Source organism: Aegilops tauschii, chromosome 2 (genome assembly GCF_002575655.3).
Source record: "Aegilops tauschii subsp. strangulata cultivar AL8/78 chromosome 2, Aet v6.0, whole genome shotgun sequence".
Taxonomy (NCBI): domain Eukaryota; kingdom Viridiplantae; phylum Streptophyta; class Magnoliopsida; order Poales; family Poaceae; genus Aegilops; species Aegilops tauschii.
In genome coordinates this window covers 604203392-604275480 of record NC_053036.3, presented here as the reverse complement: position 1 = coordinate 604275480, position 72089 = coordinate 604203392, and the positions used below count along the sequence as shown (strand labels likewise).

The window sequence follows — 72089 nt, the reverse complement described above, 5'->3', positions numbered from 1 at the left end:
TTGGACAAGACAACGTAATGGGTTATGTTTTCTTATATCCGAAATAAAGTATATTGTCATGGATCGCCCAACACGTTGAGCTTGCCTTTCCCCCTCATGCTAGCCAAATTCCTTGCACCAAGTAGAGATACTACTTGTGCTTCCAAACATCCCTTAAACCAGTATTGCCATGAGAGTCCACCATACCTACCTATGGATTGAGTAAGATCCTTCAAGTAAGTTGTCATCGGTGCATGCAATAAAAATTGCTCTCTAAATATGTATGATCTTTTAGTGTGGAGAAAATAAGCTTTATACGATCTTGTGATATGGAAGAAATAAAAGCGACGGACTGCATAATAAAGGTCCCTATCACAAGTGGCAATATAAAGTGACATTCCCTCGCATTAAGATTTTGTGCATCCAACTATAAAAGCGCATGGCAACCTCTGCTTCCCTCTGCGAAGGGCATATCTTTTAGTTTTATGCAAGAGTCATGGTGATCTTCACCTTTCCTTTTTACATTTTATCCTTTGGCAAGCACCTCGTGTTGGAAAGATTCTGATATATATATCCAATTGGATGTAAGGCATCATGAACTATTATTGTTGACATTACCCTTGAGGTAAAAGGTTGGGAGGCGAATCTATAAGCCCCTATCTTTCTCTATGTCTGATTAAAACTTTGAAGCCATAAATATCGCGTGAGTGTTAGCAATTGTGAAAGACTAAATGATAGTTGAGTATGTGGAGTTTGCTAAATCAAAGCTCTGACATAGACTCTTCCTGAAAATAAGATGAATTGTAATTGTTTGATGACTAATAACACGGTTTGTTAGTTTTCAAGAAAGTTTATGATCTATACTTTAACATGTGAATAGTTTGTTACTTGATCATGCAAAGTTCTATGAGTCGAGCTACTGTTATGACATATAATGATGCTAGAAAAGGTGATTGAAATTATCATTGATCAAACTTGTGCACCTGCTAGCATTCACACTTCATAAATTCTTTATTTTATCATTTACCTACTCGAGGACGAGCAGGAATTAAGCTTGGGGATGCTGATACGTCTCCAACGTATCTATAATTTATGAAGTATTCATGCTATTATATTATCCATCTTGGATGTTTAATGGGCTTTACTATGCACTTTTATATTACTTTTGGGACTAACCTATTGACCCAGAGCCCAGTGCCAGTTTCTGTTTTTCCCTTGTTTCAGTGTTTCGCGGAAAAGGAATATCAAACGGAGTCCAAACGGAATGAAACCTTCGGAAAAGTTATTTTTGGAAAGAAAGCAATACAGGAGACTTGGAGTGCACGTCAGGAGATCAACGAGGAGAGCACGAGGCAGGGGCGCGCCCTCCACCCTCGTGGGCCCCACGTGGCTCCCCTTACCGACTTCTTTCGCCTATATATCTCCATATACCCTAAAACCATCGAGGAACAGAATAGATCGGGAGTTCTGTCACCGCAAGCCTCTGTAGCCACCAAAAACCAATCGGGACCCTGTTCCGGCACCCTGCCGGAGGGGGGATCCCTCACCGGTGGCCATCTTCATCATCCCGGCGCTCTCCATGACGAGGAGGTAGTAGTTCACCCTCGGGGCTGAGGGTATGTACCAGTAGCTATGTGTTTGATCTCTCTCTCTCTCTCTCTCTCTCTTGTGTTCTTGAGGTGGTACGATCTTGATGTATCGCGAGCTTTGCTATTATAGTTGGATCTTACGATGTTTCTCCCCCTCTACTCTCTTGTAATGGATTGAGTTTTCCCTTTGAAGTTATCTTATCGGATTGAGTCTTTAAGGATTTGAGAACACTTGATGTATGTCTTGTCGTGCTTATCTGTGGTGACAATGGGATATCACGTGATCCACTTGATGTATGTTTTGGTGATCAACTTGCGGGTTCCGCCCATGAACCTATGCATAGGGGTTGGCACACATTTTCGTCCTGACTCTCCGGTAGAAACTTTGGGGCACTCTTTGAAGTTCTTTGTGTTGGTTGAATAGATGAATCTGAGATTGTGTGATGCATATCGTATAATCATACCCACGGATACATAAGGTGACATTGGAGTATCTAGGTGACATTAGGGTTTTGGTTGATTTGTGTCTTAAGGTGTTTTTCTAGTACGAACTCTATGATAGATTGATCAGAAAGAATAACTTTGAGGTGGTTTCGTACCCTACCATAATCTCTTCGTTTGTTCTCCGCTATTAGTGACTTTGGAGTGACTCTTTGTTGCATGTTGAGGGATATTTATATGATCCAATTATGTTATTATTTTTGAGAGAACTTGCACTAGTGAAAGTATGAACCCTTGGCCTTGTTTCAACGCATTGCAATACCGTTTGTGCTTACTTTTACCACTTGTTACCTTGATGTTTTTATATTTTTAGATTACAAAAACCTATATCTACCATCCATATTGCACTTGTATCACCATCTCTTCGCCGAACTAGTGCACCTATACAATTTATCATTGTATTGGGTGTGTTGGGGACACAAGAGACTCTTTGTTATTTGGTTGCAGGGTTGCTCGAGAGAGACCATCTTCATCCTACGCCTCCCACGGATTGATAAACCTTAGGTCATCCACTTGAGGGAAATTTGCTACTGTCCTACAAACCTCTGCACTTGGAGGCCCAACAAAGTCTACAAGAAGAAGGTTGTGTAGTAGACATCACAGGGCGGGACCATGGCCGCGGCGGACGGGGCTCTCCGGGCTCCGGGGAACTCGTGGCCAGAGGCCACCGGAGAAGGAACGGGGGCACTGGGGTGGATTTAGGGTGGATGAGGAGGCCTCTGGTTGTGCTAGAACGGAGGGAGACAGCTCTACTCGCTCGGATTTAGGCCGGAGGGGCGGCGGCCATGGCGGATGGAGGACGAGCAGAGGGGCTCCGGTGCTCGGGGAAGGGGCTCGGGGGAACTAGGGGAGAGGAGTGAGGCTGCTGGTGCGGTCGAGGGAGCTCGGGGGGGCTTATATAGCCGCGGGACGAGGTGTCGCGCTGGCGTCGCCGCGGACACGTGCCCACGCTCGCGAGCTCGGAGGTAGATGACGTAGGAGGAGCAGTGGAGGCTCTCACGGGGCAGAGGAGGCCAAGGGGGCGCAGGGAGGAAGAAGACGGCGAGTGCCGACCCAAACCGCCACTGTTCGCCCGTGGGCGCGCGGCGGCTTGCGACGGTGAGGAAGCTGCCGGAGAGGGAGAGGGGTCTAGGGGAATGGCGACGATGAGAGGAAGACAATGGAGATGCTCACACGCGCTAAGACGACGAGGGGGAAGCGGACGAAGCAGAAACGCCACCCTGGACGCGGCCACTGCGCACAGAGCGCGTGCACAGGCACGCCACCGTCGTAGTCACCACGTGAATCGGGGCATTCAATGCCCTACAACACCCAAAATGTTGTCTAGCTGATAGTCCTTCCAAAATGGAGCATTGATGAGGCCATGGCTTGATCTGGGGTGCAATGGTTAAATGGTAAATGGCGTCTGAAGTTTACTGCAGTAAACTTGGTCGTGCACTAGTGATTAATAGAAACTTTATTGGGGTCAATGGAGTTGTCTGAGATGATTAACTAAGGAAGGACTATAATCCTGTTATGTTTGAGGAGAATTGGATCATGATTTAATGTAGTTGCTTTGCAACTGACCAAAATGGTCCAGAAACTTGAGCATGATGATGCACTCACATGAAGCATTAACTTGAGCTCAAATTTGGCAAGGCTTGATGATTTGGACATATAGAGGTGCTGTAAAAGTTTCATACCAAATGGACAAGCCAAAATGGTACTTGCTTCACAAACATCCTCACTGACCAGAATCTTGGAATAATTTTGGACAAATATTGGCTAAGTGAAATGATGCCAAATTTGGTGGAGGGATGTTATTTGTATAGGAGCACAATCTGGTAATTTATCGGAATTTATGAAGCAATAAAAACTATACTTGCTTCACAACCTGGAAATATTGCCAGAAGCAAAGATTTGATCCTGTGCTCACATAGATGATTGGATGGGGCTGAAATTTGTAGGAGTGTGATAATATGAGCATATTAAGGAGTGTGCAAAATTTCAACTCATTTGGGTACTCCTAGCTAGCACTTCCTTCAAAAAGCCTTCTGTCTGACAGAAACTTTGGAAAATCACTGAGGAAGATTGGCTAGGCAAATAAAGTTGAATTTTGGCATGAGGCAATTATTTGGACATAAAAGAATGCCCAACAAGTTTGGGAGCAAACAAGATTGGATAGGAGGCACTTCCTTCACAAAATGCCACTCTGGACAGAAATGAAGAATAATTATTGGGGAATTATTCTTGGGCTAGGACAGGAAAGTTTGGGCATATTTGAGCAACATATGACCCAAAGGAATTATGAGAATTATTTGGGAATTATTGGATGGACAGAAATATAGGTTGCTTCACAACCTAGGGCAGACAGGGTTATTCCTTTAATGAAAAGGAATTTTCCCCAAGAAAAAGAATATTGGAGTTGGGCTAGAATGGAAATGGAATGACCTTGAGAAGGATTTTGAGGATGATGAGCCACTTGGGAGAAGAATTGAAGATGATTTCCCAAGTGACAAGGCCACATAACCACTCCAAAAGGAAAAACAGAGCAAAAACCAAATAAATCAAAAGAAAAAGAAAAGGGTCAAAAGCCAGGCTATTACAGCCGAGGAGAAGGCGCGCTTGGATGAAGTTACGAACCTACCCTCGATGTACAACGGGCCAATTGATGTGTGTCCCACATAGGCCGGTAATTTCGTGTCTCCCATTTATTTGCTCGGGCGAATTCCACCGAGCAAAGGGTGTTTAATGGTTTGTTCAAATTTTGGGAGAACGAGCATCCACGTCTACCTTACCAAGTCGATTCAAATCAAATTTTGAAATATTAGCTTGCCACTTCTTTTTTAGATGGAGAGATGATGCTCGGGAGTAATGTGTTTTTACATGCTCGTTGCTAGCGATTTACTATATGACAAATAGTTGACCCACTCAAAAACGGGAATCAAACCCAAAATGAAATATCTCGATTCAATGAAATAGCTCATTCACCAGGTCAAAATAGTGAACTAAATCCAAAATTGAACACCTCAATCGAGTAGCATGTTGTACAGTATTATAGTACTCCATGAACATGTTGAGAGTCAAATTAATGAACTTGTTTGATATACGCATATCTTCGTTCATGTGTGGATTGCAGACAACATGTTCTCCAATTTAAATATTTGAATGCAAGTTTATATCGAAACATGGTTTATATCAGTCTTTGATGCATAAAACGCGACCTCCCCCTCTCCCGGACTCCTGCTCTCTCTCTCTCTCGCCGACAATATTCAATTCTGTCGCACGCATCCAACACACAAACCTTGTTGGTCTCTCTCCCTATCTCTCCGTCTCTCTCTCTCTCTTTGTGTGTGTGGGGGGGGTCTTTCTAACTCGCATGCATATATACTCCATATATAGGTCTCTCTCGCACACTATGTATGATTCTCTAGTCCAAGCTAAATATCTTGGGTGCACTCATCGTACGCACACAAATTCCTTGGCTCGTTGCCCGTAACTCTCTCACGCACCACTCTGTCGTCTCGGAGCTCTTCCCTCTCTCTCTCAAACTCTCCATCTACCTGGGTCACACATACACATGCATATCTCACTCGCACTCGATAGACCCATCTAAAACTTTATCTCTCTCCCTCGTTCTCTCTCCATCTCACACGCGCACACACACAATCTCATGCCTAGCCAAGTATGATGGTCTCTCACTCAAATGTAGGCACACGCAGTCCCCCCTATATGTATATGACTAGCTAATCTTAGTCTCCGTCACAAACATGTGCATGGTCTATCTCGATTCCTCTCGGGGTATTTTTCTATCTCGCACGCACCTCCCTCAATCTCCCACCCATATAGTCCCCTCACGATCTCGAGGGGATCTCTCTATCACAAACACACCCTCTCTCCCTCCCCATGCGTCCATGTTCTCCATGTGTCCCTCTCGACCTTTGTTCCTTGTTGGCCAGACCTCTATTGGACATGTGCTATAGGGGTGTCTCTCTCCGTTGCAAACAATCACGCACTAGCTATCTTCGTGTATCTCCTCACCTCGCTTTTCTATCTCAGAGATGCATGCGTGATATGTTTGCATAAGAAACGAAAAAACACACACACTCTCTCTCTCTCTAATTTATCGTTTGTTGTCCCTTTCTCTTTCACACACATACTCTTTTTGCACACTCACTCATTCTCCTTCACACGCACTTGATCTCTCTCGACTGAGGCACTCTCTTCGGTCCATAGCATATAGATTTATTGAAAAGTCAAACATCACAAAGTTTGACCATGTACGTGGAGAGAAACATTTACATCTAGAACGGCAAACATATACCATTAGATTCATCATGAGATGTAGTTCCATATGATGTATCTTTGGTATTGTAGATATAAATAACATTTGCGTAAACCTGATCAATGTTTCCAAAGTTTGACTTCTAAAAAAATTTACATGCACTGCATTATCGAGCGGATGGAATATCTCTTTCCCCCTCTCAGCTATCTGATGCATCACTCAGCCTTATCGGGGCTCCTCTATCTCTCTCAAACTTTATATCTCCCTGGTTCACACATACACATGTCTCGCTCGCGCTACATATAGACCCATCCAACACTCTCCGCCCTTGTTCTCTCTCTATGTGACACGCACCCACCTAAGTACCATAATCCCTCACTCCATCATAGGCCCACGCACCCCCCTAAGTATGATTATCTCTCACTAGCCATCAGGAACACACGTATTGTCTCCTTCCATCCATACGTCTATCTCGATATCTCTCGGGGTATCTTCTATCGCGCACACACCTTGTCACTCGATCTCCCACCCATTTAGTCCCATCACGATCTCCAGGGGATCTCTCTATCCCAAACATACACTCTCTCCTCCCCATGTCTACATTTTCTCCGTACGTCTCTCTCGACCTCTCTCCCTTGCTTGTCAGACCCCTGTTGGCCACGTGCTAGGGGTATTTCTCTCTCGGTTGCAAACAACCACACACTATCTCCTCACCTTGCTTCTGTTGTCGAAGATGCATGTGTGATATGTTTGCATAAGACACACACGCCTTTTCTCTACTTTTATCGTGTGTTGTCCATGTCTCTTTCACACACGCACACACACTTTTTTCACTCACTCTTTCTATTTCTCTCTCTCTCTCTCCCTCTCTCTCTAGTTAGGGACTCTCTCACGTCCATAAGCACATGAATGTTTTGAAAAGTCAAACCTCATAAAAGTTTGACCAGGTATATGTGGAGAAAAACATTTACGTCTGGAATGATCATTAGATTCATCACAACATGTACTTACTTCATACTATCATTTATCTTTGGTATTGTATATATAAGTAATTTCTTTATAAACTTGGTCAAAGTTTCAAAAGTTTGACTTTAAAAAAATGTTGGCACTACATTATCGAACGGAGGGAGTAGCTCTTTCTCTCTCTCTGCTATCTCTCACGGGCCTCCTCTCTCACTCGAACTCTCTATACCGACGGATTATACACTCACCGTGTCAGTGTATAGCTCCGTATATTGTTTAGTTGACTGGTCAACCAGTCCACATGCTGCCTTGTCAGCTCGTGTTCTCTATCTTCGTGTGCTGGCCCATGTGGCAGTGGGTGAAAATAAGTAAACTAGAGGCCCATCTGACATGTGGTGAAGTAAACAAAGTTGAAACCACTCGGGGTAGCACCCCGCACACTAGTAAATTGAGGGCGCATTGAGGACACACTTCTTCCGCGTGAAGGACGCACTCGTGCACAATTCACCACTGCGCGGCGGCATGCACAGAAGGACGCACTCGCGCACACCCAGCAGGCCAGCACACAACACATACCAACACACGTGTACACCGGCGTCGCCGCTGGTTGAGATGGACGGTGAGGCAGCCAACAAGCGGAGGCAGCTCGAGCCAAAATTGCATCCGGCGAGCCTGGACTTCATCAGCAGCCTCCCCGACGACATGTTGCTCGTCATCATCGACCTCCTCCCCACCAAAAATCTGTTGTGCGGACCGCCCTGCTCTCCCGGCGATGGCGCCGCGTCCCCCACAACCTCACCGTCGACAGCTGCCTCTGCGACGGGGATTGCAAACGCATGGCCGCAGTCTCCAAGATCCTTTCATCGCACCCTGGGCCAGCCAGACGCCTTGACATCCGCATGTTCAGTACCAACTGCAAGGTCCAAGCCAAGTTCGACGAGTGGTTCTTATCCCCCGCCCTAGATCAGCTCGAGGAGCTCAGCTTTGAAGTTGGACGATGTCGCTCTCTGCCGCCGTCCGCGCTCCGCCTCACGCCAACGCTGCGCCGCGCCAGCTTCAGCTCCTGCTATCTTCCCCAGATTAATGTCGCGCCCGCCCTTCTTCTCCCTCAACTCAAGTAGCTCAACCTCTTCGACGTTGGCATCTCGAAGCAGGCTATGGAGCACCTGCTCCACAGCTGTACTGCGCTCGAGTACCTTCGTCTTGAGCAGATCCACGGGTTCATTAGCCTCCACATCGCCTGGACGAATCTCCGATGGATTTTTGTGTCTTGCTGGCCCCTCAACAAGACATCAATTGGGAAGATATCACTCCAGCTGTTCCACGCTATGGTGATTGAGAATGCACCTTTCCTTGAGAGATTGCTTGTATCTGATCTAGAAGGTCCGACAAAAATCAGGGTCATCGACGCGCCGAAATTGACAGCGTTGGTGTACTCGTCTGCCAAATTCTCCGAACTCTTTATTGGATCCGTAATCGTTCAGGTACAGCACTCATCTTCTTCTCCGTCTTCTTGAAATTCAAATTTTTTAATTTATTCTTGATGTATTTACGACCATCTTCCAAAAAATGATTCCCACAAGCTTGACCCAGTCTATGCGCACAGTGAAGATCTTGGCAATAAAATCTATCGGCCCCAATCTGGATCAAGTTGTTGGATTCCTTACATGCTTTCCGTGCACGGAGAAGCTACTCATCGAGGTGAAACTTCTTTCCTGTTAGTAAACGATAATCACAACGTAGCTCAATTTTTTCGTAATTTTTCCAAATTACGATGACAAGTGTAGTGTTCAAAATTGCATCTATGCACTGCACCGAAAGAAATGTTTTTAGTATTTTTCTCACATGATCACCTGCATCATTTTTTGTTGTACTACTATAGTAGCCTAGGCTAGTCATAGTGGAAAGTAACTTAGACTAGTAACTCTATGGTTACCATAAGAGCAAGTACTACCTCCGTCCTGGTTTACTCTTCCTATTTTTGTAGTATCAAAATTTAACCATAGATTTAACTGACAAAATGTTGCTGCATGTCACTAAAAATTATATCGTTGGACTCATATTTGAACATAATTTCAAATGGTATAATTTTTGGTGACATGCATTGGCATTTTCTTAGGTAAATCTATGGTCAAAATTTTACACTAAATACGAGGTAGTACAAAAGTGGGCTATAACGGCCCTCCACTATGTAGGCCAAAACACGTGCCAAATTCACTTGTGATGCATTTGGCATCGATGCCCCTCCATTTCTCACCTGGTGCCCCAATCTGGATCACCTACTTTGCTTCGGTGCCAAATTAACTCACGCAATGAAAAAACACTTGCGTGGGAGAGAGAGAGAGGACTGAGGCAATAAAAAAATACTTGTTTGGGAGAGTGAGAGGCTGGCGTAGTTGGTTTGATTGATTTGTTTATACATGTGGGTCTGTGTGCACAGCGGTGCCAACTCTCTCACATCGCGAGAGCGGTGCCAAAATCTTTTGATTTGACATCGATGCGTATTATGTGGCATACTTTTGAGAAATATGGCATCGGCCACATAGTGGAAGGCAACAAATGCCCAAGCTCTTCACGTGCTCCTAGGTAAATGAGAGGAAAGAGAAAGAGAGAGAGATAGAGTGAAAAAATATCACTAGCCAGCCAACCCTATCATATGAGCGAATGATATTGGTACCTCTTGATGACATGGCAATCTTATACAGCCATCTGCTCTAATATGTTCTCTTCTTTGCAGATAAAAAAGACCCAAAAGTGAAAAATGTGCTGCACTATAACAATCTCATCGAATGCCTTGATCTCCATCTTACAGAAATTGATTTGATCGACTACCGAGGCAGCACATCTGAGATTAAATTGGCCATGTTCTTTGTTCTCGAGGCAAGTGTGCTCAAGGTAATGAGGTTTGGCGTTCTCTGGCGCAACAATGAATGGCGTGCTGATCACCGCAAGCGTCTAAGCCTAAATGACAAAGTCTCCGCAGAAGCTGAATTTGTTTTTGAAACATCAAGTGGCCAGAGACTCGAAAATTTATTTGCCCATTAGTGACTTGACAGGGTGGTGGATTTTAGTTTGTACGATAATGATGCATCCACCTAAAGTAACGAAAGTTCTTACGTAAACTTCCTAGTAATTCTCTCTTCGTAGGTGCAACATTACTCCTAGCTAACATTTGTAATATCAGTTTGAAACTTGTAATATTGCTGTGTCCTATTCCTGCGTTTTCAAAATCCTGCGAATCAAAGAGGTCCTAAGTTGGTGATGATGTTGTGCCTGCCATCTTTCACCAATAGCCGTCGGATCTAGATCTGACGCATACAAACCTAACTTCTCCAGTTTTGCAAAAAGATGCCCGCACTTCTCCCCTATTTACAAACAACTCCTTGTCTCTCACAATCAGCCTTATCTCCTCCCCACCACATCTAGAAGGCCATGGAAAAATCTGGCGCGATGGCCGCTGACGGCGCCGTCCACCCCCAATCTTGGTGTTCCGTGCAATGCGCGGGCATCTACGCACGGGAAATTATGTCGAACACGGCTAGTTGTAAGCAGGCTAGCTCTACAGCCATGATGATAGTGACTGCTGACGGTGAGGCTGACTATGGTATGCCGAACACGGCGCCTATACTCAGGTGTCATCTCCTGCGCAGGGTCTTGTCACTTCACTGTGAGGAGCACCACGTAATAATTTGACCAACGGGTAGAACAGTGCTACTAGTACATTGGTAGTACTACTACTAGTACTAGCACCACTGTCTGGATTTAGTAGTACTACCACGTCCATCTGGATTTAGTATTTGACTAGCAATATCTAGTAATGCATGTCACAAAAAATGTACTACTCCCTCTGTAAATAAATACATGGTGTATTGTTTTATTCCTATCGGCGAGAGAACTTAATGTCTTTTTGCTAATTAATAGGATTACATGCAATGAACTAACCACTGCATGTCATGTTTGGTAGTTTCGAGTCATTGAAAGCATGTACGGCCCACATCTCTCATTGGTTGATATGTCACGAAATAAGAAATGAGGAGGGAGTTAATGTACCGTGCCTAAGTGTTTTGGGATTACACAACACTTTTTGTTACATGCATTAACATTTTATTAGTTAAATCAAAGGTCAAAACTTGGCGCAAAATGCAAAGGGGACCAATAAACCAATAAACATCAAAGTTCTCTCATTTGGCCCCAACTAGAGGTCCGGTGAGATGACTATACTGCACCGGCACGGAGGGGGACGCAGCTTCATTGACTTACCGCGCCTCCCTTTGGTTGTATGCCACGTGGGCCCAACAGGTGGCTGGCCCACCTGTCATACAACCAAAGGCAGGTGCAGTAGAGGGCCAAGGAGTAGATGGCCAACACGCACGTGAATTCAACGCAGTCTGCACTTCTCATATAAAGGCTCCCCGCCAATCCAATCTACGAAATCCTACGCACCTACGCACCCTAACCAAGGGCAAGAGTGATCACTCCAATCGCAAGATCAGTTGACTAGAAGCTATGAGCGCGAGCATCAGCCGGCTATGCCAGATGGTCCACGACGCCGGCCTGCGGCCCGGCACCGAGGAACGTCTCCAGGTCTTGCTTGAGGCCGCCAGGGCGAGGGGCCACTTGGACGATAGCTTCGTCTCCTTGTTCGACGAGGTCCTTGTCGGCTTCCTCGACAAGTTCACCGTCGTCAAGAAGCTCGCGGACAACCTTGACGTACGCCTCCAGCCCACGTGCCCAGGCTCTGCGATGCCGCCACCCTCAACGGCCTCTATGGTGACAACCTCTTCGACGCACTGGTGGCCCTGCGACTGCCCGCCGTCGCGCCGGAGAATGTCCACCTCGAGGTCGCGCTCGCCGCGCAGCGCAGCAAGACACCATCGACATAATCACCCACGTCTAAGCGCAAATTGTCCACAAGGACTACTACATGCAAGAGGAGGACGATAGGACGCTGGCCTTCTTGGACCGCAGGGCAACCTTGGACGGCATTGTTCAGAAGCACGTTGAGCTCGCCGCCAACGCCGCTGCTCCTCACACGTCGGTTGGTGACCCGGCGCACTAGGGCGTGAGCATGTCGTTGATGGATCCGTGTGTATCTTTATCTTTTCGTCAAATCCATGTAGTAGTATATGGTACTATACTAGTAATTATCTTACCTTTCACATCAACTTCATAATTTTCGTATGTACTCCATGCATGAACTGCGCCAGAACCAAACTTCTCATTACTCTAGGGAAAATCGTTATTTCTATCTATCGGTCGCGCCATGGAGCAGAACCAAATTTTAGAAGTTACAAGTTCAAAAGGAAAAGCCTGTCGTGTTCGCGTAGCACCCCCACACGGTTGGTCCAGCACGCCGCTCAAGGGGGAATGCGTGCTGTGTTGCATTTTCACTTACAAGTGGGACCGCAGTTGAGCAAACCGACTATCGGCAAACCCCCACCCCGCCCACCGTGCGATGGCTGAGAAAACAGGAGAGAGAAGAGATGGCTGTAGCACGGACTCCAAGAAAATTGGTGTCGGATGGGACTCGTGTGGGTGGCGTGTGTCGTACTGCTAGACGTGAATGCTAGTTATGGCCCATGCCACCCCACTATATCGAGCCTATATCGAGGTGCTGGTTACGTAGAACAAATTTCCTGGAGTCCGTGCTCAGCCCTCCTCTATCTCTCTTCTCAGCCAGCCAGCAGACGCGCGGAGCCCGTCGTCTGTTTGCTCACATGCGGTCCCACATGTCAGTGAAAACGCAAGAGGACCCACTGAACCTGCACATCTTTCACCTCGACGTGCTAGTGATGAAAAACAAATCCAATAAAGATCTTCAGTGGCCGCTTTTGGAGTTACTCAAGAGTAGTAAGATTCTATTTACAGTTTAACACAAGATGCACATCACGTGGCTTCAACTACCACTCCATTTTCTTGCATGACACGACCTGGATGGTGGATGTCCCACGTGTCGGCAAAAGGAGGAAGAACTCGACCAAATCTTCTCCACATTTAGACCGGAGGAGTAGGAAACACGGCAATCCCTGTACCTACATCATACTACGTACAAGCCCACCTCACGCAGTCACGCTATCACCATATTTCTCGGCCTCCGTGCGACACCTAGCTCTAGTTGATCTAACTAGAACTAACTATTGGTTGGCTCTATGTGATGTGGCTACTTCATACTACTACGGATGCTGGCTATACTACTACGGCACTAACACTCCAAGAAGTGAGTCGAAAACCATTTATAAATTGAGTTTATGACATGCATATGCAAATGTACCATTCATTACATACAACAAGTCATCAACACACAATGACAATGAGGATACATGTTGGATTATAGATTAGTTCCAACAAAACATTCTAGTAAATACTAAAGTTTTCATCACACAACAAATAACAAGCAATGAAATGAACTTCAGCTCAACCACTCCTCGGTGTTGGAAACGCTTGCTTTGAACCAGAAGAGTTTGTCTCGGAAGGGCCAGCTACTCTCAATCTCAAGACCAACACAGGACTGATCATCCAGGCTGAAGCGGCCTATTTCCTGACCCATATTGTGATAGCCACGCTAGGGAAGCATAGCAATGTCCGAGGTATAGATACAATTGCTTCTCATAAATGGTAGTAACGTTGTGTCAATAGCAGCTGGATCGCCTTTCACCATGATTGGATAGTTTTGTCCAAGGAAGAGCGAGTTTCCTCCAAGAGTATCAATACTAAACCAGTGAGAAGGTGTTGGCGCAAGCACAGTAGCATCCACCCCGAATACCCTGCAACGTATGTTGGAATAAGTCCGGAGAGTGCGACCATGGGAGACAACACCTACTTCCTTAGTCACATCAGCGGTGCCCTGTATACAGACAAGAAGAGGTGATCCATCAGAATAAGTTGCCAGGCACCACTGAGTATATGGGTCCTCATGCTCGTGATCATCATCATCGTCATCTCCCCCTTGGTTATAACAATTTTCAAGTATAGGTGGTGGAATGTTCAGAGGACCTTGGAAACACAAGAAGGTTAATTAGTAAAGGGAAACTAGCTAACCCGCATGCATGTGGATGAAACAATTATAATTACAGTGGAAGACAAACGTACCGAAAGCATAAGGATTCCATGCAAAAACAATGCCACGAGTGGTGGCAGCAAACACAAGACCCTCATATTGAATTGCATCACAGTACTCGTCCTTGTATAGAAACTGATTTTGAGCAATAGCCATCCAGTCGAACTATGAATGAAGGCAACAAGCTTGTCGAAGATAGCAACAACTACATATTCCATTAAATCCCAAGAGCGGTCGGGAACTTGACAAATTGCTATCTTCTGTAGACGACAGTCACCGTGATTGTAGTTGAAAGTACGGTCATAACCGGTGTGCTCAACCTCTAGGCAGTCTGAGATTTTTGGAAGTGGAACCCGGTGACGAGTGTACACATTCACAAGTTCCCACTCGCAGTTGGACCCAATATAAACAACCCAATCTCCATTTGCACCTGCCCAAGCCTTACCCTCAAGTGATGGCATCTTAACATCACACGTATCATTATCAAGCGGCACCAACTTGCACAAGGCGAGGCCTCCGTCGTCCGCACGGCAGTGAGCAGGGTCACGGTGAAGAAGATAGGGGAGATCAAACCGCTCCTGGACCCTTGGGTTCCTTGTAATGATGTTATTAGTTGACGAGAATGGTCTTGAACGAACCTGCCATGCTAGCCGAGGTGATGACGTCGCACCGATCAATGAGTTCCTCCACCACGTCATCATTCAGATCGGGGCAAGAATAACGGGGTCGTTTTCGGCCTGTTCCCTCCATGGAGAAGACGATCGAATAATGGCAGAAGGAAGGGTGAAGGCAAATGGAGGAGGGAGGAAGAGCGTGCGACAACAGTTCCAAATCGAGAGGGAAAGGCAAAGAGTCGGTGGACAGTTGCCACGGTACACGAAGAGGCGCCCCGGCCTACATAGATGTCCGTTCATAAATTGTACAAAAGGACTCGCCGTCGTCTCACTGACATGTGGGAACGGGACCACATGTCAACGAAGAGGCTAGTGGGGAGCGGACGGTTGCCACAAAGGTCACACACTGACGACAAGGCCGTCCTGTCAGACCTAGCACCCGTGCGGGATGGCTTCCGTCCCCCACACGAGTGAAGCCACTTCGCACCCCCACACGGTTGGTCTGCCACGCCGCTAGGCCAACTCCAGCGCGTGCAGCTCGGATGCGCGCTCGCTCAGCCCGCTTTCACTCGACGCCCCGAAGCTACCCAACCACGGCTACATGTTTTGCGCACCCGGCAGCCGGATTTGGAGCGGATCCGGTCGGGCTTGAGCTCGCCCGGCTGTGGGAGGCCGCGCCGCGCCATGGACTGGCCGGGCACAGGGCCGGAAGGCCCCGGCAAGGCCCCATGCAGGTACTGACTCCTCCTCTAGCCTCTCGGATCTACACCATCGGCGGTCCGCTAGCAGATACATGAATGGCGGTCGGCCGGGCTCGATGTTGGCTCAAAAGCTCGTCGGCGCACCGTTGCCACTCATTACGTGCGACGACTGCCCAAACAAGGTCTTGCGTCGCATGTCTACAATGCCAGAACATCCCGGATGGGTGTTCATCAAGTGCTCCACCGATGGGGTATGTGCTACTTTAGCTTCAGTTGTGCTCTCGGATTAGACTAGTTGTGCTAACTTAAAATTTTATTGTGTAGAATGGATGCAAGTTTTGGTATTGGGAAGAAGAGTACATCGATATATTGATAGAGCGCAATTTAGTAGATGTTCTAGCACTTTTAGCTAGCATAGAGGCTAGAGATGAGACTAGTGCACTTGTTGATAGAATAGAGGCTAGACATGTGACTAGATGCGAGGAAGCAACGTCTACTTCTTTACACTCGAAGAAGAAAGAAGCACGCAAGATCGAGCCTCCGCAGATCAACAATGAATGCATTGAGAAGGCACTAATCCAACTTACAGGAGCAGTTACGGAAGTTGGATATCTTCTAAAATGTATTCTCGTGGTTCTTGTTTTCTTTGGTCTTGCTTTTCTAGTCAAATTTTGGTGATGTATTTCCATGTACCAAAAATCAATGATGAAAAAAAGATATGTGTTTGCAAAGAAAAATGTACGCAGCCGAGATGCGTCCGCGCGTTGGGCGCACAGCCACCGCATCCGAGAAATGGCCCGGACACGACCCCATTGCCCTACCCAAACGGACAGAATCCAGGCAAAACGGAGGTCCGTTTGGGGTCGTGCGTTGGAGTTGGCCTTGCAAGTGGGACCGCAGTTGAGGAAACCGACTATCGGCAAACCCCCACCTCGCTCGTCGCGCGATGGCTGAGTAAGAGAAACGACGAGGTTGAAGAGATAGCTGTAGCACGGACTCCAAGAAATATGGTGTCAGATGGAAGTCGTGCTGGTGGCGTGTGCCGTACTCCTGGACGTGAATGCTTGTTCTGGCCCATGCCATCCTACTATATAGTAGTATCGAGGATTCGAGGTGCTGGTTACGTACAGCGAACACATTAACATATGGCCCACCTCACACTGTGGCCAAATTTCCTGGAGTCTGTGCTAGGTTAAAAAGTGTTTTTTGTGAGGGTGGGTGGCTGGTCTCAAGTTTAAAACTTGTTGTATTATATACGTAGACGTAGAGATAGTGCAACAGTTTTGAAAGTTTGAACCCAAACATCAGAATATATGCAATTTCTACTGGACTCATCCGAGGACCTAGGATGATGGGATTCTCAGCTACAGACCTACAGTAAAAACACCCGCCCGACGCGCGAAGCATGTGAAGCTAGTACAAATAGTAGTACTATTGTTGATTGGACTCATCCGATAACCTGTTGCAATGCACGTACAATTATGTATTCGGAATTTATTTTTTTGCCTCGTCGCAGCACCCACTCAGAGAAGCGACTCGAAAGCCATTCATAAATTTAGTAAGTTTATCACAGGCATATCATTTTATTACATACAACAGGTCATCAACCCACAACGACAACGAGGATACATTATAAATACTAAAGTTTTCAACACACAACAAATAACAAGCAATGAAATGAACTTCAGCTCAACCACTCGTCGGTGTTGGAAACACTTGCTTTGAACTAGAAGTGATTCTCTGGGAAGGGGCAGCTACTGTCAATCTCGAGACCAACGCAGGACTGATCATCCAGGCTGAAGCGGCTTATGTCAGGACGCATATTGTGATAGCCACGGTAGGGAACCATAGTAATGTCCGAGGTATAGATACAGTTGCTTCTCATAAATGGTAGTAACGTTGTGTCAACAGCAGCTGGATCGCCTTTCACCATGATTGGATAGTTTTGTCCAAGGAAGAGCGAGTTTCCTCCAAGAGTATCAATACTAAACCAGGGAGAAGGTGTTGGCGCTAGCACAGTAGTATCCATCCCGAATACCCTACAACGGATGTTGGAATAGGTCCAGAGAGTGCGACCATGGGAGACAACACCTGCTTCCTTAGTAACATCAGCGGTGCCCTGTATACAGACAAGAAGAGGTGATCCATCGGAATAAGTTGTCAGGCGCCACTGAGTATATGGGTCCTCATGCTCGTGATCATCATCATTGTCATCTCCCCCTTGGTTATAAAATTTTTCAAGTATAGGTGGTGGAATGTTCACAGTACCTTGGAAACACAAGAAGGTTAATTAGTAAAGGGAAACTAGCTAACCCGCATGCATGTGGATGAAACAATTATAATTACGGTGGAAGGAAAACGTGCCGAAAGCATAAGGATTCCATGCGAAAACAGTGCCACGAGTGGTGGCAACAAACACAAGACCCTCGTATTGAATTGCATCACAGTACTGATCATCCGTGTATAGAAATTGATTTTTGAGCAATATCCATCGAGGCGTGGAAGTAAGGACGCCAATAATCTTGTCGAAGATAGCAACAACGTCATAGTTCGTGTAATCCCAAGAGCGGACAGGAACTCGACAAATTGCTATCTTCCGTAGACGGCAGTCACCATGATTGTAGTTGAACGTACGTAGAATACCGGTGTGCTCAACCTCTGGGCAGTCTGAGATTTTTGGAAGTGGAACCCGGTGACGAGTGTACACATTCACAAGTTCCCACTCGCAGTTGTACCCAATATAAACAACCCAATCTCCATTTGCGCCTACCCAAGCCTTACCCTCAAGCGATGGCATCTTAACATCACACGTATCATTATCAAGCGGCATCAACTTGCACTAGGCGAGGCCTGCGTCATCCGCGCGCCAGCGACCAGGGTCATGGTGAAGAAGATAGGGGAGATCAAACCGCTCCTGGACCCTTGGTTTCCTTGTAATGATGTTATTAGTTGAGTCGAGAATGGTCTTGAATGAACCTGCCATGCTAGCCGAGGTGATGACGTCGCACCGATCAATGAGTTCCTCCACCACGTCATCATTCAGATCGGGGCAAGAATAACGGGGTCGTTTCCGGCCTGTTCCCTCCATGGAGAAGACGATCAAACAATGGCAGAAGGAAGGGTGAAGGCAAATGGAGGAGGCAGGAAGAGCGTGCGACAACAGTTCCAAATCGAGAGGGAAAGGCGAAGAGTCGATGGACGGTTGCCACGGTACACGAACAGGCGCCCCGGTCTACATAGACGTCCTTTCAAAAATTGTACAAAAGGACCCGCCATCGTCTCACTGACATGTGGGAATGGGACCACATGTCAACGAAACATGGTGTGTAATTTCTCGTGCAAAATGCGATCTGGCCGCGTTGGCCCAAGGTGCCGCATTAGTTATCGACCTTTATTTTTTTAATGGCGTGCCATTCAGTTTTGAAGCACAACTAACTGGTACTGTATGCAAAGAAAATATAAACTACTCTACCACTACTCCACCTCTAGTACTAGTAGTATAAGAAAGATATATAGGCTGAAGCTTCAGTGCTTTCTTGCTAAGGGCTGCCCACTTGCTTCTCACACTATCACCCTCTCTCCAGATCTAAAAAAGACGTCCTCTCTCTCCCTCCTCACTGGTGGTCACAGATCCGCGGGGGAAGAAAAGGACGTGTAGCATTGACGCACTCATCGTCGGCGAGCGAGGTCACGCACTGACGACAAGGCCGTCCTCTCAGACCTAGCGCCCGCGCGGGATGGCCTCCGTCCCCAAGCTCGTTGCCGTAGTGTGTGCGGAGGACGACGACCACGAGCGAAGCCACTTCCCGCCTACCCTCAGGTATGCTACCTCTTTTCGAACCATACCCTTGTTCTATTGCCCCATCTGCCACGTCGCTGCATGTAGATCTTTTTCCACTCCACCATCTTCTCAATTTGCTATCCTCTGCTCTGCTGGTCACGCAGACGAAAACCTTAATTTGCACTATTAAAGGAAACCCTACTTCATGCAGACTAATCCATGTCTGGGTTGAATAAGGAAAGGAAAGGAGACTGTACTGTCCAAGAGAGTAGGCATCGAACCCGCATCTAGGTTTAAAAGGGGAAAATCAGTGGCTAAGGAACGAGTCTCGTGTCTCTTGGTTGAAGAAGGGTAGAAAGGCATGACAACGCAATAGAGAATGACCAGGTCGATCGGTTTGTTGTCCTCACATAGGAAAAAGGTGGCTAAAGAGAACAAAAATGGGACGTAATCCACATATGCTGCCTGGATATTTGTTGCTCTGGGCAACCATACCTCCCTCACCACTCTATGCGTCCGTGGAGGTACATCGTACTGGTGCGCTCACTGTCCGAATGGGCCTCCCATGCTCTTATTGCCACTTTTTTGCTTTTAGTATAACGCTAGTGGTCAAGTCAAGCAATGCTACTGCTAAAGTGATGCCACATTTAACTAATGTCGCACTCAGTCTAATGCCACCAATAAATTTAAGCAATGCCATTTAATGTCACTGGATTATTTCAAGGTTAGCTATTGATTGTGGATGTATTAAAGATTTTTCAGCTAAGGCATTCTAATGCTGTTGCACAACCAGTATACCAACGATGAATCTTGTTACTACCTTCAGATTTTTGCACTGTTAATGCTTAGAGATTACATACCTCACTTTCATGAGATAAGTCGATTTTTTATACAGTATCAAGAGGAAAGGTCAAGAGTGGGCACCTCCTCCTCCGGTTTTTCTCTTGATTCGTTCGATCAAGTTTTTATGTTTGACCGATTATCAAGATTGGGATAGCAATTTTTAGGTCCCCTCGAGTTCGAAATGATATTTACCTTGAAGGTACATGGTTTGCAAAAAAATTATACTGTCATTAGTTAATAATGCTAGTTACCTTCAGACTTTTGTATTTGGTTTAATGCTCTTGCACAGCTAGTATACCAATGCTGAAACTTGTTACCTTTACATTTTGTATTGTTAATTCTTATAGAAATCTTCCAGTGCTAGAGCTTATGGAAATCTGTTCAGTAAAACCATTGTATTGTACCCTGTAATAAAATAACTACTCTGTTGCACTAGCCACTGTATTAGTGTATATTTGTACTATTCGAATGGTGTTGCATTAGCGTATGGACATATATGAAGTGTGGCAAGCTTTCCCAGATATGTGCTCAAGAAAACTACTACCTGTTTTTCTAAATACTAGACGTTTGGGTACTTTAAATTGAACTGCGAAAACGTCTTATATTAAGGAACAGAGGGTGTAGAGTTCACTCAAATTATCCCGGTAAAGCTAGTCACACCTTTGTTAAAATTAATGTTCATTATGTTATCGGAGGAGGTCTGTATGTTTGTCTCTGATGCCTGTCGACTACATACCTGACATCATGATGTAATGTTAAGTCATTTTCTTTTGTACAGTGTCACTGAATTGTCAAGGGGGTTATGGCATTTTATTTTAGTTGAACTGCACAAAATAGCTTAAAAGAAGAGGAAAGGTCAGGAATGGCTCAATTTTTCAGAAAAAACTATGTATGCCTTCCTGACCTCAGCCGTTGTTGCCTTATTTATTCCTTCAAACAGGTGGTTAGAAACAGTCTTGCTACTTTTTCCCATTAAGAAATTGGAATGCTTATATTTGTGAGTCTATGCTTCAACTAGTGCCACTTTTATAGTAATCACACTTTCAATATCTATGCAAACAGGGATGCTCAATTTTAGTGCAACTGCACAAAAAGTCCAAATGGTTCAATATTAGGAGCATGTTTTCTTCCAAACCTTTATATCCAATTCGTGGCACTATGAGCTGTTCATTACAAAGGTACATGGTTTGCTACTATCTTGCTACTCTTTTTGTACTGTCATTAGATAGTAATACTAGTGGTTTGCATGTGAATTTATTGGTAGGGTGGACCTACGTTGGAGGTGCAAGACAGGATTCAATGATTGGATGCTCAATTTCGGTTGTATCGATTTCACCTCTTCCATCACTGCGAACATGGATATCCTTGGTCTGATGAAGAATAGGCGCTATATTTCTGCTCTGAACCAGCAAATCAATTCAGTATGAAATTGTCCAGGGCAAAACATGACTGTATCAAATTGTCCAGTGCAAAACACAGATGCTAAGCGGAAGAGACGTGTTTAAACCGAAAATACAAGGTGGGGTATACGTTTAGTAGCTGCTTGATATTTGTGCAGACAAAGATGTCTGCCCATTGCTATTTGGCAAACAAACAAAGTGACCGCAATTTTGGTTGAACTGCACAAGAGAATTGTATAGTCACTGCATGCAGTGCCATTTGAAAATAGACACAGAAAGATTGGATAGTCACTTCATGGACTGCAGAAAAGTAGTACTGTACTATTTATTGGCCAACACTAGGTGCTTCATTGCTTTGGTCTGATTATACAATGGGCATCATTTTGCCTAAGTTAAAGTTTGTATTCCAAAAATAGTCTCGTCGTGTGATCGAGAGAAGACCAAATCATATTGCAGTGGATGTTCCTCCATCATGTGTGGTTCATTCTCATGGTTCTAGCTGTTGGTGAAACCACTTATGTTTGCAAGAGGAATTATAGACTTCACAGACAAATTTGTCTTTCACTCTGTACTGAATGTTGGCCAAGAGAAGCATCCATGTTAGTAGGAAGAATAGATGTTTTTTCTAGATCTTTGCTTTTGGAGCAACATATTTGTATATGATCTGTGAATCATTGAGATGCATTAACATGTTGATCTTATGTATGGGAATCGTACTAGCTGGTTTTGAATTTGGGCTACTAATGTGAACATATTACAATGCCAGGCCTGTGAGTCTCGTGTGAACATTTCTGAAGAAACTGCCAGCAAAAACGTTCGCAAATGCCTTATCTCCCAGCGAACGTTCATCAGTTAATGCAATCGTACGCGTACACCATCCGACCTACTCAATCCTACACGTACACTATCCGACCTACTCGATCCTACACGGATAAATAGCGGATCACACATGTACTACCTCCTTTCCGGTTTGCATGGCTCAATTCAAAAAATGACCAACTCGATCCTACAAGAATAAATAGCGGATCATGCATGTACTACCTCCTTTCCAGTTTGCAGGGCTTAATTCAAAAATCTAACCAACTAAGGTAGATGATGAGTGGTCGAATCATTTTTGACAAGGAGGGAGTACCTTATCTGGATGATTTGAGTGCACTCATTTGACCATCATGCCGGCGTGCGACCCAGCACGGACTGGACGCACCACTAACGGGACGGGACATGCATTGAATTCCGATGACCGCGATGACCATCGCGTTTCCCGTGACACGCTGGTTCGCCTACCTTCCGCCTATAATTAATGTTTCCCGGCCTTCTCCGGTGGCACCATCACCCAACTCGCCCTATCCTCATAAGCCCCCACCGGCCCGACGTCGCTCGCCACTTATCCTCGCTCTCGCCACGTCCGCCATGCCCCCGCCCGTCCGCGATAGGCAACTCCAGAGGCGGTCACCGCCGGAACTAGTGTTCGGTTTTTCACCGGAAGGAAGACGGAGGGAGGAGGCATTCTATCGGTCTTTAGATGGCAATGCGGAGGTCGAGGACTTGTTGGAGCGCGACCGCCTGGCGGAGGAGCAGCGTATCACCGATTTGCGCCGCCAGCGGGGCATGGAGCAGCAGCGCACCACCGCTTTGAGTGGCGAGCAGAGCGCCCGTGACTGGGCCGACTACGTGGAGGCCGGCGCCCGGCAAATAGCCCTAGAGGCTGTCGGGAACGCACGCGTGGGCGACACCGAATTTTACTACCAGCTCGTCAAGTGGGTTTCCCGCTTAGAAGCCGAAGCTTCGGTGGACCACGCCGGCATGGAACGCGCCAACGCGCGCGAGCAACGTGCCCTATCGCACCTCCGGCAAGTTCGAGGCGAGGAGGAGGACGTCGGTGCCGGCATTTAGGGTGTACCGCAGATGGCGGCCGACATCGTCTAGTTAGCTAAGAGTAAGTTAGTACTTGTACATTACTAGAGTATTAGTGGGAGTAGATAGTTAACTTGGTTATGATGGTTGTCAACGTGGAAGTTCAGTACTCTATATCTGGACCAGACCTATTACTTTGCTCTGAATGTTGAACTTTCCGTTTGAACGTATGGAATGGGCTGTTATTTTTTTAAATGGGTTGTATTTGTCTGCCACGGGTTTAGAGGCTGACTTCTACGCCTACCAGGTTGACGCGTACACAATCGGGAGATGATTGTACGTGCAGAGGATGACAACAGGGACCCACCAAGGTCATGGCAGTACGCAAGCAAGTGCCTCCTTATTTTAAGCCAATAAATAAATGGCTCCTCCTAATGGATTTCTGACATCTGGGTCCCATGCCATTGTCAACGTAGTCAATAAATGAGAGAATTGCACAACGAGCGGCTGACACCAGGGACCCAGCAGCTCGCCCAGTTATTTTTGTTTTGGGTTAATTTGATAAATGCCACTCCAAATCTGGTGATTCCAAGAAATGGCACTGCAATTTCCAAACTTTGAAAAATGCCATTTCATGCCATTTCCAGTGGCATTTTTTGAAGTCTGGAGTGGCGTTTTTCAAAGTTTGCAAATTGCAGTGGCGTTTTTCAAAGTTTGCAAAAATTGCAGTGGCATTTTTCAAAGTTTGAAAATTGCAGTGGCATTTTATGAATCACCATAATTGGAGTGGCATTTATCTAATATGTTTTTGAGAAGGAAGCAGAGTGTCAACTGGGCTATGCGGGGCACTCTGGCCTGTCTAGACAGCCTTTTCTTTTATGTTTACCACAGACCGGCCCAGTAGTTTTTTTGTTCTTTCTGAAAATGGCTAGCCCAGTTTTTTGTGATTTGTCAAGTAAGTCACTTTGTCAGGCCTGTTGGACTGCAAACTTTCAAGACGAGGAGAGCTTCATTCAGCTGGCCGAGAAAATGGCCTATCAGTAATGAGAAATTGGTTGTACATTTTTAAAACACATCAAACCGGCAATTAGTTTCAAATTTCTTTTTTTCATTTCGACATTTTAAATTGCATTGATTTTTATGCGTGGACAATTTATTGGATTTATATTGATATACATTTATTTTTAAAATCAGTTTGAATGTGACTCGAAATTTCGGGATTAAAAACAGTTCGGACCGCACCGAAATATGCAAAATTTCGTATAATTTTTTAACCGTGACCACAATATGGGCTGTAATGCTAACAAAAAGAATATGGGCTCCAAAAAAACCTTAAGAATTAGCAAATGGGCTGTAAATTATTAGAAATAATGGCAGATGGGTTGTATGTTGTTTCCCACATATTTGAGGTTTTCCTTAAAAAAGGTTGACGCTGAAGCAGTGACTGTTGAATGTCCATCCAACAACCGTCGTGCTTCTTCAATCTCTGCTCTTCCTGGTCCAGCCGCTCAAACAAGCCCCGGCGGGACTGCCTGCTCCCTCCTCCCACGGCCGGATGTGCTGCCGCGCAGGCCTCATCGCCCCACCGTACTCCCATCGCTGGCCTAGCCATCCCTCTACTCACCCACACCTGCTGTTATTCTCCGGCGACGGCAGCCGAACCAGTCAACCCTCGTACTCCCCACCGCGTGGGCAGCCACTTCCATGTCTTCCCCGGCTCCGTGTCGTTCCCTTCGTAGGCCTCGCCGTCGTCCACCGCCCTGGTGCTCTCGGCGCGACGTGGTCAATGTGGTCAACAAACGACATCCATTGGAAGTGGACTGTACGTGGAGAGGCTGACAGCTGGGTCCATGGCCGCACACAAGGAAATGCCTCCTTATTATGCGCAAAATAATGATTCCTCCACCTGACATCTGGGGACCACCGAAAGGGCCTCTGTATTTCGCGAAAAAAACGTTTCCCCCCCGCTGACAGCTCGGACCCACCAGCTATATCTTCGCACCCAAGGAAGTGCCTCCTTATTGCGCACAAAAAAATGAATACTCCCCCTGCTAGCTGGGACCCAGCATAGTGGGAGGCTGACTTGTGGGCCTACTAAGTTGATGGGGACGGAGGCCTTTATCAACTTAGTCAATATGAACGATTCTAGCTCCAGTGACCGTACGATGTCCATCCAACGGCCGTAGTGCTTCTTCAGCCTCTGGTCTTCTTGCTCCAGACACCCAAAGTAGTGCCGGTCGTGCCGCCTGCTCCTGCCTCCCATGGCCGGCTGTGCTGCCGTGGAGGCCTCACGGCGCCCTACTACTCCCACCGCTGGCCAGGCCCTGCGGCGACGGCAGCCTCACACCGCAGCCGAACCAGTGAACCCTCATACTCCTCTCCGCGTGGGCTTCCACTGTCGCGTCTTCCCCGGCTCCGCGTCGTCCCCTTCCTAGGCCTCACTGTCGTCCATCGCCCTGGTGCTCTCGGCGCGGCGTGGTCAACGTGGTCAAGGAACGACTTCCATCGGAAGAGTACTGTACGTGGAGAGGCTGACAGCTGGGTCCATGGCCGCAGCAAGGAAGTGCCTCCTTATTACGCGCAAAATAATGATTCCTCCACCTGACAGCATGGACCCACCAGACGGGCCATCGTATTTCGTGAAAAAACATTTTCCCCCTGACTGCTGGGACCCACCAGCTACATCTTCGCACGCAAGGAAGTGCCTGACAGTCGGGACCCACCCGGTCAAAGCGTACGTAGCGTTGTCATTCTGGTCGCAAACGTGTATGTACATACGATCGGTCAGTCTGCAGGCTGCAGCGATGAACCGTGGTCATGTAAGGAAGGGCACGTGTCGTAGTAGAGGCGCGCATGTGTCGTAGTAGAGGCGCGCACGTAGCATGTACACATACGTACAGCGGCCAGGGTGCAAAAAGAAAATACGGCCATGTACGTACATACGGGCGGGGTCTCGAACGCCTACTCACGCATACGTACGGCCAGGGCTCGTGTACATGGCTGGGTCAGAACGGAGAAACTGCGTCGGCGTCGTATTCATGGGGAGGCAACGGAATGCGTCGTGTTCATTGGGAGGCAACAGAACACGTGCTGTTCATCGGGAGCCAACCGGCTTGGACGGAACAACCGATGGAAACGAGGCCTGGCGTATCGCAGAACGGAGGAAACGGCCTTGTGTTCGACCGGCCACGGTCGAAACGGGATCCTGTTCATCTAGAGGGGTCTGGCATATCGCAAAACGGAGGAAACGAACCTCTTACGGTCGAAACAGGGTCCTGTTGATCGGGAGGGGTGTGGCGTACCGCAAAACGGAGGAAACGGACTTGTGTTCGAGCGCTACGGTCGAAAGGGGGGTCCTGTTCATCGGGAGGGGTGTGGCGTACCGCAAAACGGGACTCCACGGGATACTGTTCATCTCCACCGTCGACCTCCTCCAGCCTCCATGGGCTACTGTTCATCCACCGTCGACCTCCTCTAGCCTCCACGGGCTCCTGTTCATCCAGCCTCCACCGCGCGCTCCCCCACCGGCTATTGTTCAACCAGCCCTCTCCAGGGGGTCCTGTTCAACCATCCCTCCACGGGCTACTGCTCATCCAGCCCTCCACCGGCTACTGTTCAACCAGCCCTCCACGGGGTCGTCCTGTTCATCCACCCCTCCACGGGGCCCTGTTCATCCACCCCTCCACCGGCTCGATTGATCGGGGTCCTGTTCATCCAGCGGCAACGGCCTCTACTACCACGGGGTCCTGTTCATCCAACCCCCCACCGGGAACTGTTCATCCAAACCCCCCAACAACGCTCACTGTTCATCAAGGGAAGGGTTCGATCGGCTTCAGTTAGCAGCAGTAGCGAACGAAGGAATCGCTCGATCGGGTTTAGTTAACAGCCATCGATCGATAGCTCGGGTTTAGTAATGCATAGTCTGCAGTGCGATTGCTCGGGTTCAGTAGGCGAACGCCTCGCTCGGGTTCAGTTAGAGCCCAACGCCTCACACCCAAGCGCGTACGAGTACGAGATAAATGCGCATTGCTCAGCCCCCGACCACCCATCGTAACCGGGAACTCCCCGATATTTTCCTCGCCCTCGCTTCTACCACGGTTTTTTTCATCATGGACGGCCCAAAGAATGTCATGCAGCTGCGTCTCTGGCCCGCCCAGGACGAAAAGCCCATTTTCTGTCATGATTTTTTGTCATAGAAGTAGGACCCCACCACATCTATGATGATACCGGGTTTTGTCACAATTATCATCATAGAAGTGTCATAAGTATGACAGAAAAAAAAATTCATTCGGCCCTAAATGTCACGGATGTGTCTTTTTTTTGTAGTGTTGCTTATGCTTCTCATCATAACTTCAAGTTGTAACAAATGGATGTGAAGAGTGCTTGTCTTAATGGTCCTATTAATGAGTTGGTGTATGTCAAACAACCCCCGGGGTTTGAGGATCCCGAGTTCCCCAATCATGTGTACCAACTCGATAAGGCACTTTATGGCCTTAAACAAGCCCCACGTGCGTGGTATGAGCACCTTACCGAGTTGTTGCAAGATCGTGGGTTCGAAATTGGGAAAATCGACCCCACTCTTTTTACTAAGAAGGTCAAAGGGGAGTTGTTTGTATGTCAACTATATGTTGATGATATTATCTTTCGTTCTCCTAACAAAGCTTTTAATGAGGAATTTGGCGCTCTCATGACCTCGAAGTTCAAAATGTCCATGATGGGAGAGTTGAATTTCTTTCTCGGGTTCGAAATCAAACAAAGAAGAGAAGGAACCTTCATCAACCAAGCCAAATACACTCAAGACATGCTCAAGAGATTCAAGCTAAGTGATGTCAAGCCGGCTTCCACTCCAATGCCCGTCAAATTCCAACTTGACATAGATCCCAATGGTAAAGCGGCGGATCAAAAGGTATATCATTCCATGATTGGCTCCTTGCTTTACCTTTGTGCATCTAGACCGGATATCATGTTGAGTGTGGGAATTTGTGCATGGTTTCAAGCCGCACCTAAGGAAAAGCCACTATGTGGCGGTCCAGCGAATCTTCCGATATTTGGCTCATACCCCAAACTTTGGCTTATGGTACCCAAGAGGTGCTAACTTCAACCTTGTGGGCTTTTCGGACTCGGATTGGGCGGGAGACAAAGTGGATAGGAAGTCAACTTCCGGAGGGTGCCAATTTCTTGGATGCTCTTTGGTGAGTTGGTCTTCTAAGAAGCAAAGTTGTGTGTCTCTCTCATCCACCGAAGCGGAGTATGTAGCTGCCGGTAGTTGTTGTGCTCAACTTATATGGATGAGGCAAACTTTAAAGGATTACGGCGTCATTTGTGACAAAGTGCCTCTTTGGTGTGACAATGAAAGTGCCATCAAGATTTCCCTCAACCCGGTGCAACACTTCAAGACAAAGCATATTGAGATCCGGTATCACTTCATCCGGGATCACATTAGGCGAGGGGAGATCGAGCTCAACTATGTCAACACTCATGATAACCTTGCAGATATTTTCACAAAGCCCTTGGATGAAGCAAGATTTCGCGAGTTAAGGCATGAGCTAAATATCACTGATTTGAGCAATGTGGCTTGAACCTTTGCACACCCCACCATACTCATCTTGATGTCTTGTTTAGGTGTAGGCATGGACATAGGGGGAGTGTTGTTCTCTCAATGAACTCTCCCTCCCCCCTTTATGCATAAATTGATCATGTCTTTCACATTAGCCATTTTTGATGGTACTTGTGCTTCAAAGATGAGTTTTGGTCATGGGCCCAAGGTTAAAATCTTCGCGGTGCCATACTACTTGACTCAAACATAGGTGGCCTCGGCCACCGCCCTCTCTTTGAGAGTTGTGTGTTTTTGTTTCTTGTCCTCTCATGGGTGTTTTCTGCCTTTGTGTTTGCTCCCTCTCCTCATCGTTTTTTCTTGCGTGAGCTAAGCCATTTTTCTGTCTAGTCTTTGCGTGTTTCGCTGGGCGGTACTACCGCTGGGGGCGTGCGGTACTACCGCTGATTGACATCAAGCAGTACTACCGCCCCCCCGAGCGGTACTACCGCTGCGGGGCGGGACTGGGGGGTTATGTTGGGCAAGGGGAGTTTATTTCTCCCCCATACCCATTCACTCGCCCCTCTCGGTCCTCTTCGTGCTCCAGCGACGCACTCGCTGCGGGAGGGCTCCGGTGGGCCGCCTTCTCCGGCCGTCCCTCTCCATTTCCTCCGGTGGAATCGATCCCCACCCCGTCCTCTTGCCATGGATGCCGGTATTGCCCCCGTTCCTTTTCTCTTTGTGTCTAGGTTTCAGATCTAGTCTTTAGGGGCAATAGTTGTTGCATTTCTCAATTTTTGGCTAAATCAAGGCTTGAGTAGGTTGGAGAAGGCTTCTAGACTAGTTAGATTGATGTTTGGTAGGATAATTTTTGAATTTGGCATCCCGGCAGTATCGGATTTGGTCGCGGCAGTAAGGAACAGCCGCCCCCTCCGCCTAGAGTGGTACTACCGCTCTCCTGGATCGGTGCTACCGCTTGAGGACTATGGGCGGTACTACCACTGCCTTGTCGCGGTACTACCGCTGGATGCCAACTTCCTCTTTTTCCTTACCAAACCTTGATCTTTGTTGCTCTTTCTGCTGGCTTATGCTCATTCTCTTGTGTTGTTTCTCGTGTTCTTGTGTTTGGCTCCAGGTGATGGTCCTTTGGAACGACCTGCCCGTCGTGTCAACCCAGGGCGTACTGGATAAAAGCGCTACCTCACTTTTGAGTCAGGGGCTGCTTCCTCAAGTGTTCCTCCTCCTCCTCCGCCCAAGAAGACTATTGCGCACAAGCCCAAGCCTAGGGCCAAGTCTGTGACAGAAATGACTGCCAAGGAGTTTTGGGAAAGGCGCTGGCACAACCCATATGCGGAAGATCAAGAACCCACTTTGGTCAACCGCCCGTTCTGGAACCGTTTTCAGCGGGCTGTCTATTGTGATGTGATCAAAGCGAAGAAGAACCTATATGTTGATGTCCGCTCCATCGACATTGCCTATATGGAGAAGGATCCTGCCTACTTTGGTGAAGCTCTGCAGATGTGTACTCAGCTGAATATTCTCAGGATCATGGAGTTCAACAAGGACTTTGATGCGGATTTGGTGGCTCAGTTTTATGCCACGGTCCATCTTGGCACTGATGCAGAGAGGACCTTGACCTAGATGACAAATGGCAAACTTCTGTCTGTCAATTGGAAGGCATTCATGGAATTGTTTGGGATTGAAGATCAAGGGCTTGAGACCCCGGTTGGCTTTCGTCCTCACCGGAAGACAACTTCTACTCACAAGCAAGCTCTCTGGCCGTTCTGCACTGTGAAGGTTAACCCCGAGACGCAGAAGGAGACGTATGAGCTGCCTGCCTACCTGGACATCCTTCATCGCATCTTCAGGGAGACTCTTTTCCCACGCATTGGGAACTTGGATATGGTTCACTCGTTTCTTGTGGACATGTTACTTTTCTGTCAGCATGAGAAAGAAGAAAACACTGGAGATTCCCTGGATATCTCTCATGTCATGTGGTCTGAGCTTCTCTCCGTTATCTCTGAGCGCAAGTGCCCCATCCATGGTCCTTTTCTCATGTTGCTTATTGAGAAGGCTTGGGAGCACACTTATCCTGGTGTCGTGCTGGAGACTGGCGAGTTGATCCCTCATGAGATCAAGCATCTAAGGAAGAAGGAGAACTAGGGCACTTCGGTTTTGAAATCTGGGATTCTGTCAGGAGCTGACGAGGCTAAGGCTGAGGCTGATGTTGACGATGATGAGGACTATGTGCCCTCTGGATCGGAGCCCTCAAGGGCCAAGAAGCTCAAGCGCAAGATGAAGAAACTTTTCTGCATGGAGTTTCATGGACAGTATATGGCTCATGTGTCTGAGAAGAAGGCCAGGAGCTGCCACAAGGAGCTCATGCGTCAGCTTGGTGCGACTGTTGCTAGTGGTTATGAGGGCAAGATCACCGATGAGGAGGAGTGGGTTTAGCAGCACTGCCCTTGGACAGACTCAGACACCGAGCAGCCCCCTGCCGATGACGGAGGAGCGGACGATCACGCAGGGATGTGATGATGGAGACTGTCAGTTGTGCTATCACCTGTGGCCGTAGCTGCACTCGTTGCCCTTTTGGTGTCTCGATGCCAAAGGGGGAGAGAGTTTAGGGATTTGTCGAGTTGCGAGTGTGTCTGTTTTGCCTTGTCTTTCTCTCTCGCAAACTCTTTTCTCGTCCTTTGCTTTGGTTTGGTTTGTGCACGTGTGACCTGGTACCCTATCATATGGTGTGAGACATATGCTACCCTGTCTTATTATTATCTTTGTATGTCGATTACTTTAGTAGTTTGTGAGTTCATGCTTATCTCATATGTCTACCTTGCTCACTTGCCACTCTATTGCATCCTAGCTCATGTATATCTCATCCTTGATGCAAATGTTGTCAGACTATAAAATATAGGGGGAGTGTTGATCATAATGTGTGTACTTTGCTATCTAAAGGCACCTCTAATTAAGTGCACACATCTAGGGGGAGCCCGTCTATATTTTTTAGTCTCTTGGATTCGCTTATTATCATGTCTTTTCTTTGTGCAAATCCCGTGTTGTCATCAATCCACCAAAAAGGGGGAGATTGTTAGGGCATGTCTCTCTCTAAGTAGTTTTGATGATCGATGACAATGCTTTTGCGGACTAATCATGTGCGTTGAGTATTTCAGAGATTCATTCATTGGCACGAGACAATTCTTTCCCCTCAGAGCTTTAAGTGAAGACGATGTAGTCTCTTTCGTTTCGATTTTGGTGGACTTGAGTCGTAGGAGTCATCGTACTATCAAGAGGGGGTCCGCATAGGAAAGGCTAGGGTGGAATCAACACGTACACTTCATCTTTGCACCCCCAACTCCTTTCCTATCCTTGGAGTTTGTCGTTTCATCGAAAAGTGGAGGTTGTGAGGTGCTAGCGGTAGTACCGCCGCCAGAGCGGTAGTATCGCCCATGGACCTCAAGAGGCAGTACCGTTGTTCTACAACGGTAGTACCGCTTGGGTGCATCAGCGTCAGTACCATCCTTGGTTGGCACTGCTACCGCCTCGATTCGAGGCTGCTCTCCTCGTGTCGCGTTGAGCGGCAGTAGTAGCGGCAGTAGGAGCGGTAGTACCGCGGCTACCACCGCTACTAGTGACGTCCAAACCCCTTCTCTCCCTCTCGCCCCCCTCTGATGCCTCTACTCTCAGTCACCTCAGTAGTACCGCTGGTGGTCACGGTAGTACCACGCTACCAGCAGTAGTACCGCCCCACTGAGCAGTAGTACCGCTCTGTGCGGGCTGAATAGGGGGGTGGTAACGGTTGGATTGTTTCCCCCACTATAAAAGGAGGTCTTCTTCTCCAGGTTGACCTACCTCTTTTCCCTCAAGCTCCATTGTTGCTCCAAAGCTCATTTTCACCCGATCTCTCTCCCTAGCCAATCAAACTTGTTGATTCTTTAGAGATTGGTTGAGAAGGCCCAGATCTACACTTCCACCAATAGAAATTTGATTCCCCCCACTAATCCCTTGTGGATCTTGTTACTCTTGGGTGTTTGAGCACCCTAGACGGTTGAGGTCACCTCGGGGCCACATCCCATTGGTGAAGCTCCGTGGTATCGTTGGGAGCCTCCAATTAGTTGTGGACATAGCCCCAACCTTGTTTGTAAAGGTTCGGTCGCCGCCTTCAAGGGCACCAATAGTGGAATCACGACATCTCGCATTGTGTGAGGGCGTGAGGAGAGTACGGTGGCCCTAGTGGCTTCTTGGGGAGCATTGTGCCTCCACACCGCTCCAACGGAGACGTACTTCCTCTCAAAGGGAAGGAACTTCGGTAACACATCCTCATCTTCACCGGCTCCACTATTAGTTATTTATTACCTTTACTTGCGCAAGCTTATATTGTGTTGTATCCCTTGCTTGTTCGTTGTGCTTGTTGTTGGTGCATCATATAGGTTGCTCACCTAGTTGCACATCTAGACAACCTATTTTGATGCTAAGTTTAATTTGGTCAAGAAGAGGTAAAAATTGTTAGTTGCCTATTCACCCCCCCTATAGTCAACCATATCGATCATGTTAGGAGTGGAGAGGGGGCTCTATGGGTGGCTAGGTGAGACGCGACATGACTCTCGGTGCAGGTGGACAAACACGCCTCTCGTGTGTGGAGGAGGAAGGAAGATGACAACCATGTTGTTAGGCGGGTGGGCTGGGCCACTACAGTAGTCTAGGGAGAGAGAGGGGGGGGGAGTATTGCTGCAGCGAGTGGCTGGCTGGCTTGGGCCAATTTGTAAGGTGGTTGTGCAGGTAAACTTTCTCCTCTGAATTCTTTTCCAACAAATATAAAAGACGTTTTAGGAATTAAATGGGACACAAACTATATTTAAAATTCCAAAGCTTTTTGTGGTACCTTATTGGAATATTTTGAAGCCACCATAAAAGATTCATAAAAATCTAGGCAAGAAAAAAATGTATTATTTATTAATAAACATATGGATTTGAACTAGAGTTAGGCTAAAATTGTAAAATTATTTGGGTAGCTCTCAAATATCACAACAAGTCCGTGTGCAAGATTGGAGGGTCTATCTAATACCAAAACACCAAAAAGGAGAGGTCTCAAGTTAATTATTATTAAATGGAAAGTCTATATAATTTGTTCAATTATTTATTTTATCTTTCTAATAATATTGGATGAGTAATTATAGGGTTGTCAAGAGAATTCATCATGCGAAGCCCTTCAAATTACATAAATCAAAGATCTATGCAGTTATATTAATTGAATTTAATTATGGTTGGCAATTTAGTTAATATTGAGGATTTAAATCAACCTAGATTCAATTTAAAGCATGATGGTGTGTTGCAATGATGATGCAAAAACAATCAATTTTCTATTTAGGGTACTACCTTGGGCTATTTCATTAACCGCCTCCAGGGCTTTGTATAACAATAATAACCGCTTCTGTGGCCCACTTCAAATGCCCGGTTTTTAACTAGTGTTAGGTCCTTCATCGAAAAACTATGTCTCAATTATTCCTTGACTGATTTGAGCATTGAAGCATTATTTCAAATCAACAATATGCCACATATAAGCTCAGAAAAGCGACCGAGCTCTCACTGAACTTCTTGTATATGCAAAGCTCATCTTCATTTTTGATAAAGCCGATTCCCCGAATTACCTCATGAAAATGAATATTCCAACCCTGAGATGCTTGCTTTAACCATAAATGGATATTTGTAGCTTGCATATTTTACTAACATACTTTGGATCTATAAACCCTCGAACTGTATTGTATGTACATCCCAGTTAAATTCACATTAAGGAAAACCGTGACAACCATCTGCCCTTTGTAGTTCTCTAGAAGAAAAGAAGCCAAGCAAGGCGTAAGTTTTTCAATGCCTGATTATATAGTGATGCAAAGTAGTATTGCTCTCTCCAATGCCTTTCTTTGGTATCTCGAAAATAATCCATGATTAAGCAATCTATCTAGTACATTTCCATCTACTAGTTACATTCATGGTATTGTTTTTGGAATGGGTCAGTGGTATTTGTGTGAGACATTTCGCATGTTGGAAATAGACAACATGACAACAATTTTCTTTAAAATACAGAAGAATGCACTACAATCCTTTTCTAAAACACTCTACTAAGCCTTATTGACCAATAGCAGTGTTTATAGAGGTAGACAAGGGATCATGAGGCTCCACAAAGCTATACACACTGATCATGCTTAGCTAGACCGCGAGCCTCAAAATTGTGGCTCTTTTGTGGACAAGACTCCATAAACACCATAGATGTGCAGAAATATCTCTGATAATGTGAGCATAGCGACCACCTGTTTCCTCTCAGATATGAATCACTATTGCATTATAGTCTGACGCAATATAGAGACAATCCGAAGATAGATAGATCTCCAGTTAGAACCAAGGACTCATGAGATACAAGCGACTAATGAGGTGGGATCGGTGATACCACGAAGTAAGAACGTCGATGATAGTTAAATAAAGGACCACACTAACACACAACCATGATGTGGCATGATACACACATAGTCCTCCACCTCAATGTGACTCCGGCATGCCATCGATATGGCCCGCACATGGCCACTGAGCATGAGATGCTGAGTGACTCGCGCTGGGAGGCCCCACGTCGAACAGTCGCACGTTGTCAACAATTTCTTTTTTTGCGAAAAGCCAACATGATTGGTTTATGCCAACATTTGACAAATGGTTGGTTGGTTACCATTTTTTTTGCCAAGCTTATAAAAGTTGCCAACTTAGGTAAGTCTTGGTATTTTCAATTTTTGGCAGACACATTTTGGTAGCAAAACCAATCGTGCTCTATATTTTGCATAAAAAAACAAAAACAAAATATCATTGTGATCGTGCTGGAGGAAATGTGCGTGTGGACGTTGGACGAATATGTTTCAGCCCGTCGTTCTTGTTGGGCCGAAACCCAGCCCAGCCTTCGTGCTTAATAAGCGCCTAACGGCTTAGGTTTCCCCACACAAAGCCCCTTGTCCACGCGCAGCTAGGGTTTTGCTCCGCCGCAACCGCACGATCCAGACCCCATGCCCTACACCTCCCGGCGGCGGCGGCGAGCAGCAAGCAGTCAGCGGCAAGATGAGGCCTGTTCTGATGAAGGGGCACGAGCGCCCGCTCACGTTCCTCAAGTACAACCGGGACGGCGACCTGCTCTTCTCCTGCGCCAAAGACCACACCCCCACCGTGTGGTACGCCTCCAACGGCGACCGCCTCGGCACCTACCGCGGCCACAACGGCGCCTTGTGGTCCTGCGACGTCTCCTGCCACTCCACGCGCCTCATCACCGGGAGCGCCGACCAGACCGCCAAGCTCTGGGACGTCCAGACGGGGAGGGAGCTCTTCACCTTCAGGTTCGTCGCCCCCGCGCGCTCCGTCGACTTCGCCATCGGCGACCACCTGGCGGTCATCACCACCGACAGCTTCATGGGGAAGACGCCCACCGCGCAGGTCAAGCGCATCGCCGAGGACCTGCAAGACCGTACGGTTCATTCGCTCCCCTCGGCCTGCAAGTTTCTAGATGTCTAGTTGTGACGTGAATGTGGATTTTGAGGCGTGTGTTGGTGGTTTGCAGAGACGGAGGAGTCGGCGCTCGTGATCTCCGGCATCACGGGGAGGATTAACAGGGCCGTCTGGGGACCCGGCAACCGGACCATCATCACCGCTGGAGAGGATGCCACCATCCGCATCTGGGACTCTGAGGTTTGCACCAAATGTTTGCACTTAGTCCTGTTGAGTCCTGCTGGCGATTGGTTCTATCCTTTTAGGGTGTCTGGTGCTATGGACCTGTGGCAATATGCTTATTGGTATGAACTTATAACTATTGTTGCATGATTGTTGATGTAGTGGCTGTGTATAGGCCACTCATATTGTTCAATAGTGTAAAATGTTACTTGAGCTCAGGGCTTCATATTTCACACGGTTCCTGAATTTCCTTGTCATGTGGTCTGATTCTGTGAGTTTCTTATTACCAACAACACCTTGAATTTACAGAGCAAACCGTTGATATCTGTAAATCTGGCCATATGTTTCTTGGTGGCTGCTTAGCACTCGATCCATCTTACTAGAGTATTTTCCCCATCACTAGAATTGCATTTTTCTTTCTGTGGTTTGTTTACTAGAAAGAAAGAATGAACTAATAGGTTATCTCATGCAAACTTTATATGCGACTAGCTATCTTGTCATGCAATGTTTGTTGGTACATGCCAGGTGTTGTTGCGTTCCCATTTTGTATGATGTTATGCATTTATGTTCTATTTTCTCTTGGGCCTGTAGACCGGAAAGCTGCTGAAGGAGTCAGACAAGGAGGCTGGACATCAGAAGGCAATTAGCTCACTCTCAAAATCCTTAGATTGGTCTCATTTCCTCACAGGTTCCTTGGATAAATCTGCTAAGGTGATAACTTTTGGGATTGCTGCCCTGATAATCTGTACTTTATTTTTTTTCTTATTATATGGATTCTTCTGACATATCTGTTATGTGTCAGCTATGGGATGCAAGAACACTGACCCTGATAAAGACATATGTCACAGAGCTACCAGTTAATGCTGTTGACATGTCTCCTACTCTTGATAATGTATGCTCCTCTATCTGTCGCCTTCCTTATCTGTCATTGTTCTTAAGTTGCTGCGAGCATTTCAATGTACGAGCTCTCTCAAAGCACATGGGGCTGTGTTTTTAATTCTTGGTCTTTTCACAAGAAGCTAAAAGCATATATTTCCGTGGGCAACCATGAAGTTGGGAGTGATTATGAATTTGTTTTAAAATGTGCTCTTCGATTCAGCCCTTTTGGTAATTATTGACTTGGATAAGATTACTGTGTATGTGCTCTGGTCTTGAGTGCCACATATTTTTGTCCTGCACATTCATTTCCTACCCTTGATTTCTTGCTCTCTTTAATTAAGGCCAAGTTTGTCAAAGTGTGTGAACCATGATTCCTTTCCACATTTGTTATCTTAATTTGTCACCTTCTGTGTTTAAAGCTCATCCCATGCATGCATGGTGCTGAACTAAATTGGTACATTATAATGGTGTTTTTTGTTAGTCTATGGAAACTCATTTGTATTTGTATTTTCTAAACAACATATTTGTTTGCGGTTCATAGGTGGTTATTGGAGGTGGTCAAGATGCAATGAACGTTACTATGACAGATCGCCGTGCCGGTAAATTCGAGGCCAAATTTTTCCACAAGGTGAGCTAGATTCCTTTGTATATTTTTACACAGATGCCTCTTGACTTTCTATGGGAAGTTACTTTCTGTCTGTGTATATATTGTCAACATCTGTAACAGGATTTTGTTGTTAATTTCAGATTTTACAAGAAGAGATTGGTGGTGTTAAAGGACATTTTGGACCAATCAATGCATTGGCATTTAATCCTGATGGGAAGCGGTTATTTCATATTACATTGTATTTTGATTTCTTATATTCGTATTCTGCCTCTGCACTTGGGTTTGTGTTATGCCTCTGTTTCACACTTGGTATGCTAATTTGCTCAATGATTAAGCCATGTAGATTCATGGCGATATACGCTATTCTGATTCTTTAGGATGTCATCAAATGTTATGAGAGCAGACCTTGATTTTGAATTTTATATGTTAAGTAACTCTTTTTACCATTTCATGTTGATTTCTCAATTTACATTTTGCCTCTGCACCTTGGGTTGGCAATATGCTCTGTTTCACTTAGTTTGCTAATCTTCTCAATGATTAAGCCGTGTAGATTCATGGCGATATACGCTATTCTGAGTCTTTAAGATGTCATCAAACTTTATGAGAGAAGATCTTGATATTGTTTTCTTGTTAATATTTATTTATCTCCCGTGGGTCAAGTATTGTGAAGTAATCCTCACTCGCCACTTTATTGTCTAACTTCTTAAGTCTTGACTCATCCTCTGTATCCTGGATTCTACATGGGCATTGGGTTTGACTTATCTGTTACACATTGTTCATCTTTGACATCTGTTTGTGACATATTTTGTTTCCTTTGTGATCTCATGCCTTTGCTTACTACCTTTTATCTTGTTGAATAGCTGGCTTTTCTCTTGCGATTTTTTCTCAACATGTAGCTCAGTGATTAGAGCCAATTACATTGGCAATATACGCTATACTGACCATATTTTGATGAAAAGTTGTATATGAGAGCTACATGAAGTAATTCTTATCACCATTCTATTGTCTTTAATCTCGAGTCTTAGTGAATCCTCTATCTTGGCCTTGAGTTTTGACTTTTGTGTAACACATAACTTATCATTCCCATCTGTTTGAGCACACGTTGTTTCCTTTGTGTTTTGGTGCCTTTTCTTCACACCTTCTATCTTATTGAATCACTCTCTTTTGTCATGTTTAGTAATGATGATGCTCAGTGATTATAGCCAATTACATTGGCAATATACGCTATGCTGACCTTGTTTTGATGAAAAGTTGGATATGAGAGCTATATCGTCCTCTGAATTTATCTTGGCAGATCTAACCTGCAATATTGCTTGATCATGCTTTGTTGCACATTCTGCTTTATTGTACCTATTGAATTCCTCATGTAGATGGTATGGCAGCTCAGTGATTTTAGCCAAATAAACTTTGGTCATATACGCTATTCTGAATATGTTGTTGTAAAATAAATTTATGAGAGCTACCAATCCTTCTTTGATACTGTTATATTTCTTTTGTGATTTATGTTTATCCAAATGCTTTTGAGAAATAGGATTTTCACCTCCCTCTTTGAGCTTCCGTTCTTGATTTCTCATGTATTTTTATGAATTCCAGTTTTAACGACCTGTGTTTTCCCATGTAATGTCCATAGCTTTTCGAGTGGTGGGGAGGATGGATACGTGAGGCTACACCATTTTGATCCTGAGTATTTCAACATCAAGATGTAAGCCTGGGAATTTCTCAAGGTAAGACTCGTATCCCTTGTAGACAAATGTGAATAACTGCAACTTCATACAAAGTTAATTAATGCTCTTGTTCTTGAGCCATCTCAGCATATCGTCTTCTATATTGTTACGAAATGCTTCAGGCTTTTGCTTACATGGTCATTTCGGTGCTGTTTGGTTGGTGTCCAGGCCAGGGTGCTCCATTCAGGCGCCATTATGCTAGGCTCCATTCAGGCGCCATTATTTTTCAGGCACAGTGCACCATTTTCCTACCTTGTCTCAGGCTGCAGTTGAGAGGCCTCCATCATACTCTGGAGTGAACATAGTTTTTTTTTAGGTCTCAGTTTTTAAACAACTTGACTTAGCTGTATGGTCTACTATGTAATACCCACTTCGGTCACTATTAAGCTGTTCTAACTTTTTTCTGAATCGGATGTATAGACATGTTTCAGCTTGTTTGTTCAGTTCACTCATTTCAGTCTATGTAATCCATATTGAAATATCCAAAACATATATTAGTGAACAGAACAGAGGGAGCGGCACTTTTTTTTGGTACAATCAGCAATGGAGATGCTTAAATTGGCGACATCGTGTTACTTTCCCTGTAACTGTTGTTTATCCGAAACATTCTGCTCTGATTATATGCTCATTCTGCTGAACATAGTACATGGACGAGCAGCCAGTTGTTGTCGCTTTGTTACGCCCAAGAATTACTTAGATGCTGAGCTTCCTGAGGCGGTGTCATAGATTGACGCGATTCGATTTCCAGTTTACATAAAGGACAATGATATTTGCCAACAGTGTGCCCGATAGGAAATGTCCTGTCGATCACGCTCCCGCTTACCAGGCCGACCACCTGCCTCGATCGCCCTCCTGCTTACGAGGCCGATCGCCGTACAAGGCCCAACAAAAAGATGCCATCCCCCATGACGCACTTTCCACATCGCAACTTTTCCTCCACCCCCTTACCTCTCACACGCTCCCCAGCACCCACCTGCCCCTCCCCCCTACACAGCTAATCAAATCAACACCAAAAATCTACCCCTCCTCCATATCTGGATCAAACCAGAGCAAATCATCAGGGAAACAGCGGAAATTATCAAGGATACGGCGAACAAATCACCAGGCAATATCACCTCACCCCTGGTAAGAATTAAGACTCATTCAACATCTCCAAAAAATTCTGCTTAATACAAAGACTTACCCCACCCCAACCCCCTCCCCCTCCCAATCTGTGCAAAAATTACCATCCTTCCACCTCATGGAAACAGAATAAACAAACTTCTCTGATAATTCTGCCTATTGCAATGACTTACCAATCAACTAAGTGCAAAATTACCAACCCCTCGTAGTTTTTGTTATCAACTTTATGCAACATAACTGAGTACCCAGAAAATACCCCACTCCCTTGCTACAAAAAACATAGATTTTGTGTCTATCATGGAAAAATAAAGACAGATAAAGGAAAGAGGAACCTTAATTGATCACAAAAATCATACTCTCATACAAATGGAAAATGCATTGCAAAAAAGGTTCATTTTTTAGTCTACAAAAATGTTATACTGCATGAAGTAAACAAGTTATCAATCTGTACATAGTAAAAGTTATCATCCACTTTAGCTGAGTACTACCATTGGATAAAGAAAAGAGGTGCCTTTTAATGGAGATGCTCATGTTGTACTGTAATTGTCCTGTTTAGTGTTCTTCCCAATCACCCCTGCGGTTCTTGCCATCAAACAACTGTGTAAAGAGTAAACAAAACAATGAGTTTCAAAATAAGAGTCAACACATGTAAATGTATACTAACGTGCAAACGTAAAAACAATGAAGCAGGAGTAGATAATGGATGCTAGCAGAGGAGATAATGCAGAAGATGGAGGAGGAGGGAGAATGCATGAAGAGGACGATGCAACAATTCTGCGTACCCAAACATCATGGAAACAGGTAAAATTACCAGCATTAGTGTTTACATATCATCATGGAATGAAAAACCCAGTTTTATACTTTACTATTGAAGCGGGTTTGAAAATTACCAGCATTGGTGCACTCATATTACCAGGTTCAAAATATGCAAATTACCAGGGTTGTTTAGGCAGAAAAAATACTTTACTATTGAAGTGGGTTTGAAAATTACCAGCATTTGTGCACACATATTACCAGGTTCAAAATATGCAAATTACCAGGGTTGTTTAGGCAGAAAAGAATACTTTACTATTGAAGTGGGTTTGAAAATTACCAGCATTGGTGCACTCATATTACCAGGTTCAAAATATGCAAATTACCAGGGTTGTTTAGGCAGAAAAGAATACTTTACTATTGAAGTGGGTTTGAAAATTACCAGCATTGGTGCACTCATATTACGAGGTTCAAAATATGCAAATTACCAGGCAGAAAGAATACTTTACTATTGAAGTGGGTTTGAAAATTACCAGCATTGATGCAAACATATTAGCAGGTTCAAAATATGCAAATTACCAGGGTTGTTTAGGCAGAAAAGAAAGATAGATTCACCAAATCTTCAGAAAATTACCATGATGGAAACTGTTATTTATCATGCAATATTCCACTAATCTACCAGGCCAAATTGCAGGTGCTCTCGGGCAATCAGCGCAAACAACAGCTCGCCCAGTTGTGGAACAAATGCACATAGTGCTGGAACAAATGCAAGCACAGGAGCTGGGAGCCTTGGAGAGCAGACAATAAGCGAACCAGCAACTCCAGAATCTGCTGGGATCGACACTGATATGGAACGCAGCAACATGGAGGCATATTCTGTTGGGGAACGTAGTAATTTCAAAAAAATTCCTACGCACACGCAAGATCATAGTGATGCATAGCAACGAGAGGGGAGAGTGTCGTCCAGGTACCCTCGTAGACCGTAAGCGGAAGCGTTATGACAACGCGGTTGATGTAGTCGTGCGTCTTCACGATCCGACCGATCCAAGTACCGAACACACGACACCTCCGAGTTTAGCACACGTTCAGCTCGGTGACGTCCCACGAACTCACGATCCAGCAGAGCTTCGAGGGAGAGTTCCGTCAGCACGACGGCGTGATGGCGGTGATGATGATGATACCGACGCAGGGCTTCGCCTAAGCACCGCTACGATATGACCGATGTGGATTATGGTGGAAGGGGGCACCACACACGGCTAAAAAATCAACTGATCAACTTGTGTGTCTATGGGGTGCCCCCTCGCCACGTATATAAAGGAGTGGAGGAATGGGGAGGGCCGGCCCTCCTATGGCGCGCCCTGGAGGAGTCCTACTCCCACCGGGAGTAGGATTCCCCCTTCCCTAGTTGGAGGAGAGAAGGAAGGGGGAGAGAGGGAGGAAGGAAAGGGGGGCGCCGCCCCCTCCTAGTCCAATTCGGACTGGAGGGAGAGGGGGCGCGAGGCCTGCCCTCGTCTCCTCTCTCTCTCACCACTATGGCCCAATAAGGCCCATACACTTACCGGGGGGTTCCGGTAACCTCCCGATACTCCGGTAAAATCCCGAGTTCACCCGGAACTATTCCGATGTCCAAATATAGGCTTCCAATATATCGATCTTTATGTCTCGACCATTTCGAGACTCCTCGTCATGTCCGTGATCATATCCGGGACTCCGAACTACCTTTGGTACATCAAAACACATAAACTCATAATACCGATCGTCACCGAACGTTAAGCGTGCGGACCCTACGGGTTCGAGAACTATGTAGACATGACCGAGACTCATTTTCGGTCAATAACCAATAGTGGAACCTGGATGCTCATATTGGCTCCTACATATTCTACGAAGATCTTTATCGGTCAAACTGCATAACAACATACGTTGTTCCCTTTGTCATCGGTATGTTACTTGCCCGAGATTCGATCGCCGGTATCTCAATACCTAGTTCAATCTCGTTACCGGCAAGTCTCTTTACTCGTTCCGTAATGCATCATCCCGCAACTAACTCATTAGTTGCATTGCTTGCAAGGCTTATAGTGATGTGCATTACCGAGAGGGCCCAGAGATACCTCTCCGACAATCGGAGTGACAAATCCTAATCTTGATCTATGCCAACTCAACAAGTACCATCAGAGACACCTGTAGAGCACCTTTATAATCACCCAGTTACGTTGTGACATTTGGTAGCACACAAAGTGTTCCTCCGGTATTCGGGAGTTGCATAATCTCATAGTCATAGGAACATGTATAAGTCATGAAGAAAGCAATAGCAATATACTAAACGATGAAATGCTAAGCTAACGGAATGGGTCAAGTCAATCACATCATTCTCTAATGATGTGATCCCGTTAATCAAATGACAACTCATGTCTATGGCTAGGAAACTTAACCATCTTTGATTCAACGAGATAGTCACGTAGAGGCATACTAGTGACACTCTGTTTGTCTATGTATTCACACATGTACTAAGTTTCCGGTTAATACAATTCTAGCATGAATAATAAACATTTATCATGATATAAGGAAATATAAATAACAACTTTATTATTGCCTCTAGGGCATATTTCCTTCAGTCTCCCACTTGCACTAGAGTTAATAATCTAGATTACACAGTAATGATTCTAACACCCATGGAGTCTTGGTGCTGATCATGTTTTGCTCGTGAGAGAGGCTTAGTCAACGGGTCTGCAACATTTAGATCCGTATGTATCTTGCAAATCTATATGTCTCCCTCCTTGACTTGGTCGCGGATGGAATTGAAGCGTCTCTTGATGTGCTTGGTTCTCTTGTGAAATCTGGATTCCTTTGCCAAGGCAATTGCACCAGTATTGTCACAAAAGATTTTCATTGGACCTGATGCACTAGGTATGACACCTAAATCAGATATGAACTCCTTCATCCAGACTCCTTCATTTTCTGCTTCCGAAGCATCTATGTAGTCCGCTTCACACGTAGATCCCGCCACGATGCTTTGCTTAGAACTGCACCAACTGACAGCTCCACCGTTCAATATAAATACGTATCCGGTTTGTGACTTAGAGTCATCCGGATCAGTGTCAAAGCTTGCATCGACGTAACCATTTACGACGAGCTCTTTGTCACCTCCATAAACGAGAAACATATCCTTAGTCCTTTTCAGGTATTTCAGGATGTTCTTGACCGCTGTCCAGTGATCCACTCCTGGATTACTTTGGTACCTCCCTGCTAAGCTAATAGCAAGGCACACATCAGGTCTGGTACACAACATTGCATACATGATAGAGCCTATGGCTGAAGCATAGGGAACATCTTTCATTTTCTCTCTATCTTCTGTAGTGGTCGGGCATTGAGTCTGACTCAACTTCACACCTTGTAACACAGGCAAGAACCCTTTCTTTGCTTGATCCATTTTGAACTTTTTCAAAACTTTATCAAGGTATGTGCTTTGTGAAAGTCCAATATATCTATCTCTATAGATCTTGATGCCCAATATATAAGCAGCTTCACCGAGGTCTTTCAATGAAAAACTCTTATTCAAGTATCCTTTTATGCTATCCAGAAATTCTATATCATTTCCAATCAACAATATGTCATCCACATATAATATTAGAAATGCTACAGAGCTCCCACTCACTTTCTTGTAAATACAGGCTTCTCCAAAAGTCTGTATAAAACCATATGCTTTGATCACACTATCAAAACGTTTATTCCAACTCCGAGATGCCTGCACCAGTCCATAGATGGACCGCTGGAGCTTACACACTTTGTTAGCATCCTTTGGATCGATAAAACCTTCAGGTTGCATCATATACAACTCTTCTTCCAAAAATCCATTCAGGAATGCAGTCTTTACATCCATTTGCCAAATTTCATAATCATAAAATGCGGCAATTGCTAACATGATTCAGACGGACTTAAGCATCGCAACGGGTGAGAAAGTCTCATCGTAGTCAACTCCTTGAACTTGTCGAAAACCTTTCGCAACAAGTCGAGCTTTGTACACAGTAACATTACCGTCAGCGTCAGTTTTCTTCTTGAAGATCCATTTATTCTCGATGGCTTGCCGATCATCGGGCAAGTCAACCAAAGTCCACACTTTGTTCTCATACATGGATCCCATCTCAGATTTCATGGCCTCAAGCCATTTTGTGGAATCTGGGCTGATCATCGTTTCCTCATAGTTCGTAGGTTCGCCATGGTCAAGTAACATGACCTCCAGAACAGGATTACCGTACCACTCTCGTGCGGATCTTACTCTGATTGACCTACGAGGTTCGGTAGTAACTTGATCTGAAGTTACATGATCATCATCATTAGCTTCCTCACTAATTGGTGTAGGAGTCATAGGAACAGTTTTATGTGATGAACTACTTTCCAATAAGGGAGTAGGTACAGTTACCTCATCAAGTTCTACTTTCCTCCCACTCACTTCTTTCGAGAGAAACTCCTTCTATAGAAAGGATCCATTCTTAGCAACGAATGTCTTGCCTTCGGATCTGTGATAGAAGGTGTACCCAACAGTCTCCTTTGGGTATCCTATGAAGACACATTTCTCCGATTTGGGTTCGAGCTTATCAGGTTGAAGCTTTTTCACATAAGCATCGCAACCCCAAACTTTAAGAAACGACAACTTTGGTTTCTTGCCAAACCATAGTTCATAAGGCGTCGTCTCAACGGATTTGGATGGTGCCCTATTTAATGTGAATGCAGTCGTCTCTAAAGCATAACCCCAAAACAATAGCGGTAAATCAGTAAGAGACATCATAGATCACACCATATCTAGTAAAGTATGATTACGACGTTCGGACACACCATTATGCTGTGGTGTTTCGGGTGGCGTGAGTTGCGAAACTATTCCGCATTGTTTCAAATGAAGACCAAACTCATAACTCAAATATTCTCCTCCACGATCAGATCGTAGAAACTTTATTTTCTTGTTACGATGATTTTCCACTTCACTCTGAAATTCCTTGAACTTTACAAATGTTTCAGACTTATGTTTTATTAAGTAGATATACCCATATCTGCTCAAATCATCTGTGAAGGTGAGAAAATAACGATACCCGCCGCGAGCCTCAACATTCATCGGACCACATACATCAGTATGTATGATTTCCAACAAATCTGTTGCTCGCTCCATTGTTCCGGAGAACGGCATTTTAGTCATCTTGCCCATGAGGCATGGTTCGCAAGTACCAAGTGATTCATAATCAAGTGATTCCAAAAGTCCATCGGAATGGAGTTTCTTCATGCGCTTTACACCAATATGACCCAAACGGCAGTGCCACAAATAAGTTGCACTATCATTATCAACTCTGCATCTTTTGGCTTCAATATTATGAATATGTGTATCACTACTATCGAGATTCAAAAAGAATAGACCACTCTTCAAGGGTGCATGACCATAAAAGATATTACTCATATAAATAGAACAACCACTATTCTCAGATTTAAATGAGTATCCGTCTCGCATCAAACAAGATCCAGATATAATGTTCATGCTCAACGCTGGCACCAAATAACAATTATTCAGGTCTAAAACTAATCCTGAAGGTAGATGTAGAGGTAGCGTGCCGACCGCGATCACATCGACTTTGGAACCATTTCTCACGCGCATCATCACCTCGTCCTTAGCCAATCTTCGCTTAATCCGTAGTCCATGTTTCGAGTTGCAAATATTAGCAACAGAACCAGTATCAAATACCCAGGCACTACTGCGAGCATTAGTAAGGTACACATCAATAACATGTATATCACATATACCTTTGTTCACCTTGCCATCCTTCTTATCCGCCAAATACTTGGGGCAGTTCCACTTCCAATGACCAGTCTCTTTGCAGTAGAAGCACTCAGTCTCAGGCTTAGGTCCAGACTTGGGTTTCTTCACTTGAGCAACAACTTGCTTGCCGTTCTTCTTGAAGTCCCCCTTCTTCCCTTTATCCTTTTTCTTGAAACTGGTGGTCTTGTTGACCATCAACACTTGATGCTCCTTCTTGTTTTCTACCTCCGCAGTCTTTAGCATCGCGAAGAGCTCGGGAATTGTCTTATCCATCCCTTGCATATTATAGTTCATCACGAAGCTCTTGTAGCTTGGTGCCAGTGATTGAAGAATTCTGTCAATGACACTATCATTCGGAAGATTAACTCCCAGTTGAATCAAGTGATTGTTATACCCAGACATTTTGAGTATATGCTCACTGACAGAACAATTCTCCTCCATCTTGCAGCTGTAGAACTTATTGGAGACTTCATATCTCTCAACCCGGGCATTTGCTTGAAATATTAACTTCAACTCCTGGAACATCTCATATGCTCCATGACGTTCAAAACGTCGTTGAAGTCCCAGTTCTAAGCCGTAAAGCATGGCACACTGAACTATTGAGTAGTCATTAGCTTTGCTCTGCCAGATGTTCATAACACCTGGCGTTGCTCCTGCAGCGGGTTTGGCACCTAGCGGTGCTTCCAGGACGTAATTCTTCTATGCAGCAATGAGGATAATCCTCAAGTTACGGACCCAGTCCGTGTAATTGCTACCATCATCTTTCAACTTTTCTTTCTCAAGGAACGCATTAAAATTCAACGGAACAACAACACGGGCCATCTATCTACAACAACATAGACATGCAAAATACTATCAGGTACTAAGTTCATGATAAATTAAAGTTCAATTAATCAAATTACTTAAGAACTCCCACTTAGATAGACATCCCTCTAATCATCTAAGTGATCACGTGATCCATATCAACTAAACCATGTCCGATCATCACGTGAGATGGAGTAGTTTTCAATGGTGAACATCACTATGTTGATCATATCTACTATATGATTCACGCTCGACCTTCCGGTCTCAGTGTTCTGAGGCCATATCTGCATATGCTAGGCTCGTCAAGTTTAACCCGAGTATTCTGCGTGTGCAAAACTGGCTTCCACCCACTGTATGTGAACGTAGAGCTTATCACACCCGATCATCACGTGGTGTCTCGGCACCACGAACTTTCGCAATGGTGCATACTCAGGGAGAACACTTATACCTTGAAATTTAGTGAGAGATCATCTTATAATGCTACCGTCGATCTAAGAAACATAAGATGCATAAAAGATAAACATCACATGCAATCAATATAAGTGATATGATATGGCCATCATCATCTTGTGCCTTTGATCTCCATCTCCAAAGCACCGTCATGATCACCATCGTCACCGACGCGACACCTTTGATCTCCATCGTAGCATCGTTATCGTCTCGCCAACTATTGCTTCTACGACTATCGCTACCGCTTAGTGATAAAGTAAAGCAATTACATGGCGATTGCATTTCATACAATAAATCGACAACCATATGGCTCCTGCCAGTTGCCGATAACTCTGTTACAAAACATGATCATCTCATACAATGAAATTTAGCATCATGTCTTGACCATATCACATCACAACATGCCCTGCAAAAACAAGTTAGACGCCCTCTACTTTGTTGCTGCAAGTTTTACGTGGCTGCTACGGGCTGAGCAAGAAACGTTCTTACCTACGCATCAAAACCACAACGATATTTCGTCAAGTATGTGCTGTTTTAACCTTCACAAGGACCGGGCATAGCCACACTCGATTCAACTAAAGTTGGAGAAACTGACACCCGCCAGCCACCTGTGTGCAAAGCACGTCGGTAGAACCAGTCTCGCGTAAGCGTACGCGTAATGTCGGTCCGGGCCGCTTCATCCAACAATACCGCCGAATCAAAGTATGACATGCTGGTAAGCAGTATGACTTGTATCGCCCACAACTCACTTGTGTTCTACTTGTACATATAACATCGACGCATAAACATGGCTCGGATGCCACTGTTGGGGAACGTAGTAATTTCAAAATTTTCCTACGCACACGCAAGATCATGGTGATGCATAGCAACGAGAGGGGAGAGTGTCGTCCACGTACCCTCGTAGACCGTAAGCGGAAGCGTTATGATAACGCGGTTGATGTAGTCGTACGTCTTCACGATCCGACCGATCCAAGTACCGAACACACGGCACCTCCGAGTTCAGCACACTTTCAGCTCGGTGACGTCCCACGAACTCATGATCCAGCAGAGCTTCGAGGGAGAGTTCCGTCAGCACGACGGTGTGAGGACGGTGATGATGATGCTACCGACGCAGGGCTTCGCCTAAGCACCGCTACGATATGACCGAGGTGGATGATGGTGGAAGGGGGCACCGCACACGGCTAAAAGATCAACTGATCAACTTGTGTGTCTATGGGGTGCCCCCTGGCCACGTATATAAAGGAGTGGAGGAGGGGGAGGGCCGACCCTCCTATGGCGCGCCCTGGAGGAGTCCTACTCCCACCGGGAGTAGGATTTCCCCCTTCCCTAGTTGGACTATGAGAGAGGGAGGAAGGAAAGGGGGGCGCCCCCCTAGTCCAATTCAGACTAGAGGGAGAGGGGGCGCGCGGCCTGCCCTGGTCTCATCTCTCTCTCTCCACTATGGCCCAATAAGGCCCATACACTTACCGGGGGGGTTCCGGTAACGTCCCGATACTCCGGTAAAATCCCGAGTTCACCCGGAACTATTCCGATGTCCAAATATAGGCTTGCAATATATCGATCTTTATGTCTCGACCATTTCGAGACTCCTCATCATGTCCGTGATCATATCCAGGACTCCGAACTACCTTTGGTACATCAAAACACATAAACTCATAATATCGATCGTCACCGAACGTTAAGTGTGCGGACCCTACGAGTTCGAGAACTATGTAGACATGACCGAGACTCATTTCCGGTCAATAACCAATAGCGGAACCTGGATGCTCATATTGGCTCCTACATATTCTACGAAGATCTTTATCGGTCAAACTGCATAACAACATACGTTGTTCCCTTTGTCATCAGTATGTTACTTGCCCGAGATTCGATCGTCGGTATCTCAATACCTTGTTCAATCTCGTTACCGACAAGTCTCTTTACTCGTTCCGTAATGCATCATCCCACAACTAACTCATTAGTTGCATTGCTTGCAAGGCTTACAGTGATGTGCATTACCGAGAGGGCCCAGAGATACCTCTCCAACAATCGGAGTGATAAATCCTAATCTTGATCTATGCCAACTCAACAAGTACCATCAGAGACACCTGTAGAGAACCTTTATAATCACCTAGTTACGTTGTGACATTTGGTAGCACACAAAGTGTTCCTCCGGTATTCGGGAGTTGCATATTCTCATAGTGATAGGAACATGTATAAGTCATGAAGAAAGCTTAGCAATATACTAAATGATCAAATGCTAAGCTAACAGAATGGGTCAAGTCAATAACATCATTCTCTAATGATGTGACCCCGTTAATCAAATGACAACTCATGTATATGGCTAAGAAACTTAACCATCTTTGATTCAACGAGCTAGTCACGTAGAGGCATACTAGTGATACTCTGTTTGTCTATGTATTCACACATGTACTAAGTTTCCGGTTAGTACAATTCTAGCATGAATAATAAACATTTATCATGATATAAGGAAATATAAATAACAACTTTATTATTGCCTCTAGGGCATATTTCCTTCATATTCCACACCTAAGCCACCTTTACAAGGGACAAAATTTGACACCCCGGAGAGCGCACGTGACCACTACAACATCTACACGCGCAGGACTGGCTTTGCAATTAGGCAACAATTCAAGAAAGAGAGGGTTGATGGAACTATAAGCAGGGTGCTCCTAGTTTGTACAAAATATGGCAAACGACGCAGGGACATGGATGAGCTGCAAGATGTGGAAAACCCAGCCAACATTGTCAAGAAGAGGAAAAAAAAGAAAGTTGTTAGGACTGAATGTGAAGCGCACATGTACCTATCCCACGATGATGCATGGTGGACTGTTGGCCGTTTCGAGGACAACCACAATCACCCCCTGATCAAAAAGCCGTCCCTAACAAAATTCTTATCATCACATCGGTACATTCCGAAGGAGCAGGACTTCTTGAGGGTTCTGCACGGATGCAACGTTGAGACTGTGAGGCAGATGCAGCTGATGTCATGGTTCTACGGAAGCGCTCAAGACGTACCCTACACGACACAAGACATTGCTAATCAACGAGCTAAGTTCCGCTTAGAGCACCGCCACAAGGACGTTGGGAGCACAATTGCGTACTTCCAAGAGATGAGGGCCAAAGATTCCTATTTCTATAGAATCAAACTTGATGATGAGGACAGGGTTGAGAACTTGTTCTGGATAGATGGCGCATCACGCAGGGCATATGCAAAGTATAATGAATGTTTTTCATTCGACACGACATACATTACAAACATGTACAAGATACCGTGTGCACCATTCATTGGAATTAATAACCATGGTCAATCCATCCAGTTTGGGCGTGGCTTCGTTCGAAACGAACTAAAGGAGAACTTTGTGTGGCTGTTTAACACATTCCTCCATGCAATAGGTGGTGTTGCCCCAAAAAAACATCATCACAGACCAGGACTTTGCAATGAGGAGTGCGATCGACGAGGTCTTCTTGAACATAATACACAGAAATTTCCGCTGGCATATAATGAAGAAGGTGCAGGAGAAACTTGGAAATATTATGGCTGATGATAAACCACTAAACAAAGCGTTCAAAGACCGTGTCGACAATAGCTTGACTGGTACGTACCTACTCTGTTGACCCATTTTAATTACCACGCAGCAAACTTGAGAAGTCATATGAATATGTGTGAGGCACAAGTTACCATGTGTGGGTCTACACAAGTTACCATGATCTTGTTGGTTATATTACCAGGGTGCAGTTTCATTGGAACAACATCAAATTACAATGGAAAATGTGTGGACATGTAATCACCATCTAGGTACAAAAGAAAAATAACAAACAAAAACATTTACATTTGATATTAGCAAAAAACGGGTCTGGTTATTTTGTACCGGAGAAACTACATATGTTGATACCAACTATTGGTTTAGAAAAGTTACTAGACTAGGTGTAAGACAAACAAAAAAAAGAAAAGAAAACTTCCACATATCAAAAAGAACAAAAAAAGATCTGGAAAATTGGTTCTATGAAGTTACCATCCAATAAATAAGAAAAGTTACCAGCATACTTGTACTTTAATTACCATTGATTGTGTCTGATGTTATAATTGTCTCATGTTTTGTGTATCATAGAGGAAGAGTTTGAAAACAAATGGTGGGCAATGATGGATGAATATGGCCAGATCGACAACAAACATTTTCACTGGCTGTGCGAAAATAGGAAATGTTGGGCCCCGGTATACTACATGAAGCATTTCTTTCCATTCTTGCAGACAACTGCAAGGAGCGAGGGATTCAATGCTGTGCTCAAGAAGTACGTGAACCCCAACAACTCATTGATTGAATTCGCAACTCAATACACTGCAATCCAGGAGAAAGTAATGGTGGCTGTGGCGAAAGAGCAAGTGGACACAATTTACAAAGAGTCAGACATGTATTCATTGACACTAGTAGAAAACGGGGCAAAGGTCACAGGGCAGTTTTCACATTAGCCCCGGTTCAGTCACGAACCGGGACCCATGGGGGCATTCGTCCCGGTTCGTGAGCCCAGGGGGCCGGCCGGGGCCTCGTGGGCATTGGTCCCGATTCGTATGGAACCATTTGTCCCGGTTCGAGCCACGAACCGGGACTAATGGTCCTCGCTCCTGGCCCACAACCATTGGTCCCGGTTCTTGGCATGAACCGGGACAGAAGGCCCGGATTTAGTACCGGTTCATGCCACGAACCGGGACCAATGAGGTGCCTATATATACCCCATCGCCACGGCAGAGCACTCCACAGTGCTCTGTTTTTCTCTGGCCGGCGAGGGGAGGGCTTTGTGGTGCTCTAGCTCACCTCCTATGCACATGAGGTGTTCGATGAAATGCCCGAGCCACACTAGTTAATCTTTCTCCTCTCGAAACTCGACCTCCGAGCTCCATTTTCCTCGAGATTTGTCTAGGTTTAGCGGCCCGTCACGTCCCATTCCCGTCTTCACCGCCGTCGACCGCCCGCGCCGATCTCGTCGCCGGCAACACCGTGGTGAGCCTCTTGTTCTTATCTTCTTTTTGAAAGAAAAAAATTCTTACTTTAGATAGATACTTGTCTGATTTTCTTACTATTTTATTCCTTCTTATTACATAGTGCGATGGTTTTGGTATCCGCCCCCGTCGGCCCTCGTCCTGTCTATGATTCGGATGTGGTATATATTATCTTTTTATAACTATTTGATTCATTTATTGTTTATGACAAATATACCGACCAGCGTGACATAGATTTTATTTATCTAGGAGGTGGTTGAACCGGAAATTCTAACCGACCCTATTGTCGAGAGGTTAAATTTAGTTGAAGAAGAAAACAATTACTTGAAGGAAAAAATAAAAAAAATTGAGGAGGAGAAGATGATATTGGAGTTGTATGTTGCGGATGTCGTCGATGATCACAAGATCAAGATGGATGCAATGCGCTTGAAGATTAGAAAGATTAGAAAATATGCCATTCATACCGAGGCTTGGTATCATTATGCCGTTGGATCAATTGTTACCTTGGTTGCGATTATGATCGCATTTGTTTTCGCATTGAAATGTTTTACATAGTTTCAATGTATGGTTTAATTAATTAGATGCTCTGGAGAGCTATATATATGTTGTTAGATGAGAACTATGTATGTACTTTGGTTCTAATGTGATGATGAACTTCTATTAATTTGGTCACTTAATTATCTATTCATGATGTTCTGTAATGGTTTTTGACACACTTAATTATATATAATGCACGCAGATGAACCGGCAATGGATGTACGGTGACAGACACACCTCCGAGTACATTAAGGGCGTGCATGATTTTCTCGAAGTGGCTGAGGCAAACAAGCAGAATGGTTTTATGTGTTGTCCATGCCCTACATGTGGGAATACGAAGTCTTACTCTGACCGGAAAATCCTTCATGCCCACCTGCTTTACAAGGGTTTCATGCCACACTATAATGTTTGGACGAGGCACAGAGAAATGGGGGTTATGATGGAAGACGGCGAAGAAGAAGAGGACGATGACAACTATGTGCCCCTGAATACGGTGATGCTGCAACGGGGGAAGCTGCTGAAGATCAAGAGGAACCAGACGATGTGCCCAATGATGCTGCAAGGGGGGAAGCTGCTGAAGATGAAGAGGAACCAGTGCCCGATGATGATGATCTCCGCCGGGTCATTGTCGATGCAAGTACGCAATGCGAAAGTCAAAAGGAGAAGCTGAAGTTCGATCGCATGTTAGAGGATCACAAAAAAGGGTTGTACCCCAATTGCGAAGATGGCAACACAAAGCTCGGTACCGTACTGGAATTGCTGCAGTGGAAGGCAGAGAATGCTGTGCCTGACAAAGGATTTGAGAAGCTATTGAAAATATTGAAGAAGAAGCTTCCAAAGGATAACGAATTGCCCGACAGTACATACGCAGCAAAGAAGGTCGTATGCCCTCTAGGATTGGAGGTGCAGAAGATACATGCATGCCCTAATGACTGCATCCTCTACCGTGGTGCGTACAAGGATCTGAACGCATGCCCGGTATGCGGTGCATTGCGGTATAAGATCAGACGAGATGACCCTGGTGATGTTGACGGCGAGCCCCCCAGGAAGAGGGTTCCTGCGAAGGTGATGTGGTATGCTCCTATAATACCACGGTTGAAACGTCTGTTCAGAAACGAAGAGCATGCCAAGTTGATGCGATGGCACAGTGAGGACCGTAAGAAAGACGGGAAGTTGAGAGCACCCGCTGACGGGTCGCAGTGGAGAAAAATCAAGAGAAAGTACTGGGCTGAGTTTGCAGCTGACCCAAGGAACGTATGGTTTGGTTTAAGCCCGGATGGCATTAATCCTTTCGGGGAGCAGAGCAGCAATCACAGCACCTGGCCCTTGACTCTATGTATGTATAACCTTCCTCCTTGGATGTGCATGAAGCGGAAGTTCATTATGATGCCCGTTCTCATCCAAGGCCCTAAGCAACCTGGCAACGACATTGATGTGTACCTAAGGCCATTACTTGAAGAACTTTTACAGCTGTGGACTGGAAACGGTGTACGTACGTGGGATGAGCACAAACAGGAGGAATTTAACCTGCACGCGTTGCTGTTTGTAACCATCAACGATTGGCCCGCTCTCAGTAACCTTTCAGGACAGACAAACAAGGGATACCACGCATGCACGCACTGTTTAGATGACACTGAAAGTATATACCTGGACAAAAGCAGGAAGAATGTGTACCTGGGCCATCGTCGATTTCTTCCGACCAACCATCAATGTCGAAAGAAAGGCAAGCATTTCAAAGGCGAGGCAGATCACCGGAAGAAGCCTGCCATGCGTACCGGTGATCACGTACTTGCTATGGTCAATGATTTACACGTAATCTTTGGAAAGGGTCCCGGCGGACTAGCTGTTCCGAATGACGTTGAGGGACACGCACCCATGTGGAAGAAGAAATCTATATTTTGGGACCTACCCTATTGGAAAGAGCTAGAGGTCCGCTCTTCAATCGACGTGATGCACGTGACGAAGAACCTTTGCGTGAACCTGCTAGGCTTCTTGGGCGTGTATGGGAAGACAAAAGATACACCTGAGGCACGGGAGGACCTGCAACGTTTGCACAAAAAAGACGGCATGCTTCCGAAGCAGTATGAAGGTCCTGCCAGCTACGCTCTTACGAAAGAAGAGAAAGAAATCTTCTTTGAATGCCTGCTCAGTATGAAGGTCCCGACTGGCTTCTCGTCGAATATAAAGGGAATAATAAATATGCCAGAGAAAAAGTTCCAGAACCTAAAGTCTCATGACTGCCACGTGATTATGACGCAACTGCTTCCGGTTGCATTGAGGGGGCTTCTACCGGAAAACGTCCGATTTGCCATTGTGAAGCTATGTGCATTCCTCAATGCAATCTCTCAGAAGGTGATCGATCCAGAAATCATACCAAGGCTAAGGAGTGATGTGGCGCAATGTCTTGTCAGTTTCGAGCTGGTGTTCCCACCATCCTTCTTCAATATCATGACGCACGTCCTAGTTCATCTAGTCGACGAGATTGTCATTCTGGGGCCCGTATTTCTACACAATATGTTCCCCTTTGAGAGGTTCATGGGAGTCCTAAAGAAACATGTCCGTAACCGCGCTAGGCCAGAAGGAAGCATCTCCATGGGCCATCAAATAGAGGATGTCATTGGGTTTTGTGTTGACTTCATTCCTGGCCTTGAGAAGATAGGTCTCCCTAAATCGCGGTATGAGGGGAGACTAACTAGAAAAGGCACGCTTGGAGGGGGGAACTCAATAATATGCAGGGACGGATATTCTTGGTCTGAAGCACACTACACAGTTCTACAGAACTCTACCTTGGTGACCCCGTATGTCGATGAACACAAGAACAGTCTGCGCTCCAAACACCCGGAGCAGTGTGACGATTGGATTACATGTGAACACATCAGGACTTTCAGCAGTTGGTTGGAAACACGTCTCAGAGGTGACACCACTGTTTGTGATGAGTTGTACTCGTTGTCCAGGGGACCATCTTCGACTGTATTGACTTACAAAGGATACGAGATAAATGGGAATACATTTTACACGATCGCCCAAGATCAAAAGAGCACCAACCAAAACAGCGGTGTCCGCTTTGATGCAGCAACCGAGAGGGGAAAGGACACATATTATGGTTACATAATGGACATATGGGAACTTGACTACGGACATGATTTTAAGGTCCCTTTGTTTAAGTGCAAATGGGTCAATCTGTCAGGAGGCGGGGTACAGGTAGACCCACAGTACGGAATGACAACAGTGGATCTGAACAATCTTGGGTACACTGACGAACCATTCGTCCTAGCCAATGATGTGGCACAGGTTATCTATGTGAAGGACATGTCTACCAGACCGAGGAAAAGAAAAGATAAGGAAGCGAATACATCATACGATGAGCCAAAGCGGCACATAGTTCTTTCAGGAAAAAGGGACATTGTGGGAGTGGAGGGCAAGACAGACATGTCTGAAGATTATGAAAAGTTTCATGAAATTCCTCCCTTCAAAGTCAAGGCTGACCCAAGCATCCTGATAAACGATGAAGATTATCCATGGTTACGGCGCAATAAGCAAATGACACAAGCGAAGAAAAAGTGAAGACTTTCTCCCGCAACTATTATGATGATAGCATGCCAACTTTGTAATAGACGAGTATGATACCATTGTCCGTTTTGTACAAGAAGTGCATCTAGTTTTTGCCGTAACCCTCTCAACTTTCTTGCACATGCTATGTGGATGAAATGATGATACCATGCCAACTTTCAACCTTTTCAGAGTTCATTTGAAATGCTTTATAAGCCCTGAGTGCAGAGAGGTTAGGCCCGTAAGCCTGCTTTAGAGAGGAGCTCGACAGCTCAGGCGCACCGCACCTTATAAACAGGTGCGGCTCTCTCTTAGCTAGCGAGGTGGGACTAAACTCACCACCACGCCGCTGTGCAAGGCCATTGGTCCCGGTTGGTGGCACGAACCGGGACCAATTCCACCCTTTGGTCCCTGTTGGTGCCAGGAACCAGTTTTTTAGTCCCACCTCGCTAGCTGAGAGGCACTAGGAGCGGTTTATAAGCCCTGAGTGCAGAGAAGATGAAGAAGAGGCGCAATGCTCACGTTGCTTAGCTTCAAGCCTTGAGGAATAAGGTAGACTGCATCGAGCTATGTGCAGTGCAGTCTACACTATTCCGAAAGGCTTGAAGCAAATCAACGCGCATTGCGCCTCTTTTTTATTTTTAATCATTAAAAGCAAAAAGAATTTTCATAAAGAACTTTTTTTGATAGAAACTTTAATAGCAGAAAGAATTATCATAAAGTAAAATAAATAAGTAATTAGAAACAAAATAAAATAAAATAAATAAGTTTTTTGTTGTAAGTAGAAATAAAACAAAATAAATATAGCAAAAAATAAAATAAAAAACTAAATACAGCAAAGAGAATTTTCATAAAGAACTAATGGCACTAATAGAAAGTAGAATAAATAAGTAATTAGAAACAAAATAAAATAAAATAAATAAGTTTTTTGTTGTAAGTAGAAATAAAACAAAATAAATATAGCAAAAAAGAAAATAAAAAAACTAAATACAGCAAAAAGAATTTTCATAAAGAACTAATGGCACTAATAGAAAGTTTATATGTTTTCTAAAACTAATGGCACTAACAGACAGTTTATAATTTTGCTGACCTAAAAGCAAAAAGAATTAAAAAATAAAGCAAAAAACAAAAGAAAATAAATAATGCAAAAAATTTAAAAAACTGCCACCTATTGGGCCACCACGGCCTGAATACGACTAGAAACCCAACCTGGGCCATGATTCAGGCCCGCAGAAGGCCCAATAGGCCAACACACATCATAGTGTGAGATTAGGCCCGTAAGCCTGCATTTGAGAGGAGCTCGAGAGGGCAGCTGCAGCGGGGCTTATAAACCACTCCGAGCCCCTCTCAACTAGCGAGGTGGGACTAAACTTTTGGCTGCGACGCGGGCAGCAAGAGGCCTTTGGTCCCGGTTGGTGGCACCAACCGGGACCAATGCCCCCCCTTTAGTCCCGGTTGGTGCCACCAACCGGGACCAAAGGCCGCCGCTTCCCGCCCTTTGGGCTGCTGAAAAGAGGCCTTTGGTCCCGGTTGGTGGCACCAACCGGGACTAATGCCTACCTTTAGTCCCGGTTGGTGCCACGAACCGGGACTAAAGGATTTGCTATATAAGTCCACACTTAGGAAATTTTCGACATACCTCGCCAGTTGCCCCCGACGCCGCTAGGCTGCCCGTGCTCGCCGTCGCCGCCCGCTCCTCATCGCCGTCGCCCCGCGCCCTTGCCTCGACGGGTCGCCGCCCGGTGCTCGTCGCCGTCGCCCTGCCCCCACGCGCCGCCCCGCCTCGTGCTCCCCTGCTCGCGCGCGCCGCCTCGGCGCCCCGATCCCCCTGCCCGGCCCGCGCGTGCTCACCGGCGCCCTCGCCGCCCCCGCCCCCGCCGTCGCCATCGTCCTAGCCGCCCCCGCTGTGAGAGCCGCCGCCCCGGCTCTGTTTTTTATTTTTATTAGTTTATTTTTTTGTTCATATGTGATGTATATGTGTATGTGGCTATAATGTATATGTGAACAAAAAAAAATTGTATGTATGTAGATGTTCAAAATGTATGAATATATATGTCAAAAATGTTTTTTTGTTCATAGAAAGTTTTTTGTTCATATATAGAAAGTTTTTATATATGACAATGGATATATATTCGATATATATGAGAAATGATGATCCACATGGAAAAGTTTTATATATGCAAAAGTTACAATTTTAGAAAAGTTTTATATATCTAGCTAGGAAGGGAAGAAGAAGAAAAAGAAGGATAGGAAAGAAGAAAATAAGAAGAGGAAAGAAAGAAGAAGAGGAGAGGAAGAAGAGGAGATATAAATAAGAAGAGGAAAAAAGAAAAAAAAAGAGGAGAAGAAGAAAGGAATAGAGGAGAAGAAGAAAAAAATAGAATATTTTCTATTTTTTTTCTTCTTCTCCTCTATTCCTTTCTTCTTCTCCTCTTTTTTTTCTTCTTTTTTTCTTCTTCAATCCTCTCCTCTATTCCTTTCTTCTTCTCTCCTCTTTTTATTTCTTCTTCGTTTTCTTATGTTTTATCGGGTCTGTCGTCGTCGATATATACCCCTCCCGATAACTTCAACATGAGGGGGGATAACTTCAACACGAGGGGGATCGATATACCCCCTCCCCGATAACATTATTTTCCCGTGTATATATGTCGTCGTTGTCGATATAACCCCCTCCTGATAACTTCAACACGTGGGGGGGGGGTCGATATACCCCCTCCCCGATAACATTATTTTCCCGTGTATGTATGTTGTCGTTGTCGATATTACCCCCTCCCGATAACTTCAACACGAGGGGGGATAACTTCAACACGAGGGGGGTCGATATACCCCCTCCTCGATAACATTATTTTACCGTGTATGTATGTCGTCGTTGTCGATATAAAACCCCCTCCCGATAACTTCAACACGTTGGGGGGGGTCGATATATACCCCCTCCCCGATAACATTATTTTCCCGTGTATGTATGTCGTCGTTGTCGATATATATAACTCCCTCCCAGATAACTTCGACATGATGGACGGTCGATATGTATACCCCCTCTCGACCGTGATAACTTATACCACGGGAGCACCCCCCCGGCTCTCTTGCTCGACCAAAACTCTCGAGGACACCCAAACCCTAGAAAAAAATGATGTCGGTCTCCTACCCCCTCCCGCCGCGCCCCTACCCTTGAAGCGTTGCCTATAGGCCACCCCAAACCCGGAATAAGCTAGGTCTACGTTTGCACTAATATATCCACCTGCTGTCATGTTTGTGTAATAATTGCCATGTTGTAATATTTGCAGAAACAATGGAGCACGGACGAGATGAGCAAGCAGAAGAGGTGTTGGGGGACATAATCTTAGCCGGAGGTGATATCTTGTCGTATCTTAACGACAATGATGGTCTGGAAGAACAGGGTGAAGAAGCAGGCTGCGGTGATCGAAGAGTGGAGGAGGAAAGACATGATTATGATGGCTCCGGTGACCCAATGCTGGTGCAAAAAGGAGCCCGTGGTGACGGCTCCGGTGACCGAACAGAGTCCGGCCAGGTAAATATATTAGTTAAGCCTGTGCTGACTAGCTAATTGATGCATTCATTGTTTTGGTATGTACACATATTAATTAACACTCGTCTTTCTTGTTTTTTCTAGCCCTCCGGATCAAGCACAACTGCGGTAAAGAGACGAGGCCCGAAGAGAAAGTTGCGCTCGGATGAAAGGTTTGAGATCACAGCAATCGCGCGCGACGGCCAACCGATTGAACCCATCCGGACAAAGGATGCATTTGCTGCTCAGTGCGGGGTTCTAGTTAGGGACAAGATCCCGATCAGCATCCACCAATGGTATAAGCCTAAGAAGGAAGACCCTGAGGTGTCTTATGTCAATGATATGCATAAAGATGATCTTTGGACTGAGCTGAAGGCAAATTTCACCCTACCGCCAGAGGAGGATCCGGAGAAGCCAGTTAAAGAGCAATTAATCAAGTCTCATGCTCTTAAGAAGATGGCAGACCTATTCAGGAGGTGGAAGAATGAGCTGAAAACGTTTGTCGACAAACAAGAGACACCTGAATTCATCGGCCGGTATGAGAAGATCAGAGATCACTGGCCCGCATTTGTGGCCCACAAGACATCGGAAAAGAGTAAGAAGATGTCAGCGACAAACAAGATGAATGCTGCGAAGAAGAAGCTTCACCATCGCACGGGGTCAGGTGGCTACCTCAAAGCCCGGCCTAAGTGGGCCAAGTCTGGGAGGGATCTGCTTGATAAAGGGATCGAACCACAGACAATGAACTGGCCAGACCGTTGCCGGACTTGGTTCTTCGGGGCTGGCGGAACCTTGGACCCTGCATCAGGGAGGTATCGTTGGACGGACGAGCAACTTGCAATACCCGTCAAGAAGATTCAACACTATATCGATGCAGCGCAGCAAGGGACATTCGTTCCAGACAGAGAGAACGACGAGCTCACAATGGCCCTCGGGAATCCTGAGCACCCTGGACGGACACGAGGCACGCCAGGCTCCGTTCCGTGGAAGGCTGGTTTTCCGGACGCGGGCGGTTACGAAACCCAGGAGAGGAGGAAAAAAGTGGAGCAGATCCAAATTCAGCGTCTGCACGAAAGGGTTCAAGTGCTAGAGGAACGAGACAGCAATAGAGATGCCGAAACTGCCCCCGAAGCTACACCGCCATCTCAGCGTAGAAGCAGCGTGGCTTCCACCGAGCTGCCTCAGCTGGAGCATGCGGCTACTCCTAGCTACCCCGTGGATGCTATCACGGAGTCTCAACATTGCCACCTTATGGCGGAATGGCAGAACTTGAAAGTCAAGGCGGCTGTTGGCTCTGTTTTACCTACTGAACCCGGCGCAACCTACCACTGCCGGCCGATTCCTGAAGGATATGCTAGGGTGATGGTGGATGAAATAACGGAGGGATTTGAGGACCTCCAGCTTGACCACCCTACCGGTGAAGGGGAGACTCGGCTGGGTTTAGCTCTGAAGACTCCATGCCTATGGCGGAAGGAGCTCATCAAGCTTCCGAACTGGACGGCTCCGGCGAGTAAGGGCACTCCGCCTCCTCCTCCGCCTCCTCCTCCGGCGAGTGATCAGGGCACTCAGCCTCCTTCTCCGGCGCGTGGCGGCACTCCGCCTCCTTCTCCGCCAGCGCCGGCGCGCCAGAGCAGCCAGCCTCCTCCTTCTCCGCCTCGTCAGCAAGGGCGGAAGAGACCCGCCGCTGCTGCGGCTACTCCGGCGCGTCGTAGTCCTTCTCCTCCGCCTCGTAAGCAAGGAAAGAAGACAGCCGCAGCCGCTCCGTCTGCTCTGCCGGCGTCTAGCAGTACAGCTGCCAGAGGCGGGAGGCAATACAGATTCGGTCCTTCTCTGAAGACTCCAGAGAAGTTACCATATGAGAGGACCGAGGAGGAGAACGCGAAGATCGTGCGAGCCGAAGTGAAGAACTTCTTTGAAGGGGACAAAGCAAAGAAACATCCACCTCCAGAGGAGAAGGTAGATCCGGTGAAAGCAAAGCGCACTCTGGCTGCCCTGACAAAACCACCAAAGTCTCCGCCAAAAGGCAACTATGAGCGCGTTCTTGCAAAGGCATATGCCAAAGCGGAGCGGTCGGGAAGTACTGTCAGTGATAAAAGGATGAAAGAACGACGAGCTGGGAAAAAAATTGCCCAGCTCGGCGAACAAGAGAACCAATCGTGCCCCCCGCTCAAGGTGTCAAAAGACATCGTCGCTAATGATCCGGGTATGGTGCCCGGTTATACCGATCTTGGAGATTACCTGCCCGACGATGCACATTATGAAATCATGGAGGTGGACGAACAAAAATACCATTACGGGAAGCCTCTCGTCAAAGATGTCAAATCTCTAAGCACGATGATGCGAAGACTACATGATTGGTACATGAAAACCTGCAGAGAGTCTGATGGGATGAGTACTTTAACGCCGAGAGTTAAACCGGAGCATGACCTCATTGGAATTGAACTGCTGAATGTTCCATTTGAGGATTTCTTCCAGTTTTACAATCTAATGTCCCTCGATAAAACAACGATCACTTGCTACTGTCTGTAAGTAGTACTACTTCTGTCATTAAGTCTCTCTATATAGGTCAGCTCTTTCATTGCATGTATTTATACTTATCCTCACTATATTATGCAGATTGAAGATCGCCGAATTGAAGAAAAGACAAATCGGTGATATTGGGTTCATTAACACAAATCTCATAGATGATTATCAGGTTAAATTTCATGCCAAAGAAGCCGAGGCCAACTTGCTACAATCGTTGGTAATAAATCAAAACAAAGATATAATACTCTTTCCTTACAACTTCAAGTGAGTGTTACTGTCTTCTACATATTCGGTTTCCCTTTATTAGTCCAGGTTATGGTAATGTAATTGATGACTTATGCATGCATGCCCAGCTTCCACTATATTCTCCTAGAGATTAAGCTTGAGCCGGGAGTAGTAACCATCTTAGACTCGAGACGAAAAGATCCCCAGGACTATGCGAACATGACTCAAATGCTCCAGAAGTAAGTTAAATCGATCATTATCCACCATATCAGCAACTTTGTTCATTTCCTGATATCAAGTAATTGTTTTCTTTGTCTGGCAGGGTTTGGAGAAAATTCACCTCAAAAGCCCCGGGACTGCCGAACCAGCTGCAATTTAGACACCCAAAAGTAAGTACTATAGTAGCATGTTCCGCGCATCTCCTAGTGATTCAAGCGCTAGTTTGATCAATACCATTTAGCATGCTTGTTTATCAGTTTGATTGACCTCTATTTCTTGTAAAGTGGTTGTGGCAGCAACCCGGGAATAATTACTGTGGATACTACATTTGCGAGTCCATCCGCTACCATACCTGTGAGCGGGGCTACACTGAAGAACAATATGAAGTGCGTAAGCAATAATATTCACAATTTTATTTTATTACCATCATTTGTGTTGAGTTTCATTTATTCATATATATATGTATGGACCCCCTTCTTCAAATTAGATTTTTCGGAAGCGGGATGAACTCCTAGCACCAGCTCGTATGCGAGGAATTCAAGAGGAATTGGCGGCATTCTTCCTTGACCACGTGATCGCTGAAAACGGAGAATACTATGTGGACCCTGTGTTCCTACAATATAATTAGGAGATTGTATTGTAAGAGATAATTATTGTATACATGTAGCCGGTAGTGTCGGATAGATATACGAGAACTTGTTGTTCGACCAATATCTCGGAGAAGGAGAGGTGGTCGATATCACTTCTCTCTCTGTATGCATATATATATATATGTTCATGACGATCTTCTGTTTCCTTCATTTGATTACTAGCTAGCGTGTCTACTCCTCTCCATACGTATATAGTACGTAGCGTCGACAAAGCACGGAGATAAGAGAGGACACTTCTCTCTATTAATTAGCTAGCTAACACAATATATGAAACACCTAAATTAACCCCCCAAAACCCCTAAACCATCCCCTTTCAAAAAAACAAAAACCTCAGCTCCTGCCAGGTGCTGACGCGTGGATGCCTATTGGTCCCGGTTGGTGGCACCAACCGGGACCAAAGGCCCTCCTGCCTGGGCTCCCCGCACCGGCCACGTGGACGGCCTTTAGTCCCGGTTCGTGTAAGAACCGGGACTAAAGGGCTAGGGCATTAGTAACGACCCTTTAGTCCCGGTTCCAGGACCGGGACTAAAGGCCCTTATGAACCGGGGTAAAAGCCCCTTTTCCTACTAGTGTGAACCCAATCGAGTTGCAAATGCGAGGGATATACACACAAAATCTGTTCTACAAGTTCCAGGTAGAGATGAAGCTAAAGACTGCTTACGGATGCGACACTTTGCAAGATGGAACCTTCAGGATGTGGTCGCTCCGAGGCATACTACCAAAGTATGGGGATAGGGACTACCATGTGCAGGCGAACAAGGATGAAGGGGTATACTCATGCACTTGCTGCAAGTTTGATCGCGATGGGCTATTGTGCGCACACATACTACGAGTATTGGAATAGATTGGAGTGTATGAGATACCAATGAGGTATATCCTAGATAGGTGGACATGGGATCCAGAGGAGGATCTTGTTGAGCCTGATTACCAACAACCAACACTTCATAAGGGTATGACAGAGCAAGGAAAATATATCATGAGATATACATCTATTCTGAATGATTTCAAGGAACAAGCAAAAGACGCTTGCACTACTGATGAAGGGATGGCATTGGCAAGGAAACACGTTAATGCTTTCGGAGATGACATGGATGCGCTAAAAAAGAGGCAGATAAAGAAAGCAAGAAAGGAAAAAGATGAGGGAAAAGAAGCACAATTGTTTTCTTCACCACCAGGGACTAGTGCCACTGAAGGTGTCCCAGTAGCGCATCAAGGAAGCATTCCTGTCACGCATGTGTGTGGCAATATTTTTCAGTTCCAGGGCTCACATACCGAGGGATCCCAATCATCAAACACAAGAGTGATACTAGACCCACCAAAGTCTACTACAAAAGGGCGTGCAAGAGAGAAAAGATTTCAGCACCCATTTTGTCGTGGAATTGTCACGTCAGATGCCCTAGTGTGAGGACTTAGTCGTGGAGCCATCGCAACGAGATTAGCTTAAAAGGGTTAAACAGGGCAAAGGACACGAGGAGTTTATACTGGTTCGGCCCCTTGCGGTGAAGGTAAAGGCCTAATCCAGTTTGAGGTGGTACTGCTAGGGTTTCGATGACCAGGGAGCGAATACGCTAAGCCTGGTTCTCGATCTATTTTTTCTTGCCCTAAGCCGCCACCGGGTCGTCCCCTTATATACACGGGTTGACGCCCTGCGGTCTACAGAGTCCGGGACGGCTCATATACGTGTCCGGCTCGGAGACCAATTACATATACCTTACAATACAAGTCATAGATACATGGCGGTTTATAACCGCGGGCTTTAAGCCGCCTTTGGGCTTGGGCCCTCTACTCAGCCTGTCTATGAACCGGCATTACGATCTTGGGTTTCATGGAGATGAATTATTATCAGGATGACCCGGCCCTCCTGGCGGGTCATGCCTGATAGTCATATCCCCAACATTAGGCCCCGGGTTGATTTGAACTTGTTCATGTCAATCTTCAATTATTAGAAAAATCCTTCCTCATCTTGATTGTGAAATATTGTAACCCGCCGTGACGTCATCTTATGAATTTTCGGTAACCCGCCGTGGCGTCATCTGTCATTAATGCTTCACAGAACCCAAATCTTAATAAATCTCTTGCTTTACTGTCTTTCCAGAAATCGAGGCGCCCGCGTCGTCACTTATCCATTTTTTGTCTCCTCGATTTTCGTGCCTATCGTTTGTCCTTCTAGGCTTATAAATAAAGCCTCGGGCTCTCCTCTCATTCTCCCTTCTTTCCTTATCATTTCTTCTTCCTCCTTGCGACGCGCCGACCCGCACGAGCTCCGCCACCGTCGACCTCCGCCTCCGTCTTCAACTCCGGCCGCTGCATCACCCTGAACGGACCAGAAAACCAGGGCACCTCCCTGCCATCTCATCAGCATCGGTAAGCCCTTCTTCCTCCGTCGTAGATCTGGCATTAGGGTTTTGATGTTCTCCAGTGTTCGTCGGTGCTCGTCAGTGTTCATCGCTGCCACCTTTATTCTTTGTCTACATCCGTGGATTAGATCCAGAAACCTCACAAATGTCACGCGGTAGTAGTTTAGCACCTATTTTTAATACTAGAACATATCCTCATCGCTGTAGATCCCTTTTAGAACACCTATGCACTTGCACTGTCGCCTCTGTAGATTTCAGATTTCCCCCCTTTTTTTGCCCAGTTTCAGATCCAAATTTCTAACTGTAATATGTGAAACCTGTTTGTCCAACACTTAGTGGAATTTTACCTTCTCTCAGATTTTGAATACCTGTACTCTTCATGGCGGCTTACACATCCGGCTTATAATTATTCATATACCATTAGTCCTCACTTAAGCCGCCATCCCGAATGTATACTGTCAGCACTTAAAATTGTGATTTCGCCAATTAACTTGAACCGACAATTTTTCTTTCCCTTAGGCTTTCTTTCACAATGCCGCCCAAAACAGTGTACACATGCAATTGGGTCCCTTCCATCGTCACCGAGGGCACTTTCAAAGATTTTGTTAAAGTCGGGTATCTACCCACCAAGAACGTGATGCATTACCGTGCTCCTGACCCGGGCGAAGAAAAACCTCAACCGAAAGACGGCGAAGTCATTGTTTTCACTAATCACATGAACCGGGGCTTCTCACCACCCGACTCTAAATTCTTTCGAGACATTCTGCACTTTTTCCAGCTCCACCCTCAAGACATTGGACCCAATTCCGTGTCAAATATTTGCAACTTTCAAGTCTTATGTGAAGTGTACCTTCAAGAGGAGCCCAGTATTGACCTCTTCAGAGAATATTTTTACTTGAACCGCCAGACTGAATTCACAAACGGTCCCAGCTTGGAACTTGGTGGGATATCAATTCAATGCAGAAGAGACGCCATCTTTCCTTATGCTTGTTTGCCGAGTCACCCAAAAGATTGGAACCAGACCTGGTTTTTTGCAAAGATACTTCTCCGTATGACGAGAATCCACTGCCGGGCTATCGTGTTGAACACCTGGATCCAAAGCATACCCTTCCAGACAAACTTACCGCTGCTGAATGGAAGAAAATTGCTCCTACTATTGTGAAGGTCAAAGCCCTGCTAGGAAATGGGCTAACTAGCATTGATTTGGTCAGGTGCTGGGTATCTTGGCGGGTCATACCTTTAAGCCGCCGCACTGGCTTAATGCACACTTATACTGGTGATGTAGAAGATTCCATGCGCCATAGCTCCGCACCATTAACTGATGAAGCCATCAATGAAATGGTTAAGTCTCTCCTGAACAAAGACCCGGAAGACTGTGTCAAAGTGGGTCTGGCCCCTTTCTGCAAGCTTAATCCGCCGCCAGATGTAATCATCTGAACTTCACTTGTCTTCACCTCATCATTTAAATATCTTATTAACTCAACCTTTGGCATCTTTTGCAGTCTAAGTCGGAATTCTGGGAAGTAGAGTATGACCATGAGGCTGCTAAAAAGGCCAGGGCTGCCAAGAAAGCCGCTAAGAAAATCGGCAAGAGGACCACCAAGAAGAAGAAGAAACCAAGCGCCTCTGACCTGCTCAAGCTGGACGATACCTCTGAGTCGGAGGTAGCCCTTGACTCCCTTGGCTCTTTTTTCAATTATCTTATGACCTTGATTACTCTCAGTATGACACGGGAGCCAGCCAAGCAATTGAAGAAGAGATAACTATTATTTCCTCTGGCTCAGACTCTTTGCCAAGACAGAAACTTCGACAAGTAACCCGGAAAGTAAGGTTTTCACATCCCTTGGCTTATTTAGATCCTCACTTTCTTTTGAAGCAACAACAACATGAGAGTCGTCGTCAGACCCGGACCAGTAAAGGTGAAGAATTATCCTCCGGCTTACCGAACGCCCCTGTTCCTCGGAAACGTCGAAATGAGGTGCCTTTTAACTTAAATCCCTTTCCTTTTAATTTGTAGGTCTTATTCATCTTTTTTCTAATGCTGTTGATTCAATTGACCAGGAACTTATCCGTTCCTCCTCTGGCGACTCATCTCAAACCGAGCTGCCGGCTTTCAAGACTGCCCCCGGGTAACAATAATCACTTCTTTTTTCCGCATCTTACTATGTTCTGATAATTATACTGACTTGTCATAATCCATGCAGTGGACAAGCAAAGCCTAAAGAAAAGGCAAAGGTGACCAAGCCAACTAAGGCGCCTGAAATTGTTGAGCCGGAGCCACAAGTCTCCGTTCCTGAAGCTTCTGACAAACAACCGGATGAACCTGTTACTATCACTCCGTCTGAAGTTCCAGATCCCATCGTTGATGGTGCCACCATTAATCCTTCAACTTCTGCCCCATCGCCTAAGCCATCAGAGCCTCAAGATGATGATGTGTTGATTACTGGCACCAGCTTTGCAGAGCCAGGAAATCCAATAGCTCTGGCCAAACATACTGCCAAACAAGAAGTTATTGAGAGGCGGAAGCAGAAGTTTGACATTTCTCATTAGTTACTCGCAACTGAGCAGCAATGAGATCCTCTCCGGCTATCTCAGCCAGGTCCACTCCAGCCGTGACCTCGAAATTGATATGGTGAAGCAGATGCACCAAAAATATGAGGTATGACTTCCAGCTTTTAAGTAATTTGTCTACACACCCTGCCAGCCCCCAAGTCTACTGGCTATGATAATATTGAATAGGTTGTAGACTTTTTAGAAAAATCCATAACTTCTGCCCTAGATTCCCTCCTTGGCCGATTTAAATGTAAAACGGATGTTTGTACAAATTGAGCTTTCCGTCCGTAGCCCCCAAGGGTCGGCTTAATCCATGGGAATGAGTGCATTGTATAAGAAGAAAGATCTTGAGTGCATTGCCCCCATGAGTCGGTTGGGACAGTTACATCACTTCCGGCTCATAATGAAGAAAAAACAAACGGTATGCATTAGCCCCCAAGTGCCAAGTAGTCTTGCTTGCAAAGTACTTGGGACGTTAGTAGAGCTGTTGTTTTGAAAATTTTGCTTCGATAGACATTAGCCCCCAAGTGTCAAGTGTTGTTGCTGGCAAAAGACTTGGGACTTGTAATCTGATAAACTTGATATTTAAAAACTCTTCTCCTTATGCAGGCTGCCACTGCTGAACTGGAATCCCAATTAAATGATGCCAAGACCCGGCTGGCGACTCAGGAAACTGAGACCCGGAAGGCTCAGTCGAAATTCCAATTTAGCGTGGCCGAGTCGGAAAAACTGAAGACCGGCTATGAAGCAGAGGAAAATACTTGGGCGGATGAAAAGATGGCTTTGACCCAACGTGCCGAGAAGGCCGAGGCAGCGCTTCAAGAAGTAACCACTGAGCTTTCCGGTTTAAAGAACCGTGTGAATCAGATGGTTTCAGCTATCTTTGGTAAGTCGCCTTTATCAAGCATTTGAAGTGAATCATTATTTTGATCATATAACCCGCCATTTTAAGCGTCCTGCAATATCTTCAGGTCCCAGGAGCAGCAATCTCAATCAAGACATGCTGATGAAGCTGAAAGCTGTCTACACACTTGTTGAGCAGCTGTACACCGGGACTCAACGCACATTAGCCGCTATTTCACCAGCAGGCCAAGCACCAACTTTGTTGATAGATGTGTTGAAGAAACTCTCTGTGCTTCCTGTAAGATTTGAAGAGATAAAGCGATCAGCTGCCAGAGCCGGCGCTGTGACGGCTTTAAGCCGGTCCAAGGCGTGGGTACCAGAGCTTGACCCGTCTGAGGTAGCTACTGGTTACCCAAACTTGAAACAAGATGGTACGCCTTTCGACCAGAAAGACTTCTCAGCCTGCGTAAAGGAAATCCGTCCAATGGCCACTCTTATTGCCAATGACTCGGACCTCTCCAAGTACCATCCGGCTTATGACCAGGAGAATAAGAAGATGCCAACTCCGGCTTACAAAGTGATGGACTTAATCCCGCCAATCCGTAAGCACACCTTTGCTCTTGAAGTCGATCCGTCTGAGATTATAGATGATGAAGCTGAATTTGAAGCTTTATCTGGCATCGATTGGTCATCACCAACTTTTCAGCCAGCGGAAGAAGATGACGAGCCGGCAAAGGATGACGCAGAAGACTCCGAGCAGCAAGGCCAAGAAGACTGAACCGCCAGGCGGCTCTAAACTTGAGCTTTGAAAAACACTTTGGTCTTATTTAGCCCATAGAGGTTGTGTAATAGGATAGTGAAACTTTAAATCTGCCGTGCCATCGTGCACGTTCCGTGTTGCAGAAGACTGTCAATTAAATATCTACCACTGATGTTGATAATAACAACTTTTGAATCTGTTCCTGTATACAAAAATAGATCGCAAGTATCAACACAGTTTACCGCAAGATGGGTCATAATACCCAATACATAATCACCCCTATAATCAAGACTGGCTTAATTATAATAGAATATGTCATACCTGTGATATTTGATCACACTGTTGGTTTACCAAATCAGTAGAATAAGGGTAATAACCCGAAACTTGATCATTAGAAATTATCGTACGGTTCCGGCTTATGAATATAGCCAGGCC

At 45.7% G+C, this 72089-nt stretch overlaps 1 protein-coding gene and 5 non-coding genes across 9 annotated transcripts; all 6 read left to right on the top strand.

Moving 5' to 3' along the window:
* Nucleotides 1-36053: 36053 nt before the first annotated feature.
* On the top strand, nucleotides 36054-40549 carry LOC109783437 (eukaryotic translation initiation factor 3 subunit I). Of its 4 annotated transcripts, none has more exons than XM_020342046.3 (8): nucleotides 36054-36576; nucleotides 36665-36792; nucleotides 37366-37485; nucleotides 37577-37666; nucleotides 38195-38281; nucleotides 38401-38480; nucleotides 39891-39984; nucleotides 40153-40549. In XM_020342046.3, the coding sequence occupies exons 1-7, from the start codon at nucleotides 36120-36122 to the stop codon at nucleotides 39964-39966; spliced, it is 1038 nt and encodes a 345-aa protein (XP_020197635.1). In that variant the 5' UTR covers nucleotides 36054-36119; the 3' UTR covers nucleotides 39967-39984; nucleotides 40153-40549. The 4 variants fall into 4 exon arrangements, with proteins under 4 accessions (XP_020197635.1, XP_040255909.1, XP_020197636.1 ...); XM_040399975.2 differs by having other exon boundaries at nucleotides 38401-38498; XM_020342047.3 differs by having other exon boundaries at nucleotides 36059-36571.
* LOC120975092 (small nucleolar RNA U54) lies at nucleotides 38581-38662 on the top strand. Its single transcript, XR_005770930.1, has one exon. It is a non-coding gene; the product is annotated as a small nucleolar RNA U54 (small nucleolar RNA).
* LOC120975093 (small nucleolar RNA U54) lies at nucleotides 38788-38869 on the top strand. The gene has a single exon (XR_005770931.1). It is a non-coding gene; the product is annotated as a small nucleolar RNA U54 (small nucleolar RNA).
* LOC120975089 (small nucleolar RNA U54) lies at nucleotides 39155-39234 on the top strand. The gene has a single exon (XR_005770927.1). It is a non-coding gene; the product is annotated as a small nucleolar RNA U54 (small nucleolar RNA).
* Nucleotides 39447-39526, top strand: LOC120975091 (small nucleolar RNA U54). Its single transcript, XR_005770929.1, has one exon. It is a non-coding gene; the product is annotated as a small nucleolar RNA U54 (small nucleolar RNA).
* LOC120975090 (small nucleolar RNA U54) lies at nucleotides 39641-39721 on the top strand. Its single transcript, XR_005770928.1, has one exon. It is a non-coding gene; the product is annotated as a small nucleolar RNA U54 (small nucleolar RNA).
* Nucleotides 40550-72089: the final 31540 nt, after the last annotated feature.

Excerpts from the sequence above, each read along its gene's own strand:
- LOC109783437 (XM_040399975.2), top strand. The coding sequence starts at position 36,120 with ATGCCCTACACCTCCCGGCGGCGGCGGCGAGCAGCAAGCAGTCAGCGG. Across the intron at positions 36,793-37,365 it reads TCCGCATCTGGGACTCTGAG|ACCGGAAAGCTGCTGAAGGA; the intron begins GTTTGCACCAAA and ends TTGGGCCTGTAG. Across the intron at positions 37,486-37,576 it reads CCTTGGATAAATCTGCTAAG|CTATGGGATGCAAGAACACT; the intron begins GTGATAACTTTT and ends GTTATGTGTCAG.